The following is a 68,944-nucleotide window of genomic DNA, read 5'->3' as shown; positions in this document are numbered from 1 at the left end:
ACACCCAGATCACGCACCCGACCCACTCTATTAAGTTCAGTTGAATCAATATTATATCGATGTCTCAAAATTATAGATTTCTTCGAGAAAGAGATAACAGAACATTTTTTTGATTGAGCAAAAGATTATTCTTCGTACACCATTCTTGTAGACAATTCAAATCAGATTGCACGTCAATAAAGTCTAGATGATTTTTAATAATTTTATAAAATTTTAAATCATCATCAAATAATAAAAACAGACAATGTTGAAATACATCTCCAATATCATTCATAAAAAGTGTAAATAATAATGGTCCAAACACAGAACCCTGCGGTACACCAGATGTGGCAAAAAAATGTTTTGATAGAGTTTGAGCAACACGAACTGTAAGAGATCTATTAGATAAATAAGATTTAATTAAGGAAAGTATGTAACCATAGAATCCCATATGAGCTAATTTGGTCACAAGAATAGAATGGTCTACCTTATCAAACGCTTTGGAAAAATCTGTATACACTGCGTCAATTTGCAATCCATTTTCTAAGTTATTAATAATGAAATCAGAAAAAATAGCTAAATTAGTATTAACAGACTTTGCCCTGACAAAACCGTGCTGCTCAGGAATAATAATATTATAAGTTGACGCAGAAATGACTTCAGATAGTAAACTTTCAAATATTTTAGCAAAAACATTTAAAATAGTGATTGGCCGATAATTTTTTACCTCAGAGCTGTCTCTATCCTTAAAAACCGGTACTATTATTCCCTGCTTCCAAAGCGAAGGAAAAACTCCAGATGATAAGGATTTATTGAATAATAAAAATAAAGGTTCAACAAGTGAGCAGCAGCACGATTTTACGAGGGCAGGAGGAACACCATCTGGTCCAGGTCCTTTAGATACATTAAGATTTTTAATCTTTTCAAAAATTTCCTCCTTACTAAACGTGAAATCATGAATTGTAACTGCATCCTTAACAACCGATTTACAATCAAATTTAGACACTTCAAGTGTATCATATACAGAACTAAAATAATTTGCAAACAAATCAGCTATATTCTTAGAATTTTCAGCGACTTCAAAGTTCTAATGCATAATATCAGGCAGACCACTTTTACCCTTACGTCTAGAATTAACAAAATTCCAGAATTTCTTAGGATTTTCCAATATGGTATTTTCTGTTTTCAAAATATAATTTTTATAACATTTTTTAGATAATAATTTACACTGTGTCCTTAAGTCAGAAAATTGAATATAATCCAAATGAGAATTACTATCTTTATAAACCAAATGTGCTAATTTTTTTTTTAATTAGTTGTTTTAATTCACTAGTAAACCATATTGGATAAGTTGAAGGTGAAAATGACTTCACTGGTACATACATGTTAAACGCTGTGTATAAATATTCATAAAAAATCTCGGTTGCACAATTAATATCACCAAGGTCAAATATTGATTTCCAATCAACAGAGTTCAAGTAACCACAGATGCCAGCAATATTACAATTTTTAAAATCCATTTTGGATATATTAACAATAGATGAACAACAATCATTACTACTTTCAATTAATTTCAATGTCAAAAATAATGGTGGATGATATTTATCAATTGGTAGTAATGAATCTGTATAAGAAAACTTCAATGTATAATCAGTAAAATTACAAAAAATCAAATCCAATAAAGAACCATAATGATTTGGAAAAAAAATTAATTTGACGTAAATCAACAAAATTTAAAGTGTCAGAGAAAAGAGAAGAAATATTAATATGTGTGCGCAAAGAACCAGGCTTTGCTTCACAAATTGGCTCACTATTGTTATTAATATTCCATTTGATGTAGGGTACATTAAAATCACCAAGAATGCATAAATCACAAGAGGGGAATCGTTCATAGACATCCTCTATACATCTACACACTTCACTATATAATTCTAATGAAGCATTTGGTGGAATATAAAATACACCGATGACATAAACCAGGGAACAAGCCTGAATTCTCACAAACAAATGTTCAATCGAACAGCTGATCGAGGGAATCAAATTACTCTTTATATTGCTTCCAACTGCAATCATTACACCTCCACCACGCAAACTGTCACTTGTAGAAACATCTCTATCAAATCTATACACCTTATAATTAAGAAAACCCATCTCAGACGTTTCAATATTTTTAGTTAGTCATGTTTCTGTAAAAACTATAACATCAAAAGAAAATACATGAACAGAATTGCGCAGGGTGTTAAGTTTAGTTCGCATACCTCTGACATTTTGATAATACAGAGATATATTGCGCATACTCAATGAGAGCTCTCGCGATGTCATAGTTACTTGTCTTGGCTTTTCAACGGGAGAAGAGAGGGAGTTGGGGAGGGGATTCTGATTTTTCACAATGACTGGAGTCCCGCGACGAAATATTAGTTTGAGGTTGGTCTCTCCCTCTTGAAGACGATTGGCGAGCAGTAACTTCATTTCGGAAAGTTCCTTTAATTGTAACTTTGTTCTGTCGTATGATATCCAGAGTTTCTCCAGTTGAGTCCTGTTGTTGGGGTCCCTTTTCGCCTTGATGAACTCTCGTTTGATTAATTGTGCAGTTTCCATTGAGGGGCAGATTATTTTCAGTGGTCTCGGAATAGATTGTTGATGTTTCTGCAAATTACCAAAGCGGTGAATTTTTAAGTTTGAGAGCAGATCAATCGACATGAATGACGACAATAAATTAATGACAGATGCTTTACAGATTTCCACCTTAGCTGACAAACCACCTTCCACATTAACAGGAGAACTACTTGAAGGTTCAGGAAATCCAAAAAGAATTAGATTATTTTTCTTAGATAATCTAAGTTCAAGCTCTTCCATGCAATTATGAATTGATGTGTTAGTTGAGGACATTTGATTTAAATTGGAGTCTATTGCTTCAAATTTACCTTCCAAATCATTAACTCTAATGTCTATGTTATCAAGTTTAGCGTCAATTTTGTCCATCCTTGTGATAGCCTTATCAAGTTTCTCTGCCATTACATCAAATTTCTGAGCACTAGAGTTCACAGTGTTAATGACCTGTGAGAACTGCAATTTTAAATCAGCAGTAGTTTCCATAGAGCTGGCATTCATATGATCAACTACCTTAGATAGTCTAGACTCAAAATCAAGAGCAACTTTGCTTAGTAAGGATTCCATATCTGAGGTAGAACACGATCCTTTTCTAGAGGATTTTCTAGATGTCTTATCAGTACCAGCATCTTTATCAGCCATTTTTACAACCCTCAATTCAATTCAAAGACACAGTTAAAAGCACAATTTGATAATCCGATCACTTTCAGGTTATGTTCAATACTATGAGAGTCACTTTCACAAAAACATGGAGAAATCTCATAAAAATCAGAAAAATAAAAAAACAAAGAGAGACCAATAAAACAACCAAGAAAACTCAACTTCAAAAATGTAAAAAACTGTTCAAAGTAACGTAAACAACAAATAAAAAAATAAGAGCAAGTCAAGCAAGTGTTCAAAAACGAAAGGCCAGGGCCTGGAACCACCTCATCATCCTTTCTAAATCTCTCTCGAATTCATTCACCAGTAACGCAGCATCATTATTTTGATAATCTGAAAAGTACTGTCCTTGGATTTCTAGAATATATCCATCAGGAGCAACTATCATAACTGGTTTCACTAAATGTTGACCTTTGTGTAAGCAATACTGTTGCGGACGCATTTTTAAATGATAATTATATTCACGGCGACCACTCTTAAAGAGTCCCGACTGTCCGATTTGAAGAGAAGGGAGTAGGCTTAGAACGCGTCAGTGGTGGCATCACCTTTTTCAATTAGTTGCTTTTCGGCAAGCGCACTGATCACGTGTACTAGTAGTCGCCGTGAATCACCTAAATTCACGAGTTCATTAATTATTATTAATATTCCAATATGTACTATTTTGATAGTTTATTTAATTAATAATTGTTTTATAAAAATAAATTGGTAATTGTTTCAAGGTTCCCCTTTTTCTCATAATTAATTTTCGCAGTCTCACAAATTAGCCATTTTTAATTGAACATTTTTAACAAATACGACTGTCAAAGAGCTCTGAAATTGGTACTCTTTTGAATGTAAATGTACGTACCGTCGATACACACAATTACACGAGGTGTTTGTGGTTCTGGGTTATATAGCTGATTAGAAAAATATGTCACATGTTTCTCTGTTTCTATATTTCGCAAATCTCTTTTACAAATTATTTGATTTTAGTTTTTCGGCAGTTGGGGTAGTTTTTCCAACCCCCCACCCAAAAAAAAAATATTTTATTTCATACAGAATAATGTGAGACTAATCTCACAATCAGAAGCATACTAAATTTAGAATTTGTACATGTATATGTCTTTTGCTTATTCACAAAAGAGAGAGATTCTACTTTAATGATAAAAGTTTATTTCCAGGAATCTCTCCTTCAAATATTAGATTAGAAAAAACGTAAATATAAACAAAAAATAAAAACACTTTACATTTTACTTAAAAAAATTTCATTTCAAGAATTACTAAAATATATTAATTAAATTTTTTTGGAATTTTCATATTTACCATAACAACACATATACAAAAATATGAGTTAATACAAATATATTTTTTTTAAAGAATAAATACATGTGAGTGTACACTCATTTTATTTTGAAATGAGAATTGAGAGAAAATAATATTTTTGAGTCGCTTCCTAAGCGCAGAGCAAAGAAGACGTGAATCTTTTTCATTAACTTTTTGAATGCTCTGAATGCTTTTTTTATACAAATTTACGTGCGTGATTTTTGAAAGTTTTTTAAAATTATTAAAAAAAATTTAAGAAATTTTTCTTCTAATAATTATTAATTTTATTTGAAATTAAATTTTTTTTTGTTAATGAGTTTTTGTGTAATTTTTTTTTATTTAAACTTGTAGAAAACAAAAAAGGAATAGACAATTTTTTTTATTCCATTTATAAAAAAAAATATCAAAGTGAAATACAATTGTTTTTTTGTGCGTTTGTGATGATTTTTTAAACATTTCATTCTCTTTTTGGATTATACAAAACTACAAACAACGCACCATCGTGTAAGTAAATATGAAAAATGTGTTAATTTTTTTTAATGGAACATTATTTTAATAATTCATACATACACAAAGATACATAAAATAATAATTTATAATTTATAATTAATATTATTATTATTATTATTATTATTATCATTATTATTTATTATTATTATTATCATTATTATTATTATATAATTATAAATTATTCTTATTATATTATTATTATTATTCTTATTATAATTATTATTATTAATAATTATTATAAATAATAATTACGTAACTATAGTAATTTACATAATTAAAAGAAGTTACAAAACTAAAATAACTTACGCAATTAATCCAACTCATGTAAGTTACGTAACTAGAATAACTTACGCAATTAATCAAACTTACGTAAGTTACGAAACTTACGTAAATTTAATTAATTACACAAATGAAGTGAATTTCACCATTTTACGTAAATTACGGAACTTACGTAAGTTTAATTAATTGTGTAAATAGAGTAATTAAATCATTTACGTATATTCAGTAACTTACGTAAATGTGATTATTTGCGTTAATTTAGTACATTCCACCATTTACGTAAGTTAAGTAACTTACGTAAATGTGATTATTTGCGTAAGTTATTCTAGTTACGTAACTTACGTAAGTTTGACCATTAACGCAAGTTACTATAGTTACGGACTTTACTCTACTTACGTAAGTTACTGTAGTTACGTAACTTAAATTAATTACTTTCGTTGCTCTAGTTACGGATGACAAAGGAAACAATTTTTCTGTGATTGACACTAAATAATTATGTGTTTCAGTCTTTTGTTTTGAATCGACACAAAACTAAACTCAGTTTGTTAATTTAGTTTCATGTCGATTTGAAACTAAAGTGGTAATTTCTCAAATGCGCCACTGGACAAATGCGCCACCAGTCAAATGCGCCACGGATCAATTGCGCCACTGGACAAAAGCCCCACATTTGTCATATTTGAGGAAAGTGAAAAGTTTGTTTGAGAGATGGAGCTAGGTGTTCTTGGTGTAGAAATTTGTTAAGTGAATTCAATTTATTGTCAATTTCGCTCCGTATAGTGAAAATAAATTTAAGTGAATGGTTAATTAAATGGAAATTAATTAATTGTTCTATATCAATTGCGGATAACATTTTTTTAAGTAAGTTGCTGTTTTTATTTTATAGGGGAGAGTCTCCAGTTGTGAGACGGGTTTTATTTTTGACCCGTAAATTTTAAACGGGTAAACAAAATTGTAAATAAAATACACCGTTCGAAAGGTAACAGAAATACGCAACTTTTATTAAAAGAATGTATAGTGTTTCGTTGAACTCAAAAAAATTTACGATACATTTTTCGAGCACATCGCTTTTTTCAAAAAAAAAATGTCTCCAGTTGTGAGACACTCATTAAAAATTGCTAAAATTTAATAAGTTTGACATAAAACGTTATGTTTAGTAGAAATAATTAAATATATTAATAATATATATTATTATATACTAAATAATAATATTTATTCGCCAAAATATGACTATCAAATAAACACAATTTAATAGCTTCAACAAGAGCATTAAAATTGATTTCTTCTGAATCAATTGACTTTTTTCCACTTGACATGCCCAAAAATACTAGAAAAAAAATCAAAACAACATTTAAATAGTATGCCTGCAAAGTCGTATTTTTTATGCTGCCCAGATGGGTGACACCGTCTCACAACTGGTGATATGCTGTGTCTCACACTCAGAAATTGGCGCTATTTTGAAAAAGGAAAATTAAATTATTTTCAACCGCAGATTGGAACAATGCAATATTGCATCACAAAATATAAGGAAAACCCTAAAAGAAAATGCATTACATTTACCTTTTCCAATTAATTAACTTGGAAAAAAAGAATTTTGCATTTATTGAAAAAACGCTTTTTAGTCGATTATCACCCTCAGTGTTAGTATTTAACAAAAACAGTTTATATATCCGCTTCGGTGTACACGAAAAAGTTGGCTCTTATAAAAAGAAATGTTTTTATATAAACCAATCGGCTTTTTAATATTGCATGTTAAAAAAAATTGACTGTCTCACAACTGGAGGTGTCTCACAACTGGAGACTCTCCCCTATTAATAATAATAATAATAATAATAAATATTATTATTATTGTTTAAAGAAATGTGGAAATTTTTTTTAATAACTAATTTATGAAACATTTTATTTTTAAATCGTTTTTATTTATATTTTTTCTTTGGAATAATTTAATAATTGCTTTAATTTAATAATAAGATTTCTTGATATTTTCAAAAGATCTTTATTTTTATAGAATTATGTATTTTAATTAAATAACGAGATTAAGAATTCTTTGTTGTATTATAGTTAATTTTACTTACCTAATTATAAATTAACTGCCTTTATTTTAAATTTAGAAAGTACTTAAGTTTTCTTGAAGACTAATAAAATATAATTTATTAACAATTGTAATATTGAATATAATTTTCTAATATGAATTTCATGTTTAATTAATTTTTTAAATTATATAACGTAAAAGTTTTTCTGAATTCACGTTCATACTTTTAGAAATGATAAGACTTCTTACAAAGTTTCAAATATTACGGAAGTTTAGAAAAATTATTCCAATTTTTATTTTATAATTAATGGTATTTTTTTTATATTAAAAACAGTAATATTTTAAAAAGTAATATTTTTTTGGAAACGTTTAATATATAAAAAAAGCAGGCTTCGCACTGACGTACTATAATCTGTACTATTTACTCCTTTTTTGTCAAATTTCTGACACTAAAAGCTACTTTTTTACAAATTACATTAGTTTCAATCCTCTAATAATTAAAAAAAAAATTATTCTCAATCAATTTTTTGTGATTCGAAAATGAAAATTTATAATTGTTATTGAAAATTCTTTTAAACAATTGTAAATTGAAGAATGTTCGCAATATTTTTAAAAGATTAAATTACCATGTATTGATGCGCAAAACTCCAAGGATTAATTTAAAAAAAAACAAATCAGTAATCTCCAATATTATAGAAATTGTGTAGAATTTTGTGCCAAAATGCAGCCGAAAATCGACTTTTAATCTGAAAAATGCGATTGAAAGCGTGAAGTTTCTAACAAAACAAGAGAAGATCTTATTTATATATTCATTTGCAATTTTATTTTTCCTGGAACTCGAGTCGATTTTCGTCTGCATTTTGGCATTAAAATAATTTTTTTGCCAATAAATTTATATTCTTAATTTTATTACAATTTTTATACTCACTTTTTAATTTTTCTATAGTTATTAATATAATCTTTCTACAATTTTTCTATAATTTTTCTATAGAATAATGCAATTTGTAATTGTTTTTGTTCAAAATTTTGAGATAAGCTCAAAGAACTGATAAAAAAAGCGATTTAAAATAAAGAAATGGCAATTTTTTGCTATGACACTACAATACAGTATTTCCATATATTTATACACTCGGATCTCGCATTTGAAGTCAGAATTATTCTAATGGCTCAAAATTTTGAGACACACAAGAAAATCTGTTAAGTTACAAAAATTAAAGTCAAGAAACTCTACTTTTCTTGCTAGTACACTACATTAGTATATTCTCATGTTTTTACATCTGCTTCTAAATTCAAAGTTAAAATTATTAAATTGGCTCAAAATTTTAAGTTAAATCCAAAAATGCTCAAAATTTAATATAATGCAAAAGAGTTCATTTTTTTGGTATTCGGTAGTGTATTCTCATGAATTTTATATACGCTGAATACAAATTCGAAGTTAGAATTATCAGAATGACATAAAATTTTTTAGAACTCAAACCCTGGTTACAGGTACAAGCATGCATGTTTTTGAGCACTTTTAATGAAATCCAAAATTTTGAGCCACTTTGAAAATTCTGACTTTGGAATCACAGTGAAAAAATACATGGGAATACACTAGTGTAGTGTCATAGCAAAAAATTTCCTTTATTCATATTAAATTACATTTTTATCAGTTTTTTGAGTATATCTCAAAATTTTGAGCAAATCAGTCATAAATATACTTTTGCAATGTCACATAAAAAATGTTTCATTTTCGTCATTCTAATTCGGTTTTTTGAGTCGTTTTTTGAGTTTAGCTCATAATTTTGAGCACATCTGTCAATGCTGACTTCGAATCCGGATTCAGCGGGAAAAAATACATGGAAATATGCTATTGTCATATCACAAAAATTTTTTTTAATTTTTTTGGTTCAAATTCGTGTTTTGAGTCGTTTTTTGAGTATAACTAAAAAAATAACCAATTTGAGCATTCGGACTTCAGATTCGGATTCAGCGGCCAAAAATACATGGGAATATACTACTGTAGTGTCTCGGCCACGACACTTTTTTTGTTTGTGTGCCTGTGTAATTAACAACATATAATATGGCGCAACAATTGTGGGTTCAAAAATTGAATCAGAGATTCCATTTGAATCAATTTAGGGGGTCCCAAGTGGAAATCATTACCAATGTTTACAATGTTAATGATGGACTTTTTGTCCTGCCAACGGGAGGTGGCAAATCTCTGTTTTCAATTTCCCACATATATATGGAAAATTATAATGCAGCTGATGATGTAATTGCTTTTACTAAAACAGCAATTATCATCTCTCCATTGATGTCTTTAATAGAAGATCAGGATAATTATTTACAAGAGTTGGGCTTAAGAGATGTTTAATTTAAAAAAAAAATAAATAAAAATACATTATATTTTACAATAAAAAAAATTTAAACAACATGAAAATTAATTAAAAATAAAAAAAAAAGAAAATACATTGGAACCACGATTATCTGAACGTTTAACCTAGGCAAGGCCGATTTCGAATAATCGAAAATTCTGATAATAGAGATTTTAATTTTATTATATAATTAAAGTAAAAAAATCGATAATTGAATTATATATATATTTCATTTAATTAATTTCTTAAATATACATAAGTATATATATGTAAATATATATTAATTCATAATAATATATTAATAAAACATTGAATTTTGAATTTTTAAAATATTTTTTTAACATAAAATTTTGTTATTTTCCTTTAACCACTTCACTGGCGGGGCGTTCCAAATGGCGTTCCACGCGCCGAGGCCCAGACTGGCAAAAACACCGAAATGGCGTTCCTAATAAAACTTTATTTTTAAAGAGTGTACACTACTTTTTACTACTACAAAGCAATATTTCTATAGTTTAGACATCAGGGAACAAGATTATCACAATGAAAATTTCAGTTTTTGAGATTTTCAATGTTTCTTTGAACGTTGAAATAGTCGATTTTTAACACTTTTTAACAAATGGCGTTCCACTTTTGTTATTATTAATAATTATTAAATTTTATTTATTAATTATTTATATTTATTTTTTACTTATTACATTATTATATTATAATGTTTTGTATGTAAATATATTTTTTAAATAAAAAATATGAGTTTTACTGTGTAAAAATTGAAAAAAAGTGGAACGCCATTTGGTGAAAAGTGGTAAAAATTGACTATTTCATTGTTTGAAAAAACATTGAAAATCCCAAAAACTGAAATTTTTATTGTGATAATCTTGTTCCATGATGTCTAAACTATAGAAATATTGCTTTGTATAAGTTAAAAGTAGTGTACACTCTTTAAAAATAATGTTTTATTAGGAACGCCATTTCGGTTTTTTTGACAGTCTGGGCCTCGGCGCGTGGAACGCCATTTGGAACGCCCCGCCAGTGAAGTGGTTAAAAGAAGATTATTAGGGTGGGCCAAAATAAAATTTGGATAATAGAAGTTTAAATAAAATGATTTTCTGTTCAGATAATAGAGGATTCGGATAATCGAGGTTCCATTGTATTTTCTTTTTTTTTTAAAAATAAAAAAAAATTACAACTACAATTTATTTTTAATTATCATTAATTGTTTTTTTAATAAAAAAAACAATTAAAATTTTTACAAAAATTTTCATTACAATCTTTTTTTTTATTTTTAGTTTCGCACGCTGAAATTAACGGGCGACAATCAACAATCCGACACTTTGTTAGTGAATAATTCTCTGAGGAACATCAAATCAACAGAATTGATTTTATTTTCATCACACCAGAGAAATTATCCAATAACGAAACAGTGTTGAAACAATTGCGGAAGGCACATGTCTGGAGAAAATTATCGCGTGTTATCATTAATGAATTTCACTGCATAATGGATTGGGGATGTACGTTTAGAGATTCTTATCTTAATTTAAGAAAATTGAAAAACTTGTTTCCCCAAATCCAAATTTGCGGATTTTCAGCAACAATAACACGCAATGAAATTCCCCAATTGCAAAATATATTGAGACTCGACCAAAATTGCATAGTGTAAGTTTATTTTTATTATTAATTTTTTAATTTAAAAATTAGATAAAAAAACTAATTTAATTAAAAAAAAATTTATAAAAATAATTTTTCAACATTTAAAAAAAAAATTAAAATTAAATTTTATAACGTTATCGAGATATATGGAGGCAATTTTTTTTGTAAATTTCATCAACATTCAATTAACAACAAGAATAATAAAAGGTAAAAAAAAATTTTATAAAAATAATTTTTCAACATTTTTAAAAAAAAAATAAAAAAAATTTTTTTTTCAAAAATTTGATATTAACAATGAAAATTATAAAATTGTAGTAAAATAAAAAAATTAAAAAAATTTTTTTTTTAATATTTCCAGATTATTTGCAGATTTGTTTAGGGAGAATTTAAAATATTCGCTAAACAATATCAAAAAAGAGAACCGAGGGACAGAAATAATTCGATTGATGCGAGATAGATATAATAATGAGGAATCGGGTATTATTTATTGTGGAACAATTGAAGATACCGTACTATATCGTCAATTCCTAAGAAATAATGGCTATTCGTGTGAAGTATATCATGCAAGATTGCCGACACAAGATAAGAAGACAATTTTCCTTGCTTGGAAGGAAAATCGTATTCAAGTTTTGTGCGCGACAATAGCATTAGGTATGGGTATTGATAAACCAAACACTCGATTTGTTATCAATACGACAATTTCCAATTCTTTGGCAAATTATTGTCAAGAATCGGGAAGAGTTGGTCGCGATAACATTCCGAGTGATTGCATTTTATTTTATCACTACTAGGATGTCTTCACAAAAATGAAATTATTTATTAAGGATCATACAACAACAACAACAACAGCCAATGATTATTGAGGAGGATGATAATCATATTGGAAATGAGGAGTTGCCCATAAATGTAAGTTTTAAATTTAAAATTTAAAAACAAATTTTTAAAATTAAAAAAAAAAATAAAATAAAATTTAAATATCCAACTTATATTTATATTATTATTATGTTATTATTTTTAATATTATTATTTGTTTTTGTAAATTGTTTTTTTTAATTGTTTTTAAATTGTTGTTTTATTACTTTGAAATTAATATAAAAAGATTAAATATCTATATGTTTATTTTATTAATAATTAAAATTTTCAATTTTAATATGATAATTATTATTTTTAAAGTGTGTGTGTTTGTATTTTTGTTTTTAACAAAATATTTATCAAATTATTTATTATGGGAGCGTTCACAAATTACGTAACGCTAATTTTTGAAAATTTTGACCCCTCCTCCCCCCATGTAACACACTGTTACATACATTAGCGCCATTTTTTCTGCTGTACATAACAAATAGCTAGACCCCCCTCCCCTTTATAATGTTACGTAATTTGTGAACGCTCCCTTATTAATAAAAATGTCATCATTCAATAATTATAAAATTTTAATTTTGTTTCAGATTTTTCAATTTTCAATCTTTAATTTTCCATTCCTTTTCTAATTCGTTTTTCCATTTTTTTTTCGAATAATTATGCCTCCTAAAAAAATTAAATCTTTAATAACAACTGTTAATAATGAGGAATATTTAGAATTTTTAAAATTATTCAAAAGTGAGGAGAAGAAGAAGGAAATAAAATTAAGAGACGAAGCAGAGAAGATGGAAATGAGAAAAAAATTAAAAAAGAGGATGTCAAGAAGGATGATAATGATATTTATTGTTTTGATGAAATTGAAAATGAAATAAATATGTCAGATAATTTAAAAGAAGATGAAGAAGAAGAAATTAAAATTAGAAGAGAGGAAGAAGCAGAAAAAGAAGATCATGAATTAAATAGAAAATTTAATGAGATGATGATGATAATTGATGATGATGATATTAAAATGTAATATTATTTTTGCTTATAATAATGTTATAAAAGTTTTTTTTGTTGTGTATGTGTGTTTAATATTAATTGAAGGATAGTATTGTTTTATTTTGATTATTATAAATAATAATAACAATTTTATTTTATATATATTTAAAACTTTGATGTGTGTTTCTAAAATTTTTTTTTTTGCCTTTTTAATTTGTGTTCCGCGTTTTTCTTTCTTTTTGTGCTTTGCTTTGCTTTTTGTTTAGAATATTTTCAATGTTTATATTTTTTTCAAATACACATTCATCACATATAAACAGACACATTTCATCATATTTGCGCACTGAATAGAGGGAAATTTCTCTCTCTCTCTTTCTTTCTGTCATTTTATTTTTGTTGATTGTGAAATATCATTATTTCACTATTTATTAATATTCAAGCAGTGAATGTAAGTAAAAATTTATACTATTATAATTTTTTTTTCTTTTTTGCTATTTATTAATAATAATTAATTATTATTTTTTTAATATTAATATATATATATATATATATCTGTTTTTTTATTTTTGTTTAATTGTCCAAATTTTCAAGATATAAATTTTTAAAATTTTGGACTTGTAATTGTAGACCTATATGGGCAAATCTAAAAAACATGCTCACTTCGACATAAAAAGGAAAAATTTTTTAATTTGTGAGCACTCATGCATTGTTTATATCATTTTACTCATAATTATTCAATAAATCAGAAAATATCAATGTAATTAATATTCATAAATTGATTCAAAAGTTAGACGGAAAACAAACTTTCGGGTATTCTATATCACAGTTACAAACGACCTGACTTGTGAAATATTAAACAAGAAATAAACAAAATTCAAATTATACTATTTTTTATTAATATTATAAATTTAATTAATTATCATTTATAAAAATTAACTTTAACATTTTCTGCTCAGTTATTCCATATAAGTAACAAAAAATAATCGATTCTCTCATTCTATCCCGTTTGAGGATTTTTAAATCTAGCGAAATTATTAATAAATACATGGCAACAGTAAATACTAACCAAGAAAAAAAAGTATTTTTAAATATAATAAAAATATAAAGGATAATATTAAATTACCTGAAGACAATACGGTTTCTTTACTTTTGACGTTAATGAATAGGTTACAATTGACAATTAGTATGAACTTCGTCAATTACAAAAAACATAAATGTTAGTTAATTTTAAAATCATAGCTTTGCACCAACTTTAAAATACATACATGAAAAACGACAAGATGCAATAAATCACGATTTTTATACATTCCTAATAAAAACTTTTTGAAGCATTTTACAGGTATATATAAAAATGATAAATCTATCAGTTACAAAAGAAATTATGTAGTTTTGAATTATTTTGTAAGTGTGCCTTCAAATAAGGTGTCCTTTAAATAAATATTACACTCCACCTTTCAGAATATTTTACCATTAAAGGTCAATTTATTTTAAAGGCACACGTTTTGTTAACATACCAAATTGTTAGCAATCGTTTGTCAAATACAATGTGTACTTAGAAATTTTTAAAAATTAAATGCTTCAAAAATTACATGCAAAAAAACTAAAATAATTTATTGTGGTTGAAATTAGAGTCACCCCTTATTAAATACTCACCATTTCGCTATTTTTTGTTGCACACTTTTCTCACTTAGTATATTTGAAATGAATAAATAAGAAATAATAATACACAAAATATCAGATTAATACATAAATTGCTTCAAAAGTTATTTTCAGTTCAATCTTCCATCTCCTAAAAATCACCGCCAAATTTTTGAGTTTTTCTATTATTCTCTGACTTTTAAGTCGTGTAACACATAAATTATTCAATTAACTACTCCAAACTTTTTCTAAGGCATTGAGTAGTACAACATGTATTTTATCCAGAAGGAATTAGGTTTGTTGTAGGGCATACGTACATAAAAAGCAAAGTCACATAAAAGTTGAATGTTTTTTAGATTTACCCATAAAAAAAAATAAGGAACATTAAAAAAATAAAAATAAAAAAAAATTAAAAAAAAATAAGGAAAAAAAATAAATAAAAAAAAAATAAATAAATAAATAAGAGGAAAGAGAAAAGAAAAAAAAAAATTGAAAAAAAAATTTTATTTTTTTTGATGAAACAACATTTTTTTAAATAATTAGTAATTTCATTCAAAAGTTTGAAAAATTCTCTACTAAAAACACGTATACAACTTTAAAATCCATTGATATGGGTAAAAAATATTGCCATTTGAAAATTGTACTGAAAAAAACTGAGCCCCTGATAACATGGCAACCACGCATTACACAGACCTAAAAACCTACTATACATATTTGTTTTTATGTATACTTTAACATAATTCATTTCCAAAAAGAACATTTTTTAGGGTGGCTTTTATGTTAGAGACTCATGCCTCATATATATTATTGAGTGTATATGAGCGACTTCACGTCAAGTGATGCACCGTCTTACGGTGCAATGTTTATTTTGATAATTTTTTACTCTTAAACAATTAGACATAAAAATTTGTCCTTTTAGTAAAAAACCTCAGCTTTCATTTAAAAAAAAATCGTATCCTTCCCGCCAAAAAATTAAAATTTATTTTTAATTTTGATTTTCTTTGGTCAAAAATTTTTTTTTTTAAAATGCTTATTTCTAATCGAAAGAGCATGAAAAACCTTTCGAAGCTGTACTCGGAAAAATTTTTATGTCTAATTGTTTAAGAGTAAAAAATTATCAAAATAAGCATTGTGCCGAAAACCTCAAAACTTTCACCCTCTCCCCCTCAAAAAATATTGGACTAGATAAAAAAATATTTTTACACTAAATCACTATCCACTAATACTATAAGATCCCAAAGTTTAGGCAAAAAAAGTTTAGAAGTTTAGAAAAATTTTTGTCCACCTTGATCAATTGACATGGAATCGCTCATATAGGGCGAAATTTTTGAAGTGGACCTCCTTAAAAAAAAAGTTGTGGGATTGATTTGATATTTCGGTAATTTGTTCTCCTATATAAAAGTAACAAATTCCCAAAATATTAAAATATTTGAAAAAAATGTAGAAAGTAGGGAGGGTAAAACTTTCACATTTTAGAGAACATTGACATGTTGAAATCCCTATAAGTTGGATAAAACTTTATGGATATTAATTTGTGAATAACGGATTTTAAAGCATTTTTCATGTACTTTCTGATGCTTTCAATAAAATTTTCAAAAATATTTGCATAATTCCTATTTTATAATCACAATTTTTGTAAAAAATTTTCTTATTCTTTTTGGAAGAAAAAACCAAAAGCATAAAACTTTCAAAATTATTTATTATTTTTTTGTACTCACATGAAAATTTTTAGTATGGAATATTACTTAAATTCACCATAAATATTTCTTTATATTTATTTATTTCTATTAGAAATTTATTATTAAATCTTTCTTCGTGACAATTAAGTAAAAAAGTATTTTTCGGCTAGTAATAGTGCAATAATTTTTAATTTTAATTAATTTTTAAAACAGGTTATTCTAAATTCTTTTCAGTAACAGTAATGCAGGCATTATTGTATAATGACAGTCTCAACCCTGAAGAATGCAGAGAGCTATTACTGAATTACTTACAGCGGTTCCTCATGTAGGCGAAGTCGCACTGTCGTTGCGAGCGCCGTACCCCCACCACTAGTATCTATCGGCTAACTCCAGGGGTTCTCCACATTGTATCAGAGAGATAATGCAATAGGGGAAATAATATAAAGCTAATTGTTTTTTCTTTTAAATGTAAAAAAAAATTTTAATTAATTTAAAATTAATTTCATTCAAATTTAACTAAATCAAAGTTTTCAAGAAATTAATTTTTTTAATTTTAATTTATTTACATTTAAATTAAATTTTAATTTTTAAAAATGATTCACATTTTTTTTTAAATATCTCTAAAAACCCCAAATTTTCCAGTAATGTTTTTTAATTAGTTAATATTATGCAATTTTCAGCAATTTCTTTATTGTATCAAATTTTTTTTAAATATATATTTAAACTAGCAAATTATTATAGCAAATTTCGCGGAACGTGATTTAGGATGTATTATTATTATGCGAATTACAAAATTTTTTATTTTTAAAAAAGAATTCTTGAATAATTTCGTATTCAAACTTTAAAAAATCTCAATTCTTAACTAATTTACTAATAATTTAAATTCAAAAATATTAATAAAATTGTTCGGAAGATTTTAATTATTTTTATAAATAATAACATGCTTCGTAATAATTCAATTATTTATATAAATAATAACATTCTTCATAAGAATTAATTATTTTTAAACAAAATTTTAATAAATCCTTCAAAACAGTTCAATTACACAGGTCAACAAAAAAAGACTAACATTTTTTTTATGAGATATAGGAATGGTTTCCGATGTATTTTTGGACGCTGAATACGATCCCGACTTCCAAAATTGCCCATCACGTCAGGATTTTGAGAAAAATGGGGGTAAAGACCCCAAAAACGCTTTTTTGAGGATTTTCAACATTTTTTTTTCTCTTTAACCTGACGTGCTAGAGACTTCCACAAGGTCTTAAATTAAAGCTTGTAATGTGCACTACAAGACCGATATCCATAAAATAACAAAAAAAATTAAGATTTTTTTAAAAAATGGGGTTGAAGACACTAAAAAATGTGTGTTTTTGGATTGCTTTAATAGACTTCTTGCAATTGCTTGGATTCGATTGAAAATGGTTACTTAGGGTTTTTGGGGTCGCTGATTACAAATCCGATATTAGTTTTCAAACATTCAAAATGGCGAATTCGTAATCAGCGATCCCAAAAACCCTGAAGTAACAAACTTTTAAGCGAATCCAAGAAATTCTTAATTTTTATATCTGCCATCTTGGTTCCGACATTTTAAATTTTTAAAAACTAATTTTGGATTCGTAATCTACGACTCCAAAAACCCCGAGTAACAAATTTTAAGCGAATCCAAGCAATAGCATGAAGTCTATTAAAGCAATCGAAAAACCCACCTTTTTGGTGCCTTCAACCCCATTTTTTAAAAAAACTTCTAATTTTTTTTTATTTTATTGATATGGGTCTTCTAGTGCACATTACAAGCTTTAATTTAAGACCTTGTAGAAGTCTCTAGCACGTCAGGTTAAAGAGAAAAAAAATGTTGAAAATCCTCAAAAAAGCGTTTTTGGGGTCTTTACCCCCACTTTTCTCAAAATCCTGACGTGATGGGCAATTTTGGAAGTCGGGATCGTGTTCAGCGTCCAAAAATACATCGGAAACCATTCCGATATCTCATAAAAAAAAGTTAGTCTTTTTTTGTTGACCTGTGTTATATTTTTAAATAGTAAAATCTTTGCATAAAGTCAATTTTCCTAAATAATAAAATTCTTCGAAGGAATTTTATTAATATTAAATTTTTTACCGTAATAAAGCGATTATTAATCAAGATACTAATTAGAAGAATTTCAATTTAATTTTTTTTATTTTACTTTCACTTTAAATTTAACAGTTATGTTAAAATAATTGTAGAAGTTTTAAAAAATGCTGGTAATACTAAAATATTTTAAAAATTTATATATATATTTGTTAAAAGGTGGAACAAAACTTAATTTTATTCTACACACAAGTAGTTATTCCTTTTCAATAACATCCATAATTTTGTTGAATTTTTTAAATTTTTGATCAATAGGCAAATTTTTAAATGCAGAAATAATAATTTTTTCGTAACCAGATAATTTCTCATCAATATTCTGTTGTTGTACTTGAACAATTTCATCAAGCATTGATTTTATATTTTCGCCGCATTGTAGAATATGGTCTGGTAATTCATCATCTTGATTTTGAAAATGTTTGGCGGTTGGTTCTTCTTCGCCGTCATTAATATTAAAAACCTTCTCAACATCATCATCAACATCGACAATATCATCATCCTGACTATCGACTATTTCTTCTTCAGTTTCATATTCCGTTGCATCATGTGCATAAGAATTGTTTGATGGGAAGTCCCAACAGCTTCTTGTTCTGGAACAAGAAGAATTAACATTATTCCAATAAGTATATATTTTATTTTGAGAAAAGTTAAATGAAAAAACATTTTAATACTTTTTTTCGCTAAAAGTACATAAATTATTTATTTAATTAAAAATTTAAATTACTTGCTTGTAATGATTCACATATTTGCATAGAAACGTCATTGAATTATAATATTCAAAATTATTTTCTTCTTCTTCTTCTTTTGCCTCTGAACCACTTGGAACATATTTATATTTTCTTTTGTTTTCCTTCATGAACAACTTTTTCAGAGAATACCATCTGGATCGAATTGTGTTCTCTAAAGAATAAATAATGTTTGTAAATATTCAAAAATATAAAAATAATGTGGAATAAGCAGAAAACAATAAATAATAAGTAGTCATAATTGAATAAAAAATACATTTTATGCAGAAATATTTATACTTTAATTTTACTTTTATGGCATTTATATCATATTAATTAAAATTTATTTATTTATTCACATTCAATAAAGTTCCTTTTTTTATTTGATATATTTATTTAAATTTAAGGTTATGTATTATAGGTTAATATTTTCTTAACTCTAAATGAAAATAACTTACCATTTTCAATTTCTCCAAATTTTTGTTCATATAATTTTGATATTGTTTTCCACGCGTGTTGTTTTTCACATTGTTTTTATAATCTTTACAATATTTATTAAATATACAAGGGTATTCCTTGACAGAGCTGATTCTTGAGATTTTCCCCCAAAGAATGGGGGGTCGGTTTCGGACCACCCATTTTGAAAAAGTTAAAAACGTAAATTTTCGCTTTTTCTTTAGATCTTTTATTAATGACAATCAGAAACCTCGGCAACCGTCAGAAAACATTAAAGAATAGTTCCTTTACTCAAAAAAATTTTGACGAAGACAAAGAAACAAATTTTTGGCACATTTTTAGCCTTTGCACTTTAGGGGGTCGGTATGGGACCACCCTCCCCTATAAAATATAAATAATTCAAATTTTAAGATTTTACTTTAAGGGCATTTGAACCTTGATGACGTCACAAATGTAATTACTTTTGAATTTTTTAATTAAAAATCGTCGAAAAAATTAAAATATTTAAAAATTTGTTGATAAAATTCTTTATGAGAATTCAATTTTCAGAAACATTTATTTATTCAATGAATTATTTATTTTTTAATTTAAATAATTGTATTTTCATAGAATTTCGTTACAAAATTTTATCTCAGAATTAACTATTATAGTTAAAATTTTAGATAATAATTAAATATTAAAAGCATTATATAGTCTGACTTTTTAGAAATAGAATTTTTAAAATGTTTTAAGGGCATTTGAACCTTGATGACGTCACACATTCTTTGCACAATCTGTAACGTCATCAAGGTTCAAATGCCCTTAAGGGCATTTGAACCTTGATGACGTCACAAATGTAAAATTTTGACATTGAATTTTGCCAGACGTATAATTTTTACAATTATTAATATTTTATGTTGAAAATTGGCAGAGATGTTTAGAATAACATACTTTTGGGGTGATGGGAGTTTGTTTTAAAAAATTTTGCAAAAAAAAGTTTTTTTAAACAAATTAAAAATTGCACATAGTGAACGTGCATAGTAGCCTACCGTCAGGCGCCCCAGTCTCATGTGGTGAGCATTTTGCATGTTTTTGAAATTGTAGTCCTATAAATGAATAATAAAAAAAAAGAAAATTTTTATATTTGAATAATTATTTATTGGATTTAGTGTAAATAAAGAAATTAAACATTTATGTATATATTGAAAAATTAAATGGAAAATATGTACATATGTGTATATATAAATTGTCTATTTGTAAAGTTGAAATTTTTGTTGTAAAAGAATTATTTATTTAATTTATGTTACATTTTTTATAAATTACATGAAAGTAAATAATAAAAAAAAATATGGCAAAATGAGTCGCATACATATGAATATATAGGCTGCGCGGTGTTTATTTATATAATTCAAATTGTGCATTGTAAATTATAGATATTTCAATTGTAAATATCTACAAATATTTTACATTTTTTTGCACATTGCTGATTTCATTTTTTATTATTGCATGAATTATAGAATAAAATTTGTTTATAAAAATAATGTTACTCTTTTTATATAAATCACAATGCAGGTAAGTAAAAAGATAATATTTATAAAGATTTATATATATGGGACGTTCCACGTCAACAGAAACAGAGCTGTGGCCAAAAATTGGCGCAATGAAAAAAAACGTTCAAGGGCTTAAAAAATTCGTACACTCGTGTACTTTCAATAACAGGTGGGCGTTTTTGAAAATTCAATATGGCGGCCTAATTACAAGCGAAGAAAGTCAACAAAATCACAAACCGACAAATAATATCATTAATAGAAATTGCAAAATTCAAGAAAAAAAATTGAACGAAACTTTTTTAAACGTTTCAGGGGTCGCTTAATACAAATCTGAAGTCAGATTTTGATTAGAATTAAAAGATTAAAAATGGCGGAAGCAAAATGGTGGACAAATTTTAAAACTCTTTAAAATCGCTCGAAAATGGTTACTTGGGGGTTTTAAGCGTTACTGATTACAAATATGACCTTAGTTTTTAAAAATTCAAAATGGCGGATCCAATATGGCGGACATTTTTTCGAGAATTCATTGAATTCGTTCAAAATTTTTCCTTTGGGGGTTTTCTAGGAAGCAAAATACGAATCTGAAATCAGATCATCATAATTCAAAATGGCGGATCCAATATGGCGGACAGTTTTTCGAGAATTCATTGAATTCGTTCAAAATTTGTCCTTTGGGGGTTTTCTAGGTAGCAGAATACGAATCTGACATTAGATCATCATAATTCAAAATGGCGGATCCAATATGGCAGACAGTTTTTCCAAAATTCATCGATTTCGTTAAAAACTTGTCTTTTGGGGGTTTTCTAGGTTGCTGAATACGAATCTGATATCAGACCATCAAGATAAATGTTAATTTAATATTTTTATTAAATAAAATTCTGTAAAAATTCCAAACTATTTTGTAATTTCTTTAATCTGTGTTCATTTATAAACTTGAAGAAATTGCACAATAGCACAGGTCAGGAAAATCAGGGAAAAGTCAGGGATTTTTATAAAAAGTACGAAAAAAAATTAAATTTTTAGAATTTTTAAGAAAATTCTTAATTTTTTGGTGTCTTTTTTATTTGCCTCATAAATTATGTAACTACCGCGAATTTTAATATAAAAACCTTCAATTTTTTCAATTTCTGAAAAAAATTAATTTTTTAATAGGTAGGTATTATTTAAATATTTTAAAAGTTTTAACGCAATTATCTTGATAAATATCAAAATTCTTCACAAAAATCCAATTATTTTGTGGAATGTTGAGAAATTCTTTGCAAAATTCAATTATTTTCATAAATAACAATATTCATCACAAGAATTACATTATTTTCAAAAGCAATAAAATTCAATTTCAGTAAAATTTTAATTAAATTCCGTAAAAGAAATTAATTATTTTCAAAAGTTGTTAATAAAATTCTCGTAGAATTGTTTTAATAAAAATTGATTTAAAAGTGAATTTCGGTGAAAATTTTGAATAATTTAACATTAAAAATATTATTGCGTGATTTTTTAGAAATAATTGAATTTAATGATGAATATAATTTGGAGGAAATTAAAATAAATCTTAATTTCTTTGGAAAAATAATAATGATTAATTATTTATCCAAAAAAGAAGTTATAGTTGTTTTCGAATAATTTTAGAATTAAAGAAATTGGTAAATAAATGAATTAAATATTTTTTTAAACAAGCCGTTCAAAAAACAATACACTGTCGCAAATAATCAATTCCTTGAATGAAAAAACAAAATACTGCTTGTTATTACCGATCGTGTTTTTTTCAAGTTGCTTCTGTCAAAGTTATGTTTTCATAATATATCTTTTTAAACGCTTACGAGTAAAAAGTGTATTATATTTCGCAAATTTTCTCAAAAGTTGTTCAAACTATTCTTAAATCGTTGATAAAGTAAGTACGTTTACTGCTTATTTATTTCTTCTATATTATCGTATTTTATTAAAAATAAAAAATTCGAGTTTATCAATAAAATTTCGTTTTAGTTTGATCTTGTTCTGACTTTTTGTTTTGAGTTGAATATTTTATTGTTCATTTTTGAAGAAATATTTGATTTTCGTTTAATATTGAATGTTATTGTTTAGCTTTTTGTGATTGTTTTGTTAATTTGTTTAATATAGTAGAAACTGTAAATTACGTAATAGGAATTATGCCTTCGAGAAAACAAAACTCTAAAAAAACAACCTTTCATACAGATAGATGTTCAAATTCTTTGGGAATTGATGGACATAGAGGAAAGGAATTACGAAATATGACTAAAGCAATGATTGAACAATTTATATTTATATTTAGCGAAAATAACAAGTCAGCTCCTACTATGAGCTCAAAAACTTCAGATGAAGTCATTTCTGAAGAGGTAAATGTCTCATCCGATAGTGAAACAGATTCACCTCCCCTGAAAAAAATGCATTTCTCTAGAGAACAGGAGTTAGAGGAGTTGTTAAATGGATTGAAAGAGAAATTTACAAGTTTACCTACCAATGATCCGCATCGAATAAGCATTCTTACAATTGCTCCTGAATGTTGGTCTTTGCGTAAGGTAGCAGAAGAATTTGGAACGAACGTTAGCATAGTTAAAAAAGCAAGGGATTTGAAAAAAACGGAAGGTATTTTGGCAATGCCAACTATGAAAGTGGGAAAAAAGTTATCTACTACTACGATTGATAAAGTCATTGAATTTTTCGAAAGTGACGTCAATAGTAGAGTTATGGCGAATAAAAAAGATGCTGTTACGGTCAAAATAAATGGAGAGAAGCAAAGAGTACAGAAACGTTTATTGCTAAGCGATGTCAGCAATTTACACGCAGAATTTTTAAAATTAAATCCGGAGTATCCTATTAGTTTCAGCAAATTTGCAGAACTGAGACCAAAGTGGTGCGTATTCGCAGGAGCAAGAGGCACACATACAGTTTGTGTCTGCACAATTCATGAAAATTTCGAAACTATGATCGATGCGTCAAATCTTCCAACACTTACAAAAGATACGGATTATCCTATACGAGGTTATAAAGATTGCTTTAAATTTGTAATGTGTGAGAGTCAGCAACCAGCTTGTTATTTAAATGATTGTTCATCTTGTCCAAATTTTGATCGCTTCGCGACCTATGTTACTGAAATTTTTGAGGAAAACGATATTGAGAAGATCATTTATAGCACATGGAAAGCAACGGATCGCTGCACCTTAAAAAAAGAGTGTCTTGATGTTGAAGACTTCGTTATAGAATTGTGTAATCATTTAAAACAATTAATACCACATCATTTTATATCGAAAAATCAGGCGGATTATTTTACTCAACGAAAAATTGATTTGGCAGAAGATGAAGTTTTGGTACAAATGGACTTTTCGGAAAATTACGCGTATGTTGCTCAGGATGCTGCACAGGCTTTCCACTATAATAATAGTCAATGCACAGTGCATCCAGCAATTTTTTATTATAAGAGTGGAACAGAATTAAAACATAGCAGTTTAATTGCTTTATCTGAAAGCACAACTCACGACACTGCCGCCGTTTATATTCTGCAAGAATTTTTAATTCCAGAAATTAAAAAGGTTGTTCCTCATGTGAAAAAAATCATCTATGACACGGATGGTGCTAAGCAGCATTACAAGAATAGATTTCAGATGTGTAATCTTGTACACCATGAGGAAGATTTTCAAATCAATGCTGAATGGCACACACATGCAACAGCTCATGGTAAAGGAGCTTGCGATGGTTTAGGAGCGACTTTTAAAAGAGAAGCTACACGTGCAAGTTTGCAGGCAAAAAAAAACGAAGCAATCTTAACAGTTGAAGCTCTTTTAATATGGGCTAAAGCAAAATTCGATGGAATAAAAATTGTTTATTATAGCGCAGTGAAGCATAAGCAAGTTCAAAGACACCTTGCCAAAAGATTTTCTAATGCTAAAGCAGTTAAGTATATACAAAACGCGCATGGGTTCATAGTTAATTCAAGAAAAACTTTAACTGTTTTACGGTACTCAAACGCAACCACACCTTTGAGCGTAATGCATTATTCAGGGTTTTAAAATTAATCAGACAATTTGAATTTTCTATTTTCAAATAAATATTTGTAAAAAGCAATCTTAAAAATCTTGAAAGACAATTTATAGTCCAGTTGGCTAAATTTTTATAAAACTTCTCAACCATTTTTGATTTAATATTTCTAATTTTTTGAATTCGACTACATATTATTTTAGTATTTTAGCAGAAAACCCATGAATCAGTACTCAGCAACATACAAAAACCCTAAAAGAAATTTTCCGAACAAATTTGATAAATTTTTAATAAAATCGACAGCCATATTGGATCCGCCATTTTGAATTATGATGATCTAATGTCAGATTCGTATTCTGCTTCCTAGAAAACCCCCAAAGGAAAAATTTTGAACGAATTCAATGAATTCTCGAAAAAATGTCCGCCATATTGGATCCGCCATTTTGAATTTTTAAAAACTAAGGTCATATTTGTAATCAGTAACGCTTAAAACCCCCAAGTAACCATTTTCGAGGGATTTTAAAGAGTTTTAAAATTTGTCCACCATTTTGCTTCCGCCATTTTTAATCTTTTAATTCTAATCAAAATCTGACTTCAGATTTGTATTAAGCGACCCCTGAAACGTTTAAAAAAGTTTCGTTCAATTTTTTTTCTTGAATTTTGCAATTTCTATTAATGATATTATTTGTCGGTTTGTGATTTTGTTGACTTTCTTCGCTTGTAATTAGGCCGCCATATTGAATTTTCAAAAACGCCCACCTGTTATTGAAAGTACACGAGTGTACGAATTTTTTAAGCCCTTGAACGTTTTTTTTCATTGCGCCAATTTTTGGCCACAGCTCTGTTTCTGTTGACGTGGAACGTCCCATATATATATATATATATATATAGAAAAATTGAAGGTTATGTAGTTATTTTACAATTACATTTATTCCTTTTATTATACTTTATTATTACACACGAAAAATTTTCGTGTTGTTTACATATGTATTGTTTTACATATTTCTAAATGAATAAAGTAGACATACATTTATAAAAACTAAAACTATACTATTCATAAAAGTTTATAATAATAAAAAGTTTAAATCAATCTATAAGTATAATTTTAATTGGCGTCAGCTGGTGCCCCCTGTGTATTTTCTAGATACTCACAGAAGCTCTAACTTGATTATAATTATATATTTACCATTATAAGAAAATAAAAAAGAGCCTTTTGTGGACATAGCCTAAAGATCAATTCACAATAGAATGTAATTACGAACAGATAAAATGAACTTTCAATTTTTTTTGCATGTTATATTTATGTATGTACATTAAAAAAAATAATTAATTCAAAATTTTTAAACTAATTTATACGGAAATTTGTATACTGTAAAATTGTATATAATTTGTATTTTTGTTTTTTTTGTTGTAATGGATTTTCTACAATAGCTTGCATAAATGTTTTCTGTAAATTAGTAAAAATAATATAAATTTATATGCAGAATATGAATTTTCTTTGAATCAGACAAAACAAATGCATTTGCAAAATATTGCAGAAACACCTTTACAGCAAAATATGAGAATGCTGCCCACGTGAGCCGAAAGCAGAAAAGTTGGTACTATACTCACAAATTTTTCCTTTCCGTTTTTAAACTTTCTGTTAATATGGGACTACACGCTGAACACGATTTTGATATCCTTATAGAACAGAATTCAAATAAATGTGGACGTCCACATGAAAAGGGCCCATTTTGGCACTATTGGAGTTATCTATATGGGCGTATTCCTGGCAAAATTTGGAAAATTTTGAGTGATGGTCTTAGAACGTTTTTGGTTAAAAATTCGCTGAGTTACGCAATTTCAAAGTTTAGAACGCCAAATCCTCATTTCGAGAAAAACGAAATTAAAGATTGCGATACCAACTAATTGTTGTATCTCTGAGAGTTCTTCTTGGAAGTTATTCAGATAAGAATTGTTTTCAGTTCAGGGTACCTAATAGATTAAAAACCAACAGTTTTAAAATTTTTAAAACCATCCACCCCCCTCTTAATTTTAAAAGTACGAAAAATCGACAATATGGGCCCTTTTCTAAAAAGGACAGTTTTTCTATTAAAAAACCATTTTTTTTACAAGTTTAATGATTAGGTAAAATTTTATTGTATCATTTGAATAAAAAGAATAGATATTAAACTTATTTAAAATTTTTTAACAGTCGCTATTATAAAAAAATTAACGCAATATCCAAATTTTCATTTCGACAATTACGAAAAAAAAGACTCTAACATCAATATCTCTGGTTCTTTTGGGAAGTTATTCAAATAAAAATTGTTTACTGTCCAGGACACCTTAGAGATGAAAAATCAAGAGGATTTAAATTTTTCCACAGCTCCATTTTTAAAATACGGATTACTTTTGCAAATGACTGACAAAATGGGCCCTTTTCATTTTTCTAAAGAATCAATGAAATCAAACAGTTAAATTATCGATAAATTGATGAAAACCGCATGATTTGACTTGTTAAAACATGTAGGATTGATAATAAAAAATAAAAAAAATAAGATTTTGCTCAAAAATTACTAAATTGCGATTATCTCGAAAACTAGAACCGACAATATGGGCCCTCCTTTTCATGTGGACGTCCACAAATATTACTTAATAAATCCATATATAAATTTTAAAACTATTTTATGACAAAGTGAAAGATATAATTTTTTACAAAGAGGATTTAGAATCTAAATTATAAAGAAAATTAATTTTAATTGACAAGATTTTAAAATTTACTACATTTTCTCTAATATAATATATTTTCACTTATCTTCTTCCAAATAGAAGTATTGATATACAAATGTTTTGTCATTATTATTATTATTACTACTTAATTTTAAAGAAATTTGAAAAATTGGTAATTTACCCTCTAATCTAAACCACTTTAAATTTTATCTACAGAATCCAATATTGAGACATAAAAAAATACACATAAGTTATTTTCACAATAAATAAAGATTTTATACCTCCCTCATTCAAATTAGAGATGATTAAAAAAATTATATTAGTAATGACAATAAAATATGAAGGTAATCACAAGATTTGAATTATCAATCTCTCTGAAATTAAAAAGAATATCCCTGACAAACTATATGTTGATAATATGAATAGTCTATTTCTTAAATTTCCCTGACAACATATATTTTTGATATCACTTCCCTGACTTTACACACGTGGCCGCCCTGAAACATTTTGTTTTTACCTTCAGATAACAAGATTCAAAATATTTAAAATAAATTTCATTAATTTACTAAATAATAAACAAAATTTGAAAATTTTACCACTTACCTACTATCAAGTAAGAAATTTACAAAGGGTTTTCGAAATGCAATAATAAATATACATATACCTAAACTTTTTCTCTCCAACAAAACATATTACATAATTATTATCTCGCAATATTTCTTCGCAAGTTCTTTAATAATGTATTGTTATATGTTTGTTGAAGGGACCATCATATTGTATTACAAACGCAACATTGCTAAAAGAAATTCAAATGCACTGCTATATATTAGCACACATTTAAAACTTTTGGCAATGTGGTTGTAATAGCAAATTATAAATAAAATTTTCTTTTATTATACATTCAAAAATTAATAACGAGCTACAGCCTCCTATATATAATATAGCAGTTTACAAACATGTTTAATTAAAAAAGTTATCTGGCGACGAGTATAATTTTTAAAAAATACAATATTTCGATAAATTTTAATGCTGAGGCGTTTCTTTTTGTCAGCTTCTTCGACAAACTCTTCTAATTCCAATTGAAGATTGTTATTCTTGTTTATTTTCTGGAACATATTATGATATACTACATTAACAGTTCAATCAAAATGCCTTTAGAATAAGATTAATATACTATATATCTCAAGATACAATTGTTCCGAAATTAATACACTCAATACTATGTAAATATTAAAAATTAAACATTTAAGAATCAGGTATATTATATTCTCTAAATAAAATCATTTCAAAATTATTTATTTATTCAGAATTAGGAGGTAAAAGTCTTAACTGATACTACTAAAATATTCGTTATTTAAATTCATAAATAACGTCCTTTATTTAAATTTGTTTCTTTCTCATTTCATTTATATTTATATTATTATACTTTGATTTACAAAACATACAAAAAATAGATTATTTTAGGTCACAAAATATCAATTGCTACTGATTATCAGTCTGTACAAATCATATCGATGATGATTATGCTGCAAAAGCAACAGACAGATAAAAATAGACCAATATCTATTTTATGCAGATTTTGGAAGAAATATTGTCGTGTTTTTTATACGATAAATGTTGATTTACGTTCATTGTCTTACGTAATATTTTTTTGTATACAATTATTATTTCAATACATGTTATTCTCTTTGTTCATTTTATATTAAATTTGCTTTAGTTTGCGTATTTTTATTCTTGTTCTTTTTACTTTATGGTTGAATTTACAATGACTTTTCTCAACATTTTTAATATATCATATTATATTATTATTTTATTTTATTTATTTCATGTGGATATTTTAAGAACAAAATTGGTAGTTACATAACTAACAATATTTATCTCAGTTTGGTAATTTATATAAACACATGTAAATTGATGTCTATCATTTAAATTTGTTTCTTTCTCATTTCATTTATATTTATATTATTATACTTTGATTTACAAAACATACAAAAAATAGATTATTTTAGGTCACAAAATATCAACTGCTACTGATAATCAGTCTGTACAAATCAAGGCATGATGATTATGCTGCAAAAGCAACAGATAGATAAAAATAGACCAATATCTATTTTATGCAGATTTTGGAAAAAATATTGTCGTCTTTTTTATACGATAAATGTTGATTTACGTTCATTATCATAGATACTCATCTTTTTTTTTTAATTATTATATCAGTACAAGGTATTTTCACTGCACATTTTATAATTAATTTTTCTTTTATTTTCGTATTATCATTATGCTTTTACGCTTTTTAGACAGTATAAATAATACCACTCCTTTTTTTATAACTATTTACAAATATCTTTTTCAATTGTACTAAATTTACATTGAATTTGGTTTTCTTTTTGTATTATTCGTACTCTTTTATGTTACAGTTTCATTTGAAATGATATTTGTTTAAAACATTTATATATTTTATTTATTTTTTGTACTCTTATGGCATCTGGATATTCAGGATATCCTATGGACAATCATTCAGTATTGGAAATTAGAATACTCCAAACAGGAATATAACAATTTTCTGATACGTTAGAAACTCTATAGAATATCCTGAAATATTCATTTACAAGTAGGGTATAAAAAGGAGTATATTTCTGTCTAATTGAAGTAGAAACTGAACGAGATAAGTGAATCTCATTTTTGTCATTTATATAAACACATGTAAATTGATGTCTTTTATATTAATTTCTTTCTTCTTTATTTCATTTTTATTAATATTTTATTTTGCTTTACAAAACATTTATAAAATAGATTATTTTTGGTCACAAAGTATTTACTGCTACTGATTATCAGTCTGTACAAATCATAGCGATGATGATTATGCTGCAAAAATAACAGATAAATAAATGTAGACCAATAACTATTTTATTTAGATTTTGTAAATAATATCGTGTTTTTTAGACGATAACTTTAGTTTTACTTCAATTGTCTTTGGTACTTTATCTTTTCCATTTTTAATTATTATATCAATACATGATATTTTCAGTGCTCATTTTATATATAAATTTATTTTTGTTTTCGTATCATTATTCTTTCTTTACGTTTTTAGACATTATAAATAATACTAATACTTTTTTATTATTACTTCCAAACATGAATTTCTTCACTCAATTTAAGTTACATTTAATTTTATTGTTGTATTATTTTGTGACGATGTGAATTGTCGTTCTTTATTTTGTCGAAATTCTGAATCGTCATGTCATCTGCCGGAATTATCCCTGAACCGTGATCGTTAATTGGTATGGTAATTTAGAAAGTCAAAACTGCCGTGTGACCCACTATCAGTGGTGAATGTGTGTCGCGCGGCTAGTTAGTAGGAGAGAAAGTGGTAGAGGGCAGAGCCGCTGTCTATTTAGAAAGAGGTAGAGAGAGGAGAGCCAGCGGAACGAGAGAGAAGAAGAGACGAAGAAGCCGAGCACGTGTTGAGAAAAGCGAGAAACAGGTGCCGGTAGTTTTTCGCCGACATTTTTGTAGTCAGTTGGCCTACGAGTGATGTAGGAGAGTTGATCTACGACGTGTGTAGATAATTGCTACAAGACGTGCAGAGAGTAGTGTGTTAAGAGACTTGTCGAGAAAGTGTGACAGTTGTCGTAAAATTTTGAGTTGTTGAGAAATTTGTGTGTTGTGTCAAAGGAAAGGGATTAATAAAGAGTGTGAAGAGAGGTGAAGTTGTTTTCTTTGGATTACTCCCTAGTTATCCCTGAGGAAAACAGCCGCCGAGGAGTCAGTGAAAGAGTGATTGAGGAACATCGCTGGGTGAGTCAGTATCGAGCCAGTGTTGTGCCAGTCGTGTCTCGTCGTTGGCATTTCTGCTTGCCAACTTGTTCAGGCAGAATTTCCTCTGACGATTGAGAGCGTCTCAGAGGTATTGTTGTTTTGTCGGGTTGTTTTTAAAGAGTCGAGTATAGTTTATTAATTAAGCTTCAAAATTAATTGGCGCCTGACGGCGAGATTTTATTTATTTAAATTCTCATTATTATAATTTGTTGAAAGCGTCAGATTTTGCCTGACGTAAACAGAATTTTTATACTAAAATAAGATTAGTTTGAAAAATACGTCACAAAATTTGGCGCCCAACGTGGGGCCAAGCTCGAACCGAGACACGACTGAAATTTAATTGTGAGCCAGATTTTAGTGCAAGTGTGCCAGAAATTTGAATCTTTAATTTAGCCAGAGCCAAAGTTTATTTTGTCAATAGCCAGAAGATTCAAATTTTGTTACTTGCCAGTGTCAGAAAATTGTATATGTTGCCAGAATTTTGAATTTTCTGTTGCTAACGCCAGACATAAAAAAATTGTATGTTACCAGCTGACAGAATTTTCAAAAATTCATTTGCCAGATTGTTTGCCGATTTATTTTGCCAATGCCAGAATTTATTTATTCATAAATTATGAGTAAATTACTGCCGAAAATTGAGTGAAATAAAATTTTAGAGTGCCTTTGCCATTAAATTTTAAAATTTCCTTTTCTTTTGAGACTAAAAATTTCCTGCCGTGAAAAAAAAAAATTGAAATCAACAATTAAAAATTTTTCTTTTGTTTGCCGAAAGCCAGTTATGTGAGAAAAATCCGAGTAAAATTCCCAACAAACTTGTGCAAATTCAAGAATTTTCTCAAAAATTTATGCCGAGCACATGTTAGACCGGAAATAAAATTCGAGTTAGTCACGTGATTGCAAATAGTGCGCCGGACGGTCGAGAGAAGCGACGCGCCGGGATATTTAAAATTTCGGCAGCCAAGAGAAAGTTTGCGCGCGCCAGGAAAAGTGGCCCAGTAGTAGTAGTAGTAGTAGTAGTAATAACGACTACAGAAAGAGAGAGAGAGAGAACGAGTAGAAGAGACAGAGGGAGAGTCGAGTCACCAGTCCGCCAGAAAAATAAAATTTTTTAAAGGGGGCCCTCCTTGAGTAGGTACGTCCTTGCTTTCAAGACAGTACAGGGCCGTGTATACTAATTGTGCACCCCCCTAAAAATTTAAAATTATTCGAACTTAGAAATTTTTTTTGATTTTTTTTGAAATGGCAAAGGCAAGTAGCGAGATGCAAGTGTACAAAAGACGCATGAGCGAACTAATTGAAGTACCATGCGTAAGTCGAGCATGGGAAACAATTAGAGTCATGCAAATTGGCCAAGTAGTGAAGAACTTATTGCGACACCAATTGTGTATCAGCGGGTCGTCACAAGTATTGCGAGAGAGATTGTTAAGAGTCGAGATGAGACTGGCCTTGACTGACGGTACTGAAGTGCCATTTAGCGACCGGCATGACCTTGGAAATTCCGATAAAATCTTTTTATTGGAAGCCTTCCCAGAGCCAGAATCTAGCCCGTTTCGTTTTGTTACGCGACAAAGGGGTGGCCAGTTTTCATCGGCGGATAATGAGGAATCCGACAGTGGGGCGAGCCAGATTTTTGAGCGCATTTGTGACAGGAAAACTCTCGGGAGTGGGGGAAGTAAATCGGAAATTGGAACACCGTACAGTAGACCTAGTCCGACCAACGTTATGTCCACACCAAATTACACACCCCCACCACCAGTCATGTCAACAGCCAGTATGACGACAGTTTCTCCCACCACTACCAGTGCTCAATTAAGTATGACAACAAGCACTGTCATGACATCGCCGCACACCATCACCTCAGCCACAATGGCTCCAAATGTTCAGAGCCTCCGTGATTCAGTCGCGCGTTTGGGTTTGTCGCCAGAAATAAGAAGACTCATGGAGTGCGCCGAGAAAATAGACCACCAGTATGCTGGAGGGGGGTGGGAGTTACAGCAAAGCCAATGTAGGGCCGAGATTACGGATGGGTACCAATTGACCCACCACCAACAATCGCGTATAGTGTCCCCACATGCCAAAACTCCAGTAGCCGAGACCTCACACTCACATCATACTAATGATAGAGTGAGGCCCACACCCGCCCCTAGAAGCCAGTCAAGCCGAAGTAGTGGGCATGAAGACAAGGTAACTCAACAAAGAGTGCCACGAAATGGAGAGCCGGTAGAAGAGCCAGTGAGAAAAGAGACTGAAAGAAGTGTGTGTAGTAGAGGGGGAAGAAAAAGAGATCATGTTAGGAAATTGGGTAAGATTAGAGAAGAAGGCCAGAGAAAAGGGGAGAGAGAAGCCAGACTGAAAATAGGAAAAGAGTACGAGAGCAGTGAAGAAAGTAGTAATAGCGAGAGAGTTAGTAGTGGGGATAGAGTTAGTATTAGTGATAGAGTGAGTAGAGAGTGTCGAAGAGGGAATAAGAGGGTCGACAGACCGAAGAGAGGTCAGTGGGAGAGCCGGAGATCAATCTTAGATGACTCTACGAGTGAGTCAGAATCTGAGAGTGATCTGAGTCAATGCCAGAGTAGTGGGGGGAAAAACAAAGAAATTAAGTCCGGCCGAAGGTCCAAAGTGATTAAAACACTAAAGGACTGGGACTTAAAATTCTTTGGTGATGACGACAGTGCCGAGGAATTCTTGGAGCGCCTGGAAGACTGTAAGGCTTGGTCAGATTGTTCTGATCAAGAAATATTGCAAGCGCTGCCAATCATCCTTCAGAAAACTGCCAGCAGTTGGTTTAGGTCGTTGCGCCGTGAAATTAATTCGTGGAAATCATTCAAGAGGGCGTTCAAGAATGAATATCTGGTGACGGTAGACGACGATGACGTGATTGACGAGTTGAGGGCCAGGACGCAAGGGAAAGGAGAGAAAATATCTCCATACTTGACCAGCTTCAGGTTAATCTTAGGACACATGAAGCGCCCCCTTGACAAGAAACAACAAGTCAAAATCGCCTACAAAGGACTTACGCCGGAATATAGACGACAGTTGGACCGTTTATATTTCGATTCTCTCAGTCAGATGGAGAAAATTCTACGAAACTTCGAAAAGGCCAAAGATCTAGACGAGAGATACACCCCCCCTCCACCTAAAGAGAAGATGCGTTTTCCTGCAGCAGCCGTGAGGAAAACCCGATTTAAGAAAACGGTGAGATCCGAAGCAGCGACGTCGGAGGAGGAGTCGGAGTCGAGTGGTAGTGACCACTCTACTAAGGAGAGCAAAGAGACGAACGAGGCCAGGATAAACGAGAAGCCAGACAGTGTATGTGTAGACGCTATGACACTTATGAAAACCGCCCAAAAATCAGCGGAGCAGAGTCAGGTAGTCAGTTCACCCCGACCACAAATCTTGCCAGGACCTATGCAAATTGCATACCCAGCCATGTATGCAGGAATTGTGTCAGGAGGAGCCAAACCAGTTGGTTTGCCAAACGTAGAACAAAATGGTTCACAAACGGCAACAAAGCAATTTATGGGAGTTTGTTTTCAGTGTCAGTCTATAGGACATCGGGCCAGAGATTGTCCCAGGCGGATCTGTTTTCAATGTCAACAACAGGGACATTATGCCAAACAATGCCCCCTGAGGCAAGCCCAAGTGGAGTCATGCCTAGTGTGCAAAACACCAGGAGTAAACTTCCTGAGATGCCAGAATTGTGTAGAAATACGAAGAATCTTGGAGAGCGGGGCCTGGAGGACATAGAGATGCCCTGTACACTTGGGCCACGACAGCGGGAAAAGAAGAGCCGAGAAATAGAACTGTGTGAGAGCTGTACCAGAACCGACCGAGTAAAAAGAGCTTACTCTGTTAAAAGTGTAGTTGAAAACAATGCTATCGAGTGTGGGACTAAAGGTACGGATGTGATCCCAGTACCTATAGTCCAGGGGAGGGGAGAGGCTGTGAGAGTCACAGCTGACCCAACCCTAAGAAAAAAAAAATTTTTTCTTTAAGATTAGAGATGGGAGAAAGCATTGAAGACAGAAAAATTGATAAAAGAGCCGACTTTCGTAAACCGTGTACAGTAGAGAGGAAAGCCAAAAGCCGTGAGCCGAGGGCCAGTAGAGGAAGTAGGAGAGCCAGTAGAGAAGGTCAGAGAGAGGAGAAATAGGAGGGCCAGTAGAGAAAGTAGGAGAGCCAGTAGAGAATGTCAGAGAGAGGAGAAAGAGGAGGGTCAGCTAAGAGAGTAGGAGAGCCATTAGTAGTAAAATTGAAAAAAAAAAGTTCCATAAGAAAGGAGAGAGACTTATACCAAATTAACGAGCCAGCCATTGACATCGGACAGTAGTTAGTCATTGGTAATGACGGTCCTACTGGGAGTAGTACCGGTCATGGGGAGGGGATTGTGACGATGTGAATTGTCGTTCTTTATTTTGTCGAAATTCTGAATCGTCATGTCATCTGCCGGAATTATCCCTGAACCGTGATCGTTAATTGGTATGGTAATTTAGAAAGTCAAAACTGCCGTGTGACCCACTATCAGTGGTGAATGTGTGTCGCGCGGCTAGTTAGTAGGAGAGAAAGTGGTAGAGGGCAGAGCCGCTGTCTATTTAGAAAGAGGTAGAGAGAGGAGAGCCAGCGGAACGAGAGAGAAGAAGAGACGAAGAAGCCGAGCACGTGTTGAGAAAAGCGAGAAACAGGTGCCGGTAGTTTTTCGCCGACATTTTTGTAGTCAGTTGGCCTACGAGTGATGTAGGAGAGTTGATCTACGACGTGTGTAGATAATTGCTACAAGACGTGCAGAGAGTAGTGTGTTAAGAGACTTGTCGAGAAAGTGTGACAGTTGTCGTAAAATTTTGAGTTGTTGAGAAATTTGTGTGTTGTGTCAAAGGAAAGGGATTAATAAAGAGTGTGAAGAGAGGTGAAGTTGTTTTCTTTGGATTACTCCCTAGTTATCCCTGAGGAAAACAGCCGCCGAGGAGTCAGTGAAAGAGTGATTGAGGAACATCGCTGGGTGAGTCAGTATCGAGCCAGTGTTGTGCCAGTCGTGTCTCGTCGTTGGCATTTCTGCTTGCCAACTTGTTCAGGCAGAATTTCCTCTGACGATTGAGAGCGTCTCAGAGGTATTGTTGTTTTGTCGGGTTGTTTTTAAAGAGTCGAGTATAGTTTATTAATTAAGCTTCAAAATTAATTGGCGCCTGACGGCGAGATTTTATTTATTTAAATTCTCATTATTATAATTTGTTGAAAGCGTCAGATTTTGCCTGACGTAAACAGAATTTTTATACTAAAATAAGATTAGTTTGAAAAATACGTCACAATTTATATTCTTTTTTAATTTACAGTTTTTATTTGGAATGATTTTTGTTTAAAATTTTTGTGTTTTTAACGTTTATTTTTTATTAAAGTCAAATTTTTATTATTTTATGCTAATTATGTGCACTACTTTTTTTATAATATTTATTATATTCATTTCACTTTTTACCATTTTTAAGATATTTATTAATTTATTTTTTTTAAATTCTTTCTTTTATAATTCACTGAATATTTTTTTTAATTTTTGTTTTCTCTCTTTTTTTATTTCTTAATATTTGAAAAAATGTTTTAATATTATTTTTGTCAAGTTAAACTGTAGTGTACAAAGTATCGAGTTTCTTTAATTTCGTATCTAACTGTACCCTGGCTCACATTAACCCTTTAAGTATTTTTTATTATATAACAAAATTATTATGTGTTATTCTTTATTTTATTACTAATTGTAATAAAATTATGAGAAAGGAATTGCTAAATTTTACATTTTTACCAAATACCATATAAGTTTTGTTTCTTTCAGAATTAAAAAAAAATTTTTTTTGTTATTAGAAATATAAAAACATAACCTTTATTTGTTCCTTCTCCTTTGCGAAAGCTTCATTTCGCCTTTAATTTTCCTTAAAAAGTTTTCAATTTTCGATGTTGACAATCATTTTCTTTATTCCTTCTTATTCCATTTTGTTATTCGGTTGCAAGTTGTTGTATGGAACTACTGTATAAAAACAAATTATGAGTTGAGGTTAATTTTTTTTAAAAACTAAGAACATATTAAAATGTCAAGTGTCCCTTTAGCAACAATTTATGTATATATTAATAATAATAAGTGAAATTTACTTACAGAAAAAAATTGAGTCATTTGCCATCCATTATTGCCATCTGGTATGTTGGTCTCTAAAACAAAATTGAATACAGCAGTAATAGTTCTACTAAAAAATGTTGTAAAGAGATTTGACTTCAAATTTTTCTGTTTTTCCTATTTCGTATATGTCAAACATAGAAACTCTGACTTAAATTTTTGAAACTTAAAGACACGATCAAGTTTATTTAAATATGATTTATTTTGAGGATAAATTTCTAAGGAATAATTAAGTGAAGTTTAAAAAAATCTAATTGAAACAAATAAGATTGATTGAATTAAAATGTCTATAAGTCTTTTATTACTATACATATACAGAATATGGCTAAAGTATAGAATCCCTTAAATATTTATTAAAATCTTTATTCTTGGGCAAAAGTTTAAGACAAAAAATGTTAAGTTTAATAAAGTGTATTAATTTTAATATATTTTTTAAGCTGAACAATTATTGTTTTAAACATTTTGCCCCAAAATGTATATTTTAAGAAATACTTAAGAGACTTCATTCTTTTGCCACACACTGTATAATAATTATTTTATTTACGTTTATGTTAATATTTTATAAGTTTCCTTTTTGTATGATGTTTCGCAATGTGTATTTTGTAAGTGAGCATTTATGAAAACAAATATATTGAAATATCGTAATAGACGAATTTCTTCCCGGAAGAAAGATAATATTCCCAAATTTTATGTTTTTGAACATTTTACATGTGTTTATTTATATATAAGTAAAAGTAAAATTAAATGTTCTTTTATACTCTTTTAATAATGTTTTTATGAATGATAGGTGCATTATACTCATTGTTAAAATTCATTTTTTAACTTACTCTATTTTCTTAATTACTAGCATTTACATTGTTGTTTATTGCTTTATTGTTTTAAAATTTCTCTTAACATTTCTTTACAAAAGATAATGCAATATGATTTAAATTTATTTGTATCGCTCTAAAGTAAAAAGGATTTACCTCCAAAATACTATTAGACCCAGTTTTTCGTGCTTAATAGACAAAAACTAAGCCTAATGCTATTGTAAAAACTAAAAATCCGAAATCACAAGTAAAACAGACAAAATTGGTTTTAACGATAAACAATAAAAATTTAAAAATCTCAAATCGCGAAATCACGAGTAAAAACTAATATTTTCAATTTTTTATTTCGATCGGAGAGAATAAGCTAACTCCTGCAATCACGAATGCACAAAAAAAGACACTTACACTGTCACTGTTATGTTTATTGTCGGCACTGGAAATTTTAAAACCTGAAAACCCGAAATCGCGAGTGAAAACTAATATTTTCAATTTTTTATTTCGATCGGAGAGAATAAGCTATAACTCCTGCAATCACGAAATCACGAAAAAAGACAGTTATACTGTCACTGTTATGTTTATGGTCGGCACTGGAAATTTTCAAACCTAAAAACGAGGCATTATTCCTGAACTGCCCCAAAAATAAAAAAAAGTTCTTGGATTTCCTTTATACTTTGGAAATATGTTACCCTAGTAGGTACAAGTTACTACACCAATTTACAGGTCCAACCCCCCACCCCAATCAAAAGGGTGGGGGGTTGAAATTTCAGCTTCAACTCGAACATGCATTCTTTAAACATTTGTAGTTTCTACTTAAATTATTCAATTAAAAAAAGTAAGTAGTGTTTTAGAAAGGTTTTTTTGTGTACTTTTAAAATATTTTATTTATATAATAAAAAAAAAAATTTTTTGCAAAAATTTTTTAAAATAAATAGTTTTTTGCAATTTTGTGCAAGTTCGGTAGTTTTTATTTTCTTTTTAATAATCTCAAATGAAAGCTTGGGAATTCCCCTAAAAGAAGATATAAGTCTGAAAATGGGCCGAAACAATTTGCCAAAGATATAGTGTAATAAGTAAAATTTGTCCGTCCGCTCGCGCACTCCAGCGCGATGAACAGTGGGATTTTTTTTAAACTTACTATTGAAAATTGTCTAGAAACTACAAATTTTATCGGATGTTGATGTTCTTGATTTAAAATTACTAAGAGATCCATCAAAGTCGATTTTTGAATTTTTAATTGTTTATTTTTTTCTTGTTACTCAAAAATTTGACAAATTACAATATTTTTAGAAAAAATCATGTTAGTTTTTTTATTTTTCCATTACACATGATCGAAATCAATTTAAATTAGTCTAGTATGACCACCGGACAATTAATAAAGCCTAATACAATTTATTTAAATTGTTGCAAACAATGTTAATTAACAAATAGATTACTTCGGACCTTCTTCATAAAAAAAATTGGTTTTTTTGCAGACAAGTTAAAATTTATGTCTAATTTAGTAAAAAACTATTTTACAGTTAAAAATTATCATTAATATTAACAATTATATAAACAATAATCAACTTCCTTTTGTATTTGTAAACATTTTCGTCATTTTTCAAACTTTAAATATTTATATCATATGTACATTCTTTCAAAAACTTAAAAAATTTATTTGCTTAAACAATTACATTTGTTATAAACAAATTTTTCATTTTTTAACAAATAATTAGCTTTTTTCATCAAACAAAATTTTTTCCTTTTTTATATTTACTATCATAAAAAAGAACTCCTTAATGAAATGGGAATACTATAAATTATTCATTTAATTCTAACGAACATTATAGGTTAAGAAATATTTATATTTTTAATGAAGTAAACCATTATTCAGTTAAAACAGTTTACATTTAAATGCATATAAATAAATATATTTTTTCTGTTGAAAAAGAACAAAGTTAAATATTTGTTAACTTATAATGTTTATTAAAATTAAATGAATAATTTATAGTATTCCCATTTCATTAAGGAGTTCTTTTTTATGATAGTAAATATAAAAAAGGAAAAAATTTTGTTTGATGAAAAAAGCTAATTATTTGTTAAAAAATGAAAAATTTGTTTATAACAAATGTAATTGTTTAAGCAAATAAATTTTTTAAGTTTTTGAAAGAATGTACATATGATATAAATATTTAAAGTTTGAAAAATGACGAAAATGTTTACAAATACAAAAGGAAGTTGATTATTGTTTATATAATTGTTAATATTAATGATAATTTTTAACTTTAAATTAATTGTTTACTAAATTAGATATAAATTCGAACTTGTCTGCAAAAAAACCAATTTTTTTTATGAAGAAGGTCCGAAGTAATCTATTTGTTAATTAACATTGTTTGCAACAATTTAAATAAATTGTATTAGGCTTTATTAATTGTCCGGTGGTCATACTAGACTAATTTAAATTGATTTCGATCATGTGTAATGGAAAAATAAAAAAACTAACATGATTTTTTCTAAAAATATTGTAATTTGTCAAATTTTTGAGTAACAAGAAAAAAATAAACAATTAAAAATTCAAAAATCGACTTTGATGGATCTCTTAGTAATTTTAAATCAAGAACATCAACATCCGATAAAATTTGTAGTTTCTAGACAATTTTCAATAGTAAGTTTAAAAAAAATTCCACTGTTCATCGCGCTGGAGTGCGCGAGCGGACGGACAAATTTTACTTATTACACTATATCTTTGGCAAATTGTTTCGGCCCATTTTCAGACTTATATCTTCTTTTAGGGGAATTCCCAAGCTTTCATTTGAGATTATTAAAAAGAAAATAAAAACTACCGAACTTGCACAAAATTGCAAAAAACTATCTATTTTAAAAAATTTTTGCAAAAAAATTTTTTTTTATTATACAAATAAAATATTTTAAAAGTACACAAAAAAACCTTTCTAAAACACTACTTACTTTTTTTAATTGAATAATTTAAGTAGAAACTACAAATGTTTAAAGAATGCATGTTCGAGTTGAAGCTGAAATTTCAACCCCCCACCCTTTTGATTGGGGTGGGGGGTTGGACCTGTAAATTGGTGTAGTAACTTGTACCTACTAGGGTAACATATTTCCAAAGTATAAAGGAAATCCAAGAACTTTTTTTTATTTTTGGGGCAGTTCAGGAATAATGCCTCAAACACGAAATCACGAGTAAAAACAATTATTTTTAACTTTATATTTCGATCGGAGAAAATAAGCTATAACTTCTGCAATCACGAAATCACGAAAAAAGACAGTTATTCTGTCACAATTATTTTTACCGGCAGTACAGAAACTATTAATATCTGAAAACCCGAAATCACAAATAAATTCTATTTTATGATAATTTTATTTCAATCGAAATAAAAAGACAATGACACTGTCAAAGTTATTTTTACGCTTAGCACTAGGAATTTTAAAACCTAAAAACCCGAAATCTCGAGTAAAAACTATTATTTTCAAATTTTTATTTCGATCGGAGAGAATAAGCTAACTCCTGCAATCACGAATGCACGAAAAAAGACAGTTATAATGGTACAGTTATTTTTACGGTCGGCATTTGAAATTTTAAAACCTAAAAACCCGAAATCACGTTTAAAACCTATTGTTCTCAATTTTTTATTTCGATCGGAGAGAATAAGCTAACTCCTGCAATCACGAATTCACGAAAAAAGACACTTATACTGTCACTGTTATGTTTATTGTCGGCACTAAAAATTTTAACACCTGAAATCGCGAAATCACGAGTAAAAACTATTATTTTCAATTTTTTATATCGATCGGAGAGAATAAGCTATAACTCCTGCAATCACGAAATCACGAAAAAAGACAGTTATACTGTCACTGTTATGTTTATGGTCGGCACTGGAAATTTTCAAACCTAAAAACTCGAAATCACGAGTAAAAAGTATTATTTTCAATTTTATATTTCAATCGAAGAGAATAAGCTATAACTTCTGCAATCACGAAAGCACGAGAAAAAGACAGTTATAAAGGCACATTTATATTTTCGGTCGGCACTGGAAATTTAAAAACCTAAAAACCCGAAATCACGATTAAAAACTATTATTTTCAATTTTTTATTTCGATCGGTGAGAATAAGCTACAACTTCTGCAATCACGAAATCACGAAAAAAGACAGTTATACTGTCACAATTATTTTTACCGGCAGTACGGAAACTATTAATATCTGATAACCCGAAATCACAAATAAACTCTATTTTATGATAATTTTATTTCAATCAAAATAAAAAGACAATGACACTGTCAAAGTTATTTTTACGCTCAGCACTAGGAATTTTAAAACCTAAAAACCCGAAATCTCGAGTAAAAACTATTATTTTCAAATTTTTATTTCTATCGGAGAGAATAACCTACACCTGCAATCACGAATGCACGAAAAAAGACAGTTATAATGGTACAGTTATTTTTACGGTCGGCATTTGAAATTTTAAAACCTAAAAACCCGAAATCACGTTTAAAAACGATTGTTTTCAATTTTTTATTTCGACCGGAAAGTATTAATTACACATGTGATGACAAAAGCGCGTTAAGAAAATTTTAATTTCAAAATTAGTTTTTCGGACTGTACTGAAAATTTTAACACATGAAATCGCGAAATCACGAGGAAAACTCTATTTTCTGATCATTTTATTTCGCCTGGAAAGTATTAATTACACATGTGATGACGAAAGCGCGTTAAGACAATTTTAATTTCAAAATTGGTTTTTCGGTCGGCACTGGAAATTTTAACACCTGAAATCGCGAAATCACGAGTAAAAACTATTATTTTCAATTTTTTATTTTGATCGGAGGGAGTAAGCTATACCTGTAATCACGAAATCACGAAAAAAGACAGTTATATACTGTCAAAATTATTTTTACGGACAGTACTGGAAATATTTATACCTGAAAACCCGAAATTATGAGGAGAACTCTTTTTGACAATATTTTTACTTCGATCGGAAAGTATTAATTGCACATGTAATCACAAAATCGCGATGAGTAATTTTACTGTCGCTACATTTTTTAAAATTTTATTAAGAAATGCAAGAGTAACTTTAACTTTAAATATTGCATAAACAACTTGTAGAGCATTGAAAAACGTTTCGATTGCGCTATTTTTGTATCTAATTTGATTAAAAATTGTGAAATTATTGATATTTTAAAACTTTTTAATGTTTGCTGTTTACAAAATTATTTATTGCATTTATTAGAATACTTTTTCTCATTGAGTTTAATTACATATTAGGAAACAAAAATTTTATCCAGAATCAGTTCTATGTATTACTTTTTTGTATAAAATTCTTAAGAGCATTTGGACCATTATGACGTCACAGTTTTAGAACACATGCTTTGCATAAACTTTGAGGTCTTAATGATCCCAATGCCCTTATATTATTTTCAAAATTAAAAAAAAATTAGTTAATTACAAAAAAACATCACCTGTAATAATTTTCTTATTGTCCATTGAAGCTGATCTCAATGTAACTGTCCATATTTTCTCCACAGTTTTTACTATAGTTGATGATGATTATTTTAAACGCCTAGTTCTTCTTAATCGATGATAAAAGAATATAGAACCTAATTTTTAGACTTCAGATCACACTGCAATAAACAAGAATAATACTTTAATTCTTTAATTATATTATGGTAGATTGTACAATAAAGTCAAAGCTAAATAAACAAATACCTTAAATCTTGTATAGTCATCTGTCAAATCTTTTAATGTAACTTTACAGATTCCAGTTACAGCATTCTGTTAACAGGAAAAGAAAATTTTCGTTAAATTATGTCTTACATTGGTTAAAAATTAAAGAAATTATTCCTTTATGAGTAATATGTTTGATGCGTGAATTTTTAAAAGAAATTAGTTTTGAATAAATCTTACTTAATATTAAGCAAATATTTCCAAGATATGAAAGTTACAATTTCTTTTGTTCTTAAGTAAAAAGAATGAATGTTATATAATTTTTTTTAAGATACTGAATAAGAGGCCTATCAGAATTCTTGGAATTTTACATTTATTAGTCCAAAATTTTTTGACATTTTAAACTCCTGTGTATTTTCTGTTTTTAAGTTTAGAAGATTAAATTATGAGTTTTCGAAAGAATTTTATAGGGGAAGGGAGTTTAAGCAATTTTGTCCAGAACTCTTAGAACTTTTAATTTAAAAAAAAAGATGTTTCAAAACTTAAACATCTCCCTGTTGTTTCTTTTATATGTTTAGAAATATATATCTGAATTTTTATAGATGAAAGAGCAATTGAAAATCTATCAAATAGCACTAAAAACTCAAAATTGATTTTTTTTAACGATACGTATCTTTCCTCGTGCCGCGTCACATATATTATAAAACTTATTAAGGAACTTGATAAGGAGCTGACAGAACTCTAATAAAAATCCCTAAAATCATTTTATCAAAAATAATTTTTTTTTTGGCATTTTCAAAGTCATACAGTTTCTTTTTTGACTTTTGTAAAAAATTTAATGAGTCTTTTAATGTAATTTATGCAATTTTTCTATAACTGAAATAAGAAATTTTGTAGTTTTTAATTCTTTAATAACTAAAAATTTAAATTTTTTTTAAAAGTCCTATTTCTTCATAAGTGAAATTTTCTATAAAATACAGAGAACTTCGGAACTCTGTGAAAACTAGTCAGAATTTATTTTTTATGAATTAGCTGCCAAAAATATTTCTAAATATAATCAGTAGTCGAATAGTTTGATACAATTGGATTTTACTGCATATAATTAATTAATAATTGGATGAAATTGACATAAACAAAGCGCACTAAACTAATTAGATATAAAAAAATACATCCGAAATAAATGTTAATACAATACCATTCTCCTGCGGTTCCGCTCTTTATTTCATTCTAATTTTTTTCTTCATGGGGAATCCCGGGTGTAGTAAACGTTGCTTATGATACGTCTCAGCAGAATGAAACCTCTGAATTGTAAATCGTAAAATCCTAGAATTGAAAATATTGCCAATGAATAAGAGAAAGATCTTACAGTTTTTTAAGTTTGAGAATATTTAAATTGAAAATTACCTAATAGTGATACGTGAAGATCCAAAAGTATACTTTGTGAGTTTCCAAAATTTCATTTGTATTTTTCGATGCAACATTAATTTGATGTAATCGTTAATTGAAAAATCCGTCCATCTTTGAATTTAACGATTAATGATTTTTCATACGTACACCAGAATTGTGATTAGAATTCTTTGCAGAAATTCAATTAGTATCAATACACTACCGTCGGAAATCATCGTCACGGCTGCACGAGCACGGCCCAAAAACATATCAATCTTTAAATCACGATTTTTTTTTGTAAATAGAAATGTCAGAAAATTAACAAATGTACCATTCGAAAGATTATTAAATTCTACGATTAATGATACATAACTAAAAATTTTAATAATTTATACCAAGATTTCAGCAATCGACAAATTTGACAAAAAAATTTAAAAAATAAAATTTGTTTGGAAATTTTTTCAACCACTGCATATTTTTTAAAAATTGTTGAAAAAATCTGAAACTTTCGTTGGTGTGATTATTCAAGTCTCATATTTAATTTAAGACCAAAAAAGTTCAAAAATCTTATTCGGTTCGTGAGATATCGTTATATACGTCCTAGCATGTTTTTTGACAAATGCATTGAATTAGTCGATTTTGAACGGTTTTTGGCTGAAAATGCTCGGCCGTTTATAATATCTCGCTAACCGATTAAGATTTTCTAACTTTTTTGGTCTTAAATTAAAGATGAGACTTGAATGATCACACCTATGTAAGTTTCAATTTTTTCCAACAACTTTTAAAAAATTTGCAGGGGGTGAAAAAATTTCCACAAAAATATTATTTTTTTGTCAAATTTGTCGATTGCTGCAAACTTTGTATAAATGATTAAAATTTTCAGTCATATATCATTAAACGTAGAATTTAATAATTTTTCGAATGGTATATTTGCTAATTTTCTGACAATTGTATTTACAAAAAAAAATCGTGATTTAAAGATTGGTATATTTTTGGGCACTACGCGTGCAGCCGTACCGATAATTCCCGAGGGTAGTGTAAATTTTAATCAAATTTTAAATTAAAATTAAGAAAAGACAAGATTATTTTTAAAAATTGGAAAAAGTCTTTGTTTAAATTAATTTTATTTACTCTTTTACAGGTGTGGAATTTAGAAAGACGTGTCAACAGCCTGGAGACCAACATGAGAAAATTAAAATTAGATTTTCGACAGTTAGAAAGAGACAGAGAAGAAGACAGAGAGCGAGAGAGAGCAAGGGAAAGAGCAAGAGAGCAGGAAAGAGTTGAAAAAGAGAGAGCAGAAGAAATAGCTAGGGAAAGAGAAAGAGAGAAGGAAAGGAAAATGAGAAAATATTAAAGCAAGCACCGAAAATTTCCTAACTTGACTGCAAAAATTGCATTTAAAGATTTATTTTAAATTTTATAAAGTTCGAATCTACACTACAAAAAGAGGTGTCTTATTTTGAGACGTTTTTAGTGTCAATCTGAAAAATATTTTCGAAATTAATTAATAATTTCAAAATTATCAAAGAATTCAGAAAAAACGGTAGCATGGTGGGATACGAGCCCACGACCTTTCTATTGCCGGTAGACTGCTCTGACCACTGATTAAGCAGGTTTCTGTATTCAGGCAGCTGTGCTGTCGATACATATGAAATCTAAGAGCTTATAGAGATTTATTTAAGATATTTAATTTGTTTGTATAAATTTGATTCGGATTATTGATAGCTTTCTTCTTAATATTTAACTGCCGAATGATAAATTCACTTTCTATAATTATAATTGCCTATGAATTGAAATACTAGGCTTACCATCTTTAAGAAACTTCCTGCGTTATCATTAAAATAACGTAGGAAGGGATAGTATATGTCAAGGAATTCGGAGAATCTCGGGGTGCATGTAGCTCAGTGGTCAGAGCAGTCTACCGGCAATAGAAAGGTCGTGGGCTCGTATCCCACCATGCTACCGTTTTTTTCTGGATTCTTTGATAATTTTGAAATTATTAATTAATTTCGAAAATATTTTTCAGATTAAGCAGGTTTCTGTTTACTGCACTTACAGAATTAAGAGAATTATCGTTTATACATGGACTGTAGAATTTGACTTTAAAATCAAAAAATGATATTCATTTATATTATAATCATAATCAGTTAAACGTCAGGAAATGTTTTACATGACTTATACACGGTTTTAGAAAATTTTTTTAAGTTCTTACCTTTATGTCGTTTTAAGTTATACTTGTCTAACTTTGTCTATAATAATCTTGACTTAAAAATCCATTGTTGAAAAAGGTTAAGAAACGTCTTAAGGAGAAGTGATCAAATTTTTTTTATTTACTAATTTACTTCGCATTGTAAGTAATAGTTAAAGAGTTGTAAGAAGCGTCAAGAATTTTAGACGCAACTTCGCTTGCGCTGCAAACGTTCTTTTAATGGTAGAATAAAGCGCGACTGTTTAAAACGCTATACATATATTGTAATTATAATACATCTTAAAGAATACATTGCAAATCATTTTTTTTATTTCAATATATTATTATATAAAATTTGAGAAATTATTAATAATCATTATTAATTTCAAAAATTTTAAATGATATTATTATTATTGAATTATTATTATTAATTTTTAAAATTTTATATACTATTGTAGGACTCTTTTTTCACAAAGAGAAGTAAAATAGTTTTCAATCAGTCCTTTTTAGGACTCTTCTTTCACAAAGAGAAGTAAAATAAATTTCAATCAGTCCATTTTGTACTTTTCATTGATTCTGTCTTTGGATTCGTATTGAGCGACCGTGAAAACCTCCAGAGTAAGAATATTCGGCTAATTTAATCAATTTAAAAAAAAATTCCTCCATTTTGAATTTTTGCATTCTGACTTTGGACTCGTATTCAGCGACCCCAAAAACCCCCAAGTAACAATATTCAGCTGATTTCAAGAATTTAAAAAAAATCTTCCGCCATATTGGATCCGCCATTTTGAATTTTTAAATTCTGACCGTGGATTCGTATTCAGCGACCCCAAAAACTCCCGAGTAACAACATTCAGCTTAATTTAGTTGAATTTATTGAATTTGAAAAATTAGTCCGCCATTTTGGATCTGCCATTTTGAATTTTGGGATTCAGATCACAAATTACTCCAAATTTGTATTCAGGGAATACAGAAATTTGAAAATTAGCAGTTCTAAATAATTTACATCACAAAATGTTAGAGTTTTTAAAGATTAACATTTTTTGTTTTTTAATTTATGTCATATATTTGGCTGTGGTGGTCGCCATTTTGAAAATGCCAAAAATAGCCCATCGGCATACGATTCTACATAAAAAATGCTAAATTTTGAGCTATTTAAGATTGCAATTGCTTCAAACCACGAGTGGACACAGTCATTTGCCTTTTCGTATGGAATGACCCATGTTAATTAATTATTACTTTATATCGTAATAACCGAATTATCACAGTTATTAATTTCAATCTTGCCAAATTATCACATTAATATTGAGCCGAACTTTTTCTTATTTCTCTTGAACTCGATCAAGATTATACAAATTACATTGTTGATTTTGTTTTATGCGATTTTCTTAAAAATTAATGCATTTAAGTCTTCTTACTTACTTCTTAATTTTTTCTGTCTTAGTTTTCTTTATCTAACTGGTTTATTTGTTTTGATATTTCTTTTTGATTTTGTTATTTTGACAGCTATTTTGTTGGCTCTTGACAGTCGATTTTTTCTACCTCTTTACTCTCTTTAGCATTTTGAAGAATTATATTTACAGTGTCACTTTTTTGTTTTTGTTTTGGCATAGGTTTTGGAGCAATGAGATCTTTGCCGGATTCCTTTGAACACAGTGGTCGAATTTCTTTATACAAATACCAGGCCCTTTGCGCTAATATTCCTTCGGGTTCAATAAATTGTAATTTTAAAGTTTCTTCAGTAAGCAATCCTTTTTTGCGGATTTCTTGTTCTGAAGAATTAGCAAAAGCTTTTGCTTTTATCGACCCATCTGGATAAAATTTAAAATAGTAAAATTTCAACAAATTTGAAATTGGCTTAAAAAATTTCTGCAGATATTTGTCCCACTGTGCCCAAAAAATATTTCGAATCTTCGCGGTAGGATCTATACTTATCTATACAGCAGTATTGTAATGATTCGGACAAGAAGTTCTAATGACATCAATAAAATCTTTAAAAACGATCGACGCATTTACATTTTTGATTATTCGCCAAAGCAGATAATGCAAGAGCGCATTATTTTTATTTTGACCAGCGCAGTTATCAGAAAAAAACAACTTTTTTAATGACATTAACAGTCAAATAATAATTTAACATGCTGATAACTGCATTTGGCCCTTTGCCTACACTATCTTGTTCGTCAATCGTTATGTTTATTTGAATATGCGTTGCCTCATTATTTATTCCGATAGCCCACATTTACGATTTGGCTTTAAATAAGAAGAACCGACTTGTTATGGACTACTTGGATAACTGACGTTTTGAGCATAGTCAAATGAAATTACGAGTAACGAACCAATTTCAATGTTCGCCATTTCACGAAGTAAATTGTAATGTTCACGTTATACTCTTGTATTTTCTAAATAACTTCTTGCTGTTTCTATTAATTTTTCTTGCTCATCAGTTGGAGTATTTGACAAATTTGATAAATTTAAATTGTTTTCGTGGCAAGTAGTGCATAAATCGCTAGCTGGTTTCATGATCATAATTTCGGAGCAATGGTCCTTCCAAATTTTTAAAAAAGTGGAACGTGCAACGACGCGAATATTTTCAATCTCCGCAGCTTCTTTAAACTTTATGTAGTCTTCTGCTTTATTGTCAGATGACGGTAGTGTCACTACTTTTTCGAATTTGCGGAATTGAGATAGTCGGCGTGGTAATAGAATTGCCACTTTAGACGCATAGGATTTAATAAAATGCACGACATTTTCTATATTCTGAAATGTTAATACGTCATCTGTGGTTGACAATTTATTTAATGCCTGATGATCCCGTAAAGTAATGCCATTCTGGTCAAAATGGTTAATTACATTTTTGTACCTTGTTCTGCCCATATTGTACAAAAAAAATAAATTGCTCGGCAAATCGGCAAAGTAGTATGTTACTTTTTGCCGTCCCATTTCTGACGTGGCTTGTTTTTTTAACATATTCGTTTCTTAATTCCTTGACTGCCGATAGCAATGATCTTTGCCATTTTGGACTTTGCTCTGACTGCCGGAATACTGACAATCTTTGTCATGATAAAAATTAAAGTAACAATGTCAAAAATAAATGAAAATTAAAAACAAAATGATTTATAAAAAGTCAAAGCTATGCTGAATGCGACGCACGTTTCCGTTTTTAAATTAAATAAAAATAAAAAAGTTCAAAATTGTTAAAAACAACAAAAAGCAAAATCTTTGCCATGGACAATACAATGCATTTTTATTTTTAAATGTCTAAAATCGTTTGAAGTTTGTAACTCGGAGGTTTTCGGGGTTCCTGATTACGAATCTGATTTCGACTTTTCAAAATTCAAAATGTCGGATGACTCTTTTCAAAATCGATCAATATAACTTTAAAATAGTTATTATTTTTATAAGATGACATAATATTGAAAACTATTGATATTTGAAATAGATAAATGTATAGGTGATTTTTAAGTTACTCATTTTATCTTTTGTACGAACATCTTATAACCTTTGTCATCAGCTAGTATATTTACATGTATTAAATCAATTTGTAAAATATAAAAAGTGCACAAAGTCAATGAATAAAGGATAGCTCTAAAATTAATATCTATGATAAATCTCAAAACAATCATTGTCAATATCCTTGAACCCAATTTGACATCAGTTTGGGGGGTGCATCCTGGAAACTTGTGTTATTTATAAATGTACTAGCAGATGACAAAGGTTATAAGATGTTCATAAAAAAGAAAAAAAAAGTTTCTTCATAACTTAAAGAAAGAAACTTAAAAATCACCTATACATTCAAATATATTTCAAATTCTTATGAAAGTAATAACTATTTTTAAGTTACATTGATTAATTTTTCAAACAGTCGTCCGCCATATTTGATCCGCCGTTTTGAATTTTAAAATTTTTGAAAATCCGGAATCAATTTCGCAGTCAGCGACCCCGAAAACCCCCGAGTAACAAATTTCAGGTAAATTGGATTAATTTTTAAAAAAGTTGTCCAACATTTTGAATTTTGAAAAACCGACATCACATTCGTAATCAGCAACCCTCAAAACTCCTGAGTAACAAATTTAAGGTAAATTGACCATGACATGTAGGTGAAACCGGACTGTGACCGAGTTCAGTCACGACTCGGTTTTAGGCAGCCCTATGACACTCCTGTACATTTTCATATGAATACTGTGACGTATTCGTCTGTCACTAGTAATGTTTTCTAGGGAATTTAAATATTGAGACAAATAAGTCGAGAATTTATCAGGAAATTTCTGAGATTCAAATTATTAAACGAGCGATAAATTTTGAATCACATTGATTATTTATAGTCTTAATAATATAAATAAATATTAAGTTTAATTAATTAATTAAATAAATATTATTGTTTTATGATTATTTTATAGTTAATAATAATTAATAATATAGTAATTAATTAATAATATAGTTAATAAAAATAGTTAAATAATAATAATGAGTTAATTTATAATAATAATAATAATAGAAATCCAATATGGCGGCTATTTTATTGCGCAGTTAGCAACTACGCAGTAGAAAAATAACGGTTTGTGACCTTGAACAAACGACGTTCATTGGTTAAAGGTGACGTCAACAGCAATCTGATTGGTTGATCAAATGAGAGGGGATAACCTCCCCTACTTTTTACAGCGTATATAAGGGCAGCCTTTAGACGGCTCTCTCTCTCTTTTTGACTTTGATTATTAAGTTATTCATTGCTCACATATTTCGTGACTTCGGATAAATAATCAGTGCTATTGTAATTAACATTAATAGTGAATTGTGCAACACATAATTAAAACTTTGTGAACAATTTTTAATAGTGAAATTCCTTCTAAAAGGAAGTGAATATAAACAATTAGACACTTTAATCCTAATAATTCAAATATCTTGACTCAGAGAACATTAATTATCTGAAATATTTGAATTTAAATAAAATTGGTTTTTTTTCTCGAAAGAGTTTTTCCAATCAACATTTGTGTTTTATTAATTATCCTACAACTTAAAACTATTTATTATAATTAAATAAATAATTATTTAAATTCAACAACGATATAAACATTCAAATATTCCGCTCTTAAGTGGATCTAGTGGTTCAAGAACTCATTCCATTGGTAAAATCACGCAGATCTAACGGAAAGTTATTTCCGTTGAACCTAGGATGTGACAAATACGATGGCAAAGATTTGACTAGGCGCTGTAGTCGGAATAGGCCGATTTTTGGCGTCAATTTAAAAAAAAGATGATATTATTTTTATTATTTATAAATATTTATTAATTATTTATTAATATTAGTCAAACTTAATAATAATTAATATTTAATAATTAATAAATATTTATAAATAATAAAAATAATAATTTTTTTTAAATTGCCGCCAAAAATCGGCCTGTTCCGACTACAACGACTAGTCAACTCTTTGTCATCTTGTTTTTAGCAGTTGCATAGATATCTGGCTTTAGGTGAAAAATTGAATGAAATACATGAAAAACAGTAAAAACAACTATTGGAATGAATAAATGGATAATCCAAGATTCCATTTATCCAGTAGTTTATCTAAATTAGCTTATTTTTAAGGAATTATTAATGTTGAAAGTGTATCGAAGTTCATCTGTCACTTTTCTATACGTGTTGTTCTGCATAATGAGACTTTGCCGACAATTAGATTGCGCTCGCAGCACACGCTAGATAGGAGTACTTTCAATTTTTTTTATCATTTATACTTAATTAAAATAAAAAGAATAATATTTTCTGTTACAATTAAATAAATTTAATATAACATTTTGCAATTATTTAATTATTTGTAACAATATATTGTCGTTTAAAAATAATGTTTTAATTTGACAAACAAACTTGTTTTAAATATATCAATTTTAGTTTTTGAATAATTAAAAAATAAAAATAAATTACTTATTGACTAAATATTTGACTTTAAAGATTATATTATGGTTAAGGTTATATTTATTACTCTTTAAGAAATGAATCGGACTATCAGCCATGCTTTTTAAAATTTGTTTCTCATATGGGATTCGACATTTTAAAAATGTGAAAACTAACTTTAAATTCGTTATCAGCGACAACGGAAGCCTTTAGATACCAATTTTGAAGAAAATCTATCATATTTCTCAAAGTTAATCCGCCTATTTGAATTTTGAAAAACTAATTTCACATTTGTAATCAGCAAACCTCAAAAACCCATAAGTGCCCAGTTTCAAGAAAATCCATTATGTTTTTGAAAAATTCAGATTAGTAATTATCAGCGACCTCGAAAATTCTTAGTTATCAAGTTTTATAGAAATCTATTCAAAAACAACTGAATAATTTATTTTGTCCGCCTAGATTTGCTACCTATCTCACTGTAGATCGCTGATAACAAATATCAAATTTGCTAAATTTTCAAAATTCAGAATGGCGGATCCAATTTGGCGGAAGAAAAAATCACACAGATTTGCTTGAATCTTGTTTCTCGTAAATTTTTATTAGAATCGTAATCAGCGAATTCTATTATATTACGCAGCACATTTTTTTGCTGATAATTTTAACATTTACTAATTTCATTTATTAATAAGATTAAGGTTGATAAATATATTACTTATAATATTAATATCTAAATATAATATAAACGTGTTGCTTCTTATTAATTTACATATGAAATTTCATTTGTAGATTGTGAACATTCTTAGAATGGAAGAAGCAATTTTTACTTCCTCTGAGGCAATAGACGCTGTCGAATTTGGGGACAGGACTATGTAAGTTGAAATATAATTTATTATACAAATTTTCTATTAATTACAGCTCATTTAAGTTTGTGACAGATTTCCTTATAAAGCTTTTAATAAAATTTTTTAAAAGTATCGTGTTCGAAATATAATTCAGGTTATTCAGATGTCAAGAGAATGTTAGTGAAAATTGTTGCCATTAAAATTGTTAAATTAAAGAAACCATTAAAAATTTTAGAAAATTGTCATTGAAACGTCGCTGTTTGACTCAATAAAATACAAAAAATTTAACAACCAACAAAAGATGATGTTTAAACAAATTTTATACAATTAATATAAATAAAAAAAACTTCTAAGCAAATCTGGGAATATACAAATAATTCTCAGACTCAGAAAATTTCAACTTGTTATTGAATGTTTCTTCCGATTATATTTTAATATGACGCGAATTTTCTAAATTCATAAAATTATCTTTTTTATAAAAATAATTTTTTTAGTATAATTTTTTAAATTTATAGATACTATATAATAAAATAAATCACAATTTTTTCTTTTTTGAATTTTGTATTCCAATTCATTTTAATTTAGTTAATTAGATTTACAAAATGTTTTATTAAAAATCTTTAAATATATATATAATTATTTTCAAAAATGTCTTATCTGAAACTTGTTGCTTAATTACAATGAATTGTAATAATTTTAATGGTGTTCTTCAGATATATAAATTAAATTTTTTTAAAGCATCGAGTGCTGTGATCAGGGAATAAAAGGGAATTTTACATAAAGTCTAGCCGAGCCTCGACAATTAGTGCTGGCGCAGTACAGAATTTTTGTTTCGCCAAAGCTTGGACAAGCCACGGCGGCAAGTGCTGGCTGAGTATAGAAAAATTGTTCACGACGCTCTTTGCCAACATTGCTTTTTTGACATAAACTTGAAAAAACTTATAAAAAAAGTTTATGAATGTTCATAAATATAAATTTATTGAAAAAATTAATATTTGATATTAATTAATTCAGTTGTTTATTTTTTATTTTTATTAAATTTAATAATAATTTAACATAATTGTCTAATTTTGTAAATAATAAATTATTTAAACAAATTAAAATTATAAACAAAATTTAAACTTTAATCTCAATAATAATTTGGTTCCTATTAAAATACTATTATACTTCTTACTATGAATAAAAAAATATTAAAAAATTACCACGTAATTTAAGAATTACGTAAAATGTTAAATGCAATAAGTAAAGTAATTTAATTTAATTATTAAAAATTTAGTTTAATTTATTTTATTTCAATTTATTATTTCTAACGTATCCCTATTTTTTTCTCATCTTTGACTCAAAAATTGTATGTCTGAATGATACTGAGATACTAATACTTTACTGTACACATGTGTCGTTAGCATAGTGGTTAGAGCGTTAGTCTGTTAGTCCGTAGGTTCGATTCCCCTCGTCAGCAATTTTGTTTATTTTCATAGGTTTGCGATATTTCTAGATTCCAATCGTAAGGTACTAAAATATGAAAATCTAATGCACACTTACTGTAATTGTTTATTATTTAATTTTTAAATGTTATAAACAATTCTTTTCTACTTCATTTACTATATCCATTGTTAGTCTCCATCTTTAATACAATTTCTTTAAGAAGAGAAACATTTTATGAATAGTAACTATTTATTAATATTATTTACCATTTTGTTGTTAAATTATGTTTAATTATTAATTTACGACTAATTAATAACAATACGGCATTTATTGCGGCAATATTCTTAGCCAGCACTGGTCCAGTGCTGCGACAGCGCTGTCTGGCAGCACTGGCAGGCAGTACTTCGCCAGCGTTAGACAGCGTTATCATCCCAGAGTTATGCCAGTGCTGTCTGTCAGCGTAGCTGCCAGTGCTGGTGCAGTACTCCGCCAGTTGTAAATGTCCCATTGGGTCGGTGCTAATTAAAGAAATTTATAATAATAAAAATTTTAAATGTTAACATAATTGTTATTTAATAAATAATTTTGATTGAAAATAATTTATTTCAAATTTGATGACGTTTAGCTGCAAATATGTGACGCTTTATGAGAAGTGTTATATAACGTTAAATCTTATTATCTTATCTCTTTGTTGTATTTAAAATCCGATGATTGCGAACAACATAAAATCAGATGTCACGTTAAGTGCCTTTTTACATGGATCGTCATATATTTTCTTTTCTTAAAATTATTTTTCTTTTTTTAAACCTTTTAAGAAAAATTTTTTGAAATTTAGTTTCTTTAATTTTTTAGTGAAATCATTGGATACGTCCAACAATTTTCTCCTCAAAGGAATACTGGGAATTCGGAGTTTTTTAAATTTATACTTTCGAATGGAGCAGGGAAAAAGATACAGTGCTGCGCTTGGGGTGCTGCAGACATCGATGCCATAGAAAGAGAAGTGTTAGTGAATAACGTATGTTTATTAATATTATAAAATTTTCACAAGAATTTAATTATTTAAAATAAATAATAACTCATTACACAATTTTAATTATTTTAAATAATTTTCACAAGAATTTAATTATTTAAAATAAATAATAACTCATTACACAATTTTAATTATTTTAAATACAATTTTTATCGAATTCCTTGAAAATGTAGCTATTCAAATTTTTACTACTTAAATGTTAGTAAATTTAAAATTTTGCTATGGCACTTCAGGGATTTTATCTCTAATATAAACATATTACAGATTTTACATATCGACGGAGCTTGGGCGAGAGTTCCATCAAAAGAGGAGTACAATAAAGGAAATTGTCATTTCGAACTTCAACTTTTTGCAACTACTGCTATTGAATGTTTCGGACAGCATTTAGAAGCCATTGAAGAGGATGATTTAGTCGATACAATTGTTCTACCTAATGTAGTTCACTGCGAACTTGGAACAAAAATTAGTAAGTAGATAATAAGATTTTATTTATATATAATTACTGCAATATCAAACTCAAATTAATATTTTTGATAAAATTAAAACAAAATTTTTCTGAGAATGTTTCCTATAAAATTCCTATAAAAAGAAAAAGTTTAAAGCATTTTTAAAAATTTTATGAAAGCAAAATTAATTATTAAAAAAAATTATTATTCAAAATGATAGATTTTCGATGTTTTTCTGGCTTTTTTGTTTACGAATGTTTTTAATTTCAATTAAATCAATATAACCCACGTGAAACGATTTTACGGAAACGACTCTACAGAAACCACTCTACGGAAATTCCGTAAAGAATTTCTGTACGAAATTTCTGCAAATATTTCACATTTCATATTTATGAAGAGTTTTTGATAACATTTAAAAATCTGTTAAACTGATACCAACTTTAATTGGATTTGGTAATAGTTTCATAATTATTTTTAATTTAATTCAATTTTACAGGAATTGCTCGAAATATTTCATTATTCTTAAAAGTTTATGGAATTTCCGTAAAGTGGTTTTCTTTGAATCGTCTCACGTGTGAATCAAACCAAACTTAATTTCCTATAAAATTTTATACATATATTACTTTTTTTATAGAGATCGTAGGATATCTCAGGACAGTATTTGTCGAACAACGACTTTGCTTTGGTTCTCAAGTGGGCACATTTGGTTGCGGTTCCATCACTGACGGCACAAATAAATTAGAAGTGAGAGTAGCCAGCATTCTTGAACTTCCCAATTACCAGAAAGGGCAAAAGGTTGAAATAACTGGAACCGTGGAACATCAAGGTAATTTTTTTTATTAAGGGGGCAGTCTGGGTCTTTTGCAAGTGTATTGAAGAATTTTTTTTCATAGTGTAATTAATTTAAATACTTTGAAATTTTTACATATTATTACACATATATTAAACTAAATAAAAAAATTTCTTTCTATATTTTTTATTGTTAATAACAAAGAAGTTCAGTTCAGTTTTTCGCCATTAACTATAAGAAATATAGAAAGAAATAGCTGGGAATTATCAGAAAACTAAATGTGACCGGGAATAGGCTAGGAATTTTCTACTATTGTAATATATTTCCATAAAAGTCTAAAAAAGCAAATCATTTAGTTTCAAAAGTATTAAAATTCTTTGCAGAAATGTTTTTAATATTCTGAATTCAAAAGATTTTGTTAATCTATTCAAAAACGCGGTTGCATTTAGGGAGCGTAAAGACTCAGCTGTCAAAATAATTCGCAATTCATTGCTATGGTAATTCCAATGCTGCAACCGCGTTTCTATATGGATTGACAAAATCTTTTGATTTCAGACAATTAAAAACATTTCTAACAAATGTACGTTGTCACATTTAGTAAAAACTGCTTGTAAACAGAGAAAAATTTGTTAGAAAATAAATGTTTACCAATTTCACGTCATTTAAACCGGTCAGTGCCGTATTTGTTGGGTGATAACTGTTAGTCGCACATTATCGAGAAATTTAAGAGACCCTCGAACACCGTTAATCGAATTTTCAATTTTTATTATAAACAGAAAAGATTATTTTTAAAAATTGGAAACATTTTTTGTTTAATTCAATTATTTTCCAAATTTTTAACTAAAATTATTAAAAACCATTATTTAATTATTCATAAAAACTCTAATAAAAATTTTGGAAACCTTTTGTAGATTTATTTATGTTTGAAATCAAATATTTTTAAATTTGATAAGAAAAAAACAAAAAAGAATTAGGACAAAGTCGGGAAATAACCGAGACTTTTGTTGAATAAAAATAATAGACACCCTGATTTAGTTTAACATTTTGAGTATTAATATGTAAAAAATTAAAAATATTAAAATGAATTTCACTAAAATAAATTCTTCAAAATAGGTAGGTACGTGCATAAGAACCGGACTCTCCCCTTAATTATAATCATATGCAGGGTTTTTACTGATCTTGTAATTCTTGCAAATAACCTGGAATTTGAAAAAAATTCCTAAAATTTAATTTTAAAATTATTTATTTAACAGGATTGCGATTCTATTTGCAAATCAACAACTTCAACGACATTAAAGTCATAGAGGACAAAATTATGCCTTTGGGACAACTACTGGCTGGTTATAAAGATTATAAACGACCACTGACAGATTTTGAGCAGCCTTCCACTTCAAGATGAAGATCATAGTTTCTTCTTAAGACAAAGGAGTAAAAAGCATTCTAGAAAAAGAGACCATGATTTTTATTACAAATTTTTGTTAGTAGAAACAAAATCTTTTTATTTAGTAGAAACATGATTATAATTACTACATGCATACATTAAGGGACAATAAGCTCACGATAATATTCTTGGTTAATTTAAAAATTATCGTAGTCTCTTTTTCTAGAATGCTTTTCGCATCTACTTCATCGTTATATAGAAAGAGTGTTAATTATAATTATTTAAGACTGATTAGTTACAATTCTCTATTAATAGATAATATATTTTACTACTGTTTAAAGGGATATGGAAGTGTAAAAAAGGAGAAGTACTTTAGAAAAATGTAAACAAATTTTTTTTCTATTCCGCGTAAACATAATTGCGATTCATAAAGAATATTTATTCTTCCAATTTTTCAATGTTGGACAATAAATTTCTTGTTTAGTTATCCTTTCTTATAATTTTCTTTTTCGTGATTGCTTCTCCCTTTTTCTTTATTTTTAACATAAAAAATACACACCATTAACGTTCCCCTAAGACAAAGATTACAATTGCAAAATATTCTAGAAAAAGAAACGTTGACATTCATTTCGCAATTTATTTTTAGAACAAAATCGTTTCGTTTAGTATAAACATGATTCTGGTTAACTACATACTTTTTTCAATTTTTCTATGAAATGACATTTTTTTGCTTTTTTCTCACTGAGAGATATTAGTCTCACGATACTATTCTTGTTATATTTATTTATTAACATTGTTTCTTTTTCTAGAATGCTTTCCGCGTCTTCATCGTTGTATGGAAAGAGGTACACTTTTTTACACTCTTTCTATTTTTCCAAGACTGATTAGTAATAGAGAACTATAGTTCTCTATTATTAGAGATTATGCTTTACTATTGGTTTAAGAGGATATTGTTGTGTAAAAAGGGAGCAATGTTAACGTTTCATTCTTCAAAAAATTTTTTTTTCTTATTCGCATAAATGTACTTGCAATTTATGAAATAATCTTTCATTTTTTTAATATTAAACAAAAAATTTCTCGTTTAGTTATCCTTTTTTATAATTTTCTTCTTCTTAAATGCTTATCCCTTTTTATTTATTGTTGAAATAAAGAATCGCTTTCTTTAGTATAAACATGATTATGGATAAATACATACTGTTCAATTTTTCTATAAAAAGAAATTTTTTTTGGTTGTTTCTTATTAAGAGTTTATAATCGCACGATAATATTTTTGGTTAATTTATAAATTATAGTATTTTATAAATAAATTTTTTCGTTTCCGCATAAATGTATTTGCGATTAATTTGTCCATAAGTAACAAATTTGTATGATTGATCTGTATAATTGTATACATGTTTTTGTAATTATTTAAATATATATTTTTTATTTATATAATAAATCCTTCTTATAAAATTTTTCATTACTTCTATAATCCTCTGTCTGCGTTGACTTTTTATTTCCACTCTACAGCTTTTAAATATGATTCTTATAGTCCCTACCAGGCGACCGAATTGTTGTTTTCTGTCGATAACGGTCACTTGTATAGGCAGACGGATAATATAATTAAAAAGACATAAACTACAATTTTACATTAAAAAATTTTAAGTTTTATATTTACTGTTATTGTTATAATTAAATGTAATATTAAATATTATTAAATAATAATAATTAAAAAATAAAATACAGTAAAAACATTAAATAATTTTAAATTTTGTCTAAAAAGTGACTTTTCACAAACCGAAGTAATCGATTTTATATTTTTTTCATTATAATCACTGATAAATAAAGAAATTTTTCCCACTTATACCAAAGTGGTGATCTTTATTATGGTTAAAATGATATTAAAAATTATGTCAGTCGTTTCTCAGTGTTGAGAGAAGAAAATTGAGAAATTAAACCACTTCAAAACTTAATTTCCATAAGTAAGGCATTTGTTTCGTTTTTTTATTGATGGTTAATATTTTTAAAAGTGTGAAAGTAGAATAAAACAGTGCAACGACTGAAATAATTTTAAATAACAATTTAACCCTAAAGAACACAACTTTGGCATAAGTGGCAAAAATTTCTTTATTTGTCAGTGATTGTAATGAAAGAAGAAAATCGTAAATCGATTACTTCCGGTTTGAGAAAAATCACGTTTTTAGACGAAATTTAATTTAATTTTATGATTTTGCTTTATTTAAGTTATTTTCTATCACACATTTGAAATATTTAATAAAAAATACACTACTGTAGGGAAGTATCGGTACGGCCGCACGCGCACGACTCAAAAACATACCAATCCTTAAATCACAATTTTTTTGTAAATACAAATGTCAGAAAAGTAAAAATATACTGTTACAAACGTTATTGAATTCTACGATTAATGATATATAACTGAAAATTTTATTAATTTATATAAAGGTTGCAGCAATTGACAAATTTGCAAAACAAGTTTGATACGTATATAAGTGTGATCATACAAGTTTCATCTTTAATTTAAAACCAAAAGTGTTAAAAGATCTTAATCGGTTCTCGAGATATCATTATAAATGTCCGAGCATTTATAGACCAAAACTATTCAAAATCGACTAATTTATTGCATTTGTCAAAAAATAAGTTTAAAATATAAATTACATACATAATTATTTTAATTATCTTTTTTGGGAATAAGCATATAATGCTTGTCGAGAGGCGCGCGTAGCGCGCCCATAGGGCTCTAGTATAGAATTAATTTTTAGTTTTTCTTTTATTCTTGAATGTTTTAGTTACAAAAAATGCACAATTAAAAAAAATAGAAGTTTCTAACCCTAAGTACAGTTTAGGAAAGAAATAACAATTAATTGTTTAAACAATTTAATAAATTGTTATACTTTTGTTATACATCAGAAACACTCAAACATTCTTTTAATAGGTTTTTTGATTAACTTTCTGAATGATTGAAGCTAAAAAAATATATTTTACGATTTTATGATTTTTTTAAAACTTATTGTTATTAAAAAAATGTTTAAAAACAAAATTTGAAAACCGGGCTCGAGAGATCGATAGAAAACTTAATTACGAAGATTTAGAAAAAAAGAAAAATCGTTTTGGCATAAAATTGTGACTTGTAGAGTGATTTGGAACGAAACTTGCGCCGCATAAGCGAATACATGCACGAGTTTCGGCATGCCGCGCTGGACATTTTATTTTTTTTCTTGTAAAGTTATTGTTGTCCCATAATTAAATTTATAAAAAGTATTCTTGACTTTATAGACAATGACTAAAAAAAAATTTTCAAATCAAAGAGGTATTTTTTTTTAAATTTTGATTCAAAAAATTTTTTAAAACTTTTTTCGGGCAAAAGAAATTCTTTTTTTTCTTTTTATTTTTTTCTTTAAAGTGCTTCTTATTATGAGTATTTTCCAAAAAAATTACCTTATTCGGTTAACAAAGAAAAAAGTTATGTGCCTTTTTTGAAAACCCGACCATAATTTTAAGTAAGCAGTAACTTAAAAAATTTTGAAAATTTTGAAAAAACTTTTATACATTTTTATGCCATGTATATGAGGAAACAAATTCAGTAAGTATTATTAATATTGCTAAAATCATCGAAAATTCTTTAGATCACTTCCCGTGGAATTGATCATTTTTTATATTTTTAAGTTTTAATTATAGACAGTTGCAACTTTTACTCACTACAACAAACAAATAAATTTATTGTCGTATTTATGTAATTATTTTCAATAATTTTAACTCAGCAATCATTCAAATCACTTTTGATAATGTAATTATGTCTATTGTTTGTAAACTGATCAAAAGTTTTTTAAATAATTGCTTAGCTGAAAATAATTACATAAATACGACAATAAATTTATTTGTTTGTTGTAGTCAGTAAAAGTTGAAAATTTCTATGATTAAAACTTAAAAATATAAAAAATGCAAACAAAAATTTTCAAAAAATGATAAAAAAAAATTTTTTCTAAAAAAAATTTTGTACATTTTTTTCTGATTCTACATGAAAAAATAAACGATTTGTGTTCTTTAAAATTTTTTTTTAAACAAACCGTTTTTGATTTATCAACAATTGAAGAAAATGGCTAATTATTTAAACAAATTATGATATTATTCATAAAAATTATCTAAAAAACTTTTTTTTAAATACGTTTTAAAGGTGATAAAACTAGCTTTAAAATTATATAAGTGTGATTTACATGCCATGATTTTCTAAACAACTGTATCGCTTTAAAAAAACCAAAAAAAATTTTAAGATTTTATGTTGCAATAACATTTTTTAAACATTAACAAATTAATTTTTAGAAAATTTAGTTTATGCAGTGTTAAAGCTTAGAAAAAGAGCTTTAAAAAGAGACCTTTTTGAGCTTTTTATCTTTAATAATAAACAAAATACAAAACTTGTTATAAAGTGTTTAATCGCTGTAGGGTGAGCAAAAGTTATTGAGCGGCACTGTACATATTAGAATTGATGTTAATGTTGAATGGAATTTTAAATTGCCAGTAAGTGTGTAGTTTCTGATTTTTTTATTATTTACACCTTGAGAAATGTTTGATTTAAATCAAATATCATTATAATATAATTAAGTATAATAATATATATATTTATTATCATATTTTTTAAAAATAAGTTACTTCTGAAAATTGATTTTCTTTTAAATATTTTAAATTGAACTTTTTTTATTAATAAAATTTTTCACTCGCGTTTTTCTAGAAACTGAGGCCCTAAAAATACAAACACATAAATAGAAATCATCAAAATAATTTAAACATTAATTTTGATTCTTAAAAAACAATTTTTTCTAAAAAAAATTCCAAATTACGATTTTCGGGTTAAGGTTTCTCTTTTCAGGGGCTGCTAAGGAACCAGAGGGTAACAATAAATTGTTTTGGCATCGTAGGCAAACTTTTTCTTCCTTTCAGACACCTGTAAACTATTTATTAATATTATTTACCATTTTGTTGTTAAATTATTTATAATTATTAATTTTTTTTTTTTTTTTTTTTTTTTTTGCTTAGGGAATTTTGGGAAATCTGCCTACAGATACCTTGGACTCCGCACTCCAAGGTTATGTGGGGTTGGTGTGATAAAACAAAAGGAAATAAAAAAAAATTGAAAAATAAATATATAAAATAGTAAATTTAATAAACTGGCGACCTACTGCCAGCCCGACCCACTAAAACCCGTAACCCTTCTTCTGGAGCCCTTTACCCTCCCTCGGAACTGTCGTAAGACTTTAGCCTTCGATGGTGGCGCTCCAACTCTGTCGCTAATGCGACTTTCTGCTTTTCTCTGCGGTTCTCCTGCGTCAATAGTTAAAAAATTTAAAACTATTTCAATATAAAAGCGGAATTAACAGCACAACAACAATAAAAAACAAAAATTTTAAGAAGTTTAAAAAGTCAAAAGATAAAATTATAAACGGATATATATAAAAAAAAATAAAAATAAACGCGTATAAAATATTGAAAACATAAAATTGTACAAAGATGAATAAAAAAAACAAAACAAATTAAAAAAAATGTATAGGGACAAATAAATCACAAAATAAATTAATAAAAAACAAACAAACAAATTAAAAGCTGTTTAAATTACGCTTTTTGGCGGCCGTCGAGATCCTTCCTCGACATAACCGAGATTATGAAGTTCTCGACTTGCCGCCAATTCTCTTCCGACTGGGTCATCAGCGATACCATATTCTCCGGTGTAACTTGACTGTTTACACCTTCGAACATGGCCCGCCTCTCCAAGTCCCATTTTTTGCATGAGAAGAGGGTGTGCTCCGCGTTGTCCTCAGGGAACTGGCAATATGCACACACCTCGTTCTCGCGTAATTTAAAGCGACACAGGTACGAGGTAAAACACCCGTGACCTGTGAGCGCCTGAGTCAAATAATAGGAAACCTGACCGTGTTTCCTATTTATCCAGGTGGCGAGTGCCGGGATAAGGCGATAGGTCCATCGACCTTTTCCCTCACCATCCCATCTTTCCTGCCATCTTTCTATGAGCCTGTGCCTCGCTTCTTTGCGGATCAGGCCCTTGCTTGGTCTTAATTCCTCATCCCAGGAACTGCTTTCTTTAGAAAAGAGAAACATTTCTTCCCTTTCCCTCGCCAAGAGATCTGCTGGCGGGACACTTGCAAGGACCTGCACAGCACTCGTAGATACCGTCTTATATGCAGAGATGATACGCGTTGTTATCGATCTCTGCGCCGACAGTATCTTTTCACAGATGGTAACACATCTTTTACTCCTCAGGGATGGGGCCCACGCTGGTGCTGCATAGAGCATTTTAGCGTGGGCGACACTCGCCACCAGTCTTCTTTTTTGTTCACGGGGTCCGCCAACATTTGGCATTAACCGTGAAAGATTAGCCGCACACTCGATCGCCTTATTCGACGCCGTAGCCATGTGGTGGTGGAAGTTTAACCTTCCATCCAACTCCACACCAAGGTATTTAATTTGTTTACTCCACTTGACCTCGAATCCGTCTATCACGATTCGTGGGAGCTCATAACCACGTCTGTCTGTGACTAGCAGTGCCTCGGTCTTTTCCAGGGCCATTTCAAGACCTCTGGTATCCAGCCAGCTTTTTGCTAGTCGCAGACATTCGTTCACCAATGTCCCAAGAGCCTCCTCACTCTCGGCAGTGCACACGAACAACGCGTCGTCCGCAAAGCCGATGATCATCGCACCTTCGGGCAGATCCATTCGCAGAAAATCATCGTAAGATACATTTCATACAAATGGACCCACCCTCGAGCCTTGAGGAGCCCCACGCTGCATCTCTTCCCTGAGAGTGCAGGTGTCTCCCTCATATATAACCCACCTGTCGCTAAGATAATTATCCATTATCCGCAACAAGTAGGGCGGCATGTTTTTCTTTTCCATCGACTCGATGAGATCTTTCCATCTTGCGGAATTAAACGCGTTGCGTATGTCAATTGCTACCAACGCGCAAAAGCTCTTCTTTTTCCCAGGTCCCAATTTGTTTTTTTCCTGCTTTGGCTATGTCCACAACTGCCTGGATGGCATCAACTGTGGACTTGCCTTTACGGAAACCAAATTGGTAATCGGATAGACGATTCTCTTCGGTCAAGTGGCCCTGCATTCTCTGGAGAACCATATCCTCTAGAAGTTTACCCATCGTATCTAGCAGGCATATAGGCCTGTACGATGAAACCTTATCTAGAGGTTTTTCACCTTTCCTTAGGAGGACTAACCTCTGTCGCTTCCAGTCGCGGAAGAACTCTCCTCTCTCAAGGCAAAGATTGAAGCATCGAAGCAGAATCTGGGGTGAAGTGTCGATTACCAACTTTAGGATCTCGTTACTTATCCCATCGATTCCAGGCGCCTTGCCTGTTTTTAATCTTTTGCCTGCTTTTTTCAGTTCACTAAGTGTGAAGAGTTCTTCCTCTTCGACTTTGCAAAAACTCCAGTCCCTTCTAAGGTATGGTTCTGCAGGAGGAAACAAAGAACTTATTATCTTTCTGACCCAATCGGGATTGTCCAGGCCGGGGGTCTTTTGCCTCGTCACTAATTTCTTAGTTACGATTTTAAAAGCCAGACCCCATGGGTCCTTATCGACCTCCTCGATTAGGTCCTTCCAGCTACGGCGTCGCGACTTGCGGATCTCTTTCTTGAGGTCCTTTTTCGCCTCCTTGAAAGCCTCTTTCAGCAAGGGATCTCACTTAGAACGGGTATATGTCCTTCTTGCTTTGAGGCATTCCTTTCTCAAGGAGGACAGTTTTTCTGACCACCAGTGCAAGGATTTTTTCCTTGGAAAGGCGCCTTTGCGACGTGGCATCGACGCATTGCAAGCGGTGACGATTATATTTCGCACCGCTCGCACCTCTCCATTTAGACTTTTCGGCCTCCTCACCCAACCAGAATCCTCAATTAAGATAGATTCTTTTAGGGACCGGCTGAACTTCTCCTTGTCGAGTTTCTTAATGTTCCACGAGAAGGTTTTGCGACTAGGAGCTTCCTGTCTCTTTCCTCCTCGTGTGTCTCCCATTGAGACTGAGAACTCAATGTACTGGTGGTCACTTGCTGTATATTCCTCAGAGACCCGCCAGTCGCTTATATGGCTAAATATATTAGACGATGCTATCGTTAGATCTATTATCGATCCGATCGCACCTCGTCTAAACGTCCATGTTTTTCCCCGGTTTACAACTAATAAATCGTTCTTGGAGATCATTTCTCCAATCAGAATTCCTCTCTTGTCGAGCCTTGTCTCACCCCACTCTGGCGACTTTGCATTAAAATCGCCAGTGATGATGACATCCAGCTTGGATTCTATGAGGCTCGATTCTAGGTCTTCTATATTGGCTTCGAAGGTGGTCAGCGGGTCGTTGGGTGAGAAGTAGCAGCTATACATACGTATGTTAGCCACCTCTATCCACACAAACCCGCTGCTTGTCTCCAAGAACTTGTCAACCCGCAATTCTGGGTTGCACAGCTTGATGGCGGCTCTCTTCGCCTTATCCTGATACCAAGGTGCGAGGTCGCTTCCTTGATACTGCTCACTGCAGAACAGGATATCCACCTCATTTTCCCTAGCTGTTTGCATCAGGAGCACCTGTGCATCCTTACTTGTATGCAGGTTGACTTGAAGGAGCTTTAAGGATTTGCCCTTTTAAGTTTCTCCAGTTCCTCCTTGTAAACCGGGCAGGAAATTCTTCCAGGGATATGGTTGACTTCCGTTTTTCCCAAATCTGTACACGTTATGCACTTTGGCTTGTCATTAGTACACTTTTTGGAGAAGTGTCCCGCTTCGCCGCATCTCCGACAGTTTTTTGTTCTGTCGGGGCCCTTGCAAATTCGGGTCACGTGTCCATAGGCTAGGCACTTTTGACATCTTGTCACTTCTAAGTGCGTTCGGATGGATGCATTTATCCAGCCAATACGCACTTTGCCCAGCTTAAGCAGACTCTCGCTGTCCGTTTCATTCAAGCGTACTAGTGCCACTTTCGTACCACCAAAACGTGTCAGAAGTCGGCAAGTCACCTCTAATTCGGGCTTTTGCAACTTCTGCTTTAAGACGGTTA

The 68,944-nt window shown here is 29.1% G+C and overlaps 1 protein-coding gene and 1 long non-coding RNA gene across 2 annotated transcripts; both read left to right on the top strand.

Annotated features, from left to right (window-relative positions):
- The first annotated feature begins 11,879 nt into the window (after positions 1-11,879).
- LOC122503288 lies at positions 11,880-13,113 on the top strand. The gene is made up of 2 exons (XR_006301725.1): positions 11,880-12,279; positions 12,819-13,113. It is a non-coding gene; the product is annotated as an uncharacterized LOC122503288 (long non-coding RNA).
- Positions 13,114-54,711: 41,598 nt separating this feature from the next.
- LOC122503282 lies at positions 54,712-59,897 on the top strand. Its single transcript, XM_043613756.1, has 5 exons — positions 54,712-54,834; positions 57,085-57,247; positions 57,527-57,728; positions 58,343-58,534; positions 59,752-59,897. Exons 1-5 carry the CDS (start codon positions 54,770-54,772, stop codon positions 59,895-59,897), a joined length of 768 nt encoding a protein of 255 aa, XP_043469691.1. The 5' UTR covers positions 54,712-54,769.
- Positions 59,898-68,944: the final 9,047 nt, after the last annotated feature.

This window comes from Leptopilina heterotoma, unplaced genomic scaffold (genome assembly GCF_015476425.1).
Source record: "Leptopilina heterotoma isolate Lh14 unplaced genomic scaffold, ASM1547642v1 Lhet_254, whole genome shotgun sequence".
NCBI lineage: Eukaryota > Metazoa > Arthropoda > Insecta > Hymenoptera > Figitidae > Leptopilina > Leptopilina heterotoma.
Note: the sequence above shows the minus strand (reverse complement) of the source record. Positions and strands in the feature narration are given on the sequence as shown.

Excerpts from the sequence above, each read along its gene's own strand:
- LOC122503282 (XM_043613756.1), top strand. The coding sequence starts at position 54,770 with ATGGAAGAAGCAATTTTTACTTCCTCTGAGGCAATAGACGCTGTCGAA. Across the intron at positions 54,835-57,084 it reads GAATTTGGGGACAGGACTAT|TGAAATCATTGGATACGTCC; the intron begins GTAAGTTGAAAT and ends TTAATTTTTTAG. Across the intron at positions 57,729-58,342 it reads CGAACTTGGAACAAAAATTA|AGATCGTAGGATATCTCAGG; the intron begins GTAAGTAGATAA and ends CTTTTTTTATAG.